The sequence below is a fragment of the Onychomys torridus genome, chromosome 6 (genome assembly GCF_903995425.1).
Source record: "Onychomys torridus chromosome 6, mOncTor1.1, whole genome shotgun sequence".
NCBI lineage: Eukaryota > Metazoa > Chordata > Mammalia > Rodentia > Cricetidae > Onychomys > Onychomys torridus.
This window is the reverse complement of record NC_050448.1, coordinates 61,454,825-61,516,887: the sequence shown is the minus strand read 5'-3', so window position 1 is coordinate 61,516,887 and position 62,063 is coordinate 61,454,825. Positions and strand designations below refer to the sequence as shown.

Genomic DNA, 62,063 nt, shown 5'->3' with positions numbered 1-62,063 from the left:
CATTCTAAGATACCAATTGTCAAGTATTTAAGACCCACTTTCTTCAACAGGAAGCCAGTAGGTTAGAAAGGATGAAAGGTAACGCCTAGGTTGAACTCCAACAAACACAGCTCCCTTTCAACCTTAGCTTGACCTGGCCTGCAGAACTATGTAAACATGAGCTAATTACAATGCCAAGCATTTCATAGGATTTCTCTCTCTCTCTTTTTTTTTTTTTTTTTTTGACCCAATGTCAGGCTAAACTTAATAGTATCAGCAACAGAACACCTTCCTTGCTTGCTCAAGAAAATGGTTACAGTTATTTCTCTAAGTCCATTTGAGAAGTATTAGGATTCTCGTTAGTGCCTAGGCTGCATGGAGCCTTGGGGACCATTCCAAACGCTGCCAAAAACAAGCTAAAACAAAACATGGATTATTATGAGCTGGCCTTATTATTTGCTATCGTAGCCTAAGTATGATTATTAAACATGCTTATTAAAAACAGAGACTTACTGGGGTTGGGGATTTAGCTCAGTGGTAGAGCGCTTCCAAGGTCCTGGGTTTGGTCCTCCGCTCTGAAAAAAAAAAAAAAAAAAAAACCAGAGACTTACAAAAGCATTGTCTCCCAAGCTGTTTCACCAAACGAAGTATACACTTGATTCCCAGGGGCACAAAGGGGCTTTTTTTTTTAAACAAGTTACTAAGTCAACAACTGGTCCTTTCTCCTACCTTTGTATCTCCTACAAAGTCTTCGCATAGCATTCTCACAGGGAAACACACACACACACACACACACACACACACACACACACACACACACACAGAGAGAGAGAGAGAGAGAGAGAGAGGGACACATTCTGTTCTATTGCTGACTCCGTGGTTGGTTTGGGAACTGCTTATACCGAGAGTTATGGCTTCAGTTACTCTGTTTGTTCTTGTAGCTTCTTGGAAGGGTAAACAATTTGAAAAGTGAAAGCCAGTAGCAAAATCAACCAGCAGCTAACCACTCTGACTTCATTCTTATTCAGGCCTGCTCGGCTGACTGGGAAGGTGGGTAAGAAAAGAAGTGTGGTGCTGTGCTGTGCGGGAGGGCATGTTTTGACTCCCATGTTTTCTGCTCCAGGTTGGAACGTTGTCACAGCCAGCATGTTCTAAATACTGAATCAGGGATATACTAACAGTAGGTGTGGGTGAAGGCTTCCTGGGGAAATTCAGTGTATAATGCCATCACTTTCTTCTTTGGTCTCTTCCTCTGTCCTCACCTTCCTGAACTCTCGCACACACCTGAGGGGAGAAAATGGAGAGTTTGCTCTACAGGCGGGCAGGGACAAGGGTCCTCACATATCTTATTACCTCATTCCTATGTTGGGTAAGAGTTGTTTTCAATCTCTTGACCCTTATCTCAAACAAACCGCCACTGTTCTTGACAGGGAGATGTCGTTGGTGCTGCCATGGATATCAACACAGGAGAAAGCACTCTCTGTGTAACACATTAGTAAATCGTTACTTAGCATCTGACACTCAAGTTCTACCCTCTTAATGATCGCAGCCCAGGCAATGTTTGCTAAATTTAGAGGCAACTTGCTATTTAAATTCCGTAGCCTAGGGAAATAAAATGACATTTTGCCAGTTCAAAAAAAAATTGTTAGAGTGAGTGGAGCATGGCCCAGTGGCCAAAGACACTTGTGACTCAGTGTTCTATCCCTAGAACCCATGTAGTGGAAGGAGAGAACCGACTCCTCAAAGTTGTGCTCTGACCATCACAGGCACACCGAGGCACGTGCACACCCCCACACACATGCAAAATAAATAAGCAGAACAAAGATGGGGGACCCTTACAAAAGTTGTTTGGAAGATTACAGGGCTATGACATTTGCGTTTTTGCCAATAAGGTGTTGAAGACAAGTTTGCATTCAGACTGACAGTCACAATCTACAGGTTCCATTGTGAGATTCCCACCCTCCCGAGGAAACTGTGTGCCAGTCTTTCTTAGCAGTGGCTGACAGCTGCTGGGTCGGTTTGTGAGCCTTTCATCTAGCTGCGGGTCTGTTTAACGACAGGACTGGCCATTTCTTTCTTTCAACAGTTTCGGCTCCTAAGAGGCAGAGCTACGACCCATAATCTAAACAAACAATCCTGTCAGGTGTATCTTGTACGAAGAATAAAGACGAAAAGTTGAGCTAAGCAAACCTGTCTGTAGCATAAAAATGGGAGAAGTCACTTGGGAGGGAAAGGAAAAGAGACTTAAAATCAGTTTGTTACTTCCGACGTGTGCCTGAGGGGACTGACTTCAGTGGATCCAAGGACCTTCGGAGTCAGCACATGGGCTAAAGCTGCCCCTTTAGCAAATAATTCTGCTTCATGATCATGGAGGTGCTTTAGAATAGATGCTGAAATTGAGCCATGCCAATGGGAAGTTTTTGTCAGTCAGTGGTTCCCAATGACAGATTAAACATGCTTTTTCTTATTGGGGGAAAAATACTGAGAGCATCTCAGAAGTCAGAGCCAGAAGAAAGAAAATGCATTCAGTGACAGGAATGGAACTTTGGAACTTTCTGGAAAGGCCGTTTTGGAAGAGGGCAAAGCAAGCTCCACAGAGATCAAGGAAAGCAGGTATGTCCCAGAGGTATTCTGCTAGCTCTGGGGGATGCCCCAACCATGCTAACGTACTCTGAGTGTCTTGCTCGGGAAGAGACTGGCCACACTACCCTCCATTCAATGTCGAGGGGCAGCTGTAACAGACACCTCCCAGCCACGAACCTGGTGGCTTCAGGCACCCTGCTTCAGGAGCCTTCCGAGCTTTCCTCACAGGCTGGTTGGCACATCTTCCTAGTATAGATGGAGCAAAGCTCTCTGCTGGTCACAGCAAGCCTAGGGTGTGCATATATGGGTGTGGTGGACAACACATGAACATGTTGCTTCCTAGACTGGAGAGCTTCCTTCCACCACTGTCAGACCGTCTACTGCGCAAAAGGAAAACGAGTCGACATAAGCAAGACTATCTATGCAGGGGTCTCACACCAAGCTGCTGGTGGGAAAGGGAAGCCTAAATGACAGGAGATGATGCAGGATGCCACCACCTTGTCGTACTGAAGGCCACATCTGCATACACTTGACTCTATAGAAGGTTAGAGATAAATGTGGAAAGCTGTGAGATTGATCTGTAGATACAGTAACCCGGCAGCAGTTTCTGGGTGAGTGGATTTGGTGAGAAGAATTCTAAGCTTCAGGTCATAGATGTCCAGTTACACTTCTCTAGGGTGGAAAACAAAATGGAAGGTTGATGAGTGATAGAGAGTAAGACTTAGGGTGCCCACACATGGCAGACAGCAGATGAACAGCCAGATCATGTTACTCTAGTTAGAGTTAGTATAGTGGCAGTGGGCCTAAAGCAAACCATCAAAACCAGCCTGATGTTCGGGAAAGGACTGAGGGGAAAGTGCTGGTTTAAGGTGAGTTGACTTCCAGGCATTGAATCTGGACTTGTGATACCACCGGTCAGATGTGGATTTGAGTCCCTGGCATAACTGAAGGCAATTGGCTCTCATTTTCCGGGGCCCTTTCCAAGGATGGGAACCTAAGGCCATGTTTATTCATTTTTATTGCTTTTCTTTCAAAAAGGCATCCAGATTAAAGTCAGAAACGATTCCCATGGGATTATAATGGACAATAGGAGATCAAGGGTTGTAAGAGCCTTGTGACTGTACTTAGGGGAAGAGAAGGGTCACCGGGAAGGCTACAGAGGCAGAGGGAAGGCCCGTGGGCCAGAACCAAGCTGCAGATCAAAGGCCGAAGGGAGGAGGATGGGCCACTGGGCTCGACTCCTCTGAAGTGGCTCTTTTCTTCTGTTCAGACATCCCACCACGTTTCAGGGGCTGGTTTCAAATTCGTAGGCTCAAGCTATCCCCTTGCCTCAGCTTCTGGAGTAGCGGGACCACAGGCAGGGGCAGAAAGGGATTGGTCTTAGAGCACATGCTCCCTACAGTGTGAGGTCACAGAGGCGTGCAGGGCCTTGGAGCAACAGGGAGAGAGCAGCCTGGCCACTGAGGGGGAAAGGGGCTGGCCTGGTGACCCCTGCTGATCTCTGTGAGTTGGAGGACAGCCTGGTCTACAGAGGGAGCTCAAGGTCAGCCAGGGCTACATATGGAAACTCTGTTTCAAAAAAAACAGAAACATAAATAGATAAGAAGGGAAAAGGACACCATCTCGCAGCTCACACTTAACACCTGTTACTCTTTTACCTGGGTAGCAATCAATATTCATTTTGACTGACATGGGTTCCCAGCCCAAGACCAGCCTGGATATTCTCAGTGTTTGTGAATCATGAACTCTATTAATGGCCAAAAGAACCATCAAGAATTAGGCAGGCACAGTTTTGGAGTCTGGATAGTTGGCTGATTGGAGCTAGTACTTTCAAAAGAGCCTTTGCAAGGCTCACGTTAGGAGGTGAGGGATTATGTCTCGGAGTTCAGGAGCTGAGGATCTGGTGGAGTAGCTCAGACCCTAGAGCTTGGGAAAGCTCAGTTCGGTTATCTGGGCGCACCCAGGAAAGGGTAAGATGACTTCATTCCCGCAGAGGGCGCTTCCCGCCCGGGCAGCTGAGGTGCCAGCAGCCGGTTTGTCCAGGGTAAGTTTTCTTTGACTACTTAACTTCTCTCTGCTTGGCGTGGTCGTCGCAAGTCACTTTGAAAAAAAAAAAAGTGTGATTGGAATGACTTCCCTGTTTCCTTCAATGAGTGGGCGGGCTCTTCCCAGTTCCCAGACAGAGCTCCTTCATTCAGCCAGATCTGCCAAGCTTTTTTTTTTTTTCTTTAATAAAGCCGAAAAGTTTGTTATCATCATTGAGAAAAAGGAAAATAAAGGAGAGAGAAAGGAAAGGAAGGGAAGGGAACGGAGGGGAGGGAAGAGAAGAGTTGGGGAGAGGAGGGGTAAGAAGGGGGAGGGAGAAGAAACAATTTGGCCTGCGGCACAGAGGACTTGATCTCCAGATTGCTCTGGACTGCCAGGGAACTCTACTATCACTGCCCAAAGCTCAGGGAAGAAGCTGTCGTGGAGCGGAGCGTGCTGCGCGCAGAGGTGTGTGTGTGTGTGTGTGTGTGTGTGTGTGTGTGTGTGTGTGTGTGTGTGTGTGTGTGTGAAGGTGCGTGCGTGCCTACGAATGTGTGGGGTGTTCGTGCGTGTGCGCAGGGGAGGGTGTCCAGCAGACTGCCGCAGAGGTTCCTTTGTGGAAGGCGGTGACCTGCTCAGTAGCGAACGTGGCGCCTCCCCCTCGCTCCCTTGTTCCACTAGGACACCAGGACTCATCTTCGCCCTGCAGCAAAATTTCCATCTCCCCTCTGTAGTTGCCCGCCCAGCCCCGCGCCGGTCTTCAGGTGCCAGGAGCAGCGTGCTGGGCAGCGGCTTTCGAGTCTCGGGAGCCCGGAGCTGGCTAGAGCGAGCACGGCGGCGGTGCCGTTCGGGTGGAAGGGGGAGCGAGGGAGGCAGCCGAGCAGGAAAGGGCGTGCTGCCCTTTGCGGCCGGCTCGAGGAGCAGCCGGGTAGGCAGCATTGTTACCTGCAGCGGCCCCGCCCCTCCGCACCGCCCTGCCCCCTCGCGGTCCCTGGCCTGCAGTCCTGCGGAGAGACGGCGGCGCCGGGACAGCGGGCGGAGGCTGCGCGGGCGCCGGGAGCGCGGGCGCGGTGAGTGCGGGGACTGGAGCCTGAGCCCGGGCTGCGAGGCTGGCTTGGGGGGGATGCCGGGCCGTGCGGCGGCGCGGGGAGGATGCGGGGAAGCGCGAGCTCCGCACCTCACTCCGGGGACCTGGTCTAGGAGCCCAGGCCCCGTGCCCCGAGGCGCACACGCGCCGGGCTGGCCCGACATTGGACCCCGGAGCTCGGTTGCGGCGCTACGGGTGGGTGGGACCTCGGGGGGTTCGGTTAGCTTTCTTGGCACCTACGCGGGGCGCGCAGGTCGCAGGAGCCCCTCTTAGCGAGGACTCGCCCCGGCCACAGTGGTGTGGGGCTTCCCACGCCTGCACGCCTCCCTGGAAGTTGACGTCCGAAGTGGCGCCCGCGCTTGTGGAAGAGTAAGGAAGAAGCAGCGGGCGGGCAGTCATCCCCGGTCCCTGCGTGTGCCGGCTCTCCACCTCCAGCCCGAGACTCCTTTTTGCGTTTCTGTCGCGGGCTCATCCCCTCTCCCTGGGTGTAGAGCCGCAGTGCGGCCGCCAGTGAGCCCTTCCTTCTCCTCGGAGCCCGCACTGGGGACCACACGGGGTCGCCGCAGCGGTAGTCCAAGCGGCTGGCGACCACCGGTCCTAGAAACACGGGCTCCGCAGTGAACCGGGCGCCCGAAGTCGGCGGGGACACCCGGACAGGGCGAGCCACTCCGGGTCGGGTCGGCACTGGGAGAACCCCTAGCGGGTAGAGCAGCTGGCGCGGACACTCCAATGGCCTCTGGGCTGATCCGGGACTGGGACGTCCCGGGGCCTCCTGGAAGCGTAGGGTCGAACCCTTCTCTAGAGGGCTGTTCTCACTGTCCCAGCCCGGGAGCCTTCGCGGCGCGTGTGGGCGTCTCTCCGCCGCGACGCGCGCCTCCCCGGCCCAGATAAGGCGGCCTGTGGGCGAGCGCGGCCCGGGGACCGCCCACTCGGAGCCCGCCTGCTGTCCTGGGATCCTAGGCTGCGCGGCTGCTGGACACTGGTGGCCTTCGGGGGACTCGGGCTAAGCGCAGCGGGAGCCGGCGGAGCCGGGGGCCCTTTGGTGAGTGGATCCGTCAGAGCGCGGTACTAGAGTCCAAAGGAGGTGGTGAGCAAAGACTTGGGGGGTAACTGTTCATCTTGCCTGGGAAGATACGTGTCCTGGCTGCTCCCTCCCTGCCCTGGTCGGGGCGGCTTTCTTAAAGACCTGGAGCTGGTGTGTGAAGAAATTCTGCCTTGAGTTGGGCCCTCCGCGGACACACTATCTGGTCCCCAGTTGCCTTTCTGGAGTGTCTGTCCCCCCCCCCCCCAGGAGCATCCTTTGGCACTCCCGGGCCTGTTCTTCCTGGCTTGGGGACTGGGAGAGAAGGAACTGAAAACGTGCGTTCAGAAACAGGCGTTCTCTCGCAGCTGTGAATGTTTGTTTATGTGGTGTGACAGATTAAACCTGCCGTCATGGATTCTCGCTGCCGGCTGAAGTGCCAAGTCAGGCTGTGTTGCTCGCAAACTGACTGTCTATTTCTAAATCAAGAAAGAGTTTGAAAAGACAAGTCGAGGTGGAGGAAAGTTCCTTAAGGAGTGAGTAGAAAGAAGGGAATAGTATTTTAGAAAGGCGAGAACTTTCCCCAGCTCCGTCCCTCTTTTCCCAACTAGGAATACTGGGGAGCTCAGTCTTTTCCTCAGTTCATCAGGTGTACCGTCCGGCCTGCACTTCCAACCCAGGCCTCATCTGTGACACATGTCGGGATGGAAGAGGAAAGTCATCTGGCTCTGTGTCACTGTTTATTATTGTTGAGCAGAGCGGTCTAGAGGAAGACCCTAGTTAGCAGTTAGGTAGGAGCCAGACAGCTCTTCTAGAAATTCTTAGGAACGTTCTTATTCTAACCCTGTGTGCTGGCTGATCATATGCTTAAGGTGAAATCTGAAATACTGAAATCCAAGTTAGAAGATGCTCAGCTGAGCAGCATCCCCTCCAGAGAGAGGGACAGCACCCCCACCTCTGATGGACCATGGTTATCACTCTGAGGGCTTGGAGATGGGTTCTGTCTTCAGAGAGCCTATTTGTGACAGTCCTGCATTTAACAGCTTCCTCCCTGCTGCTGAGTCCCCCTGTTGGGGAGATGTTAAATACAAGCCTGCCTCTGTTTGTCTTGGGGAGATTGATGGGCTACTTGATGATTCCCAGACAGAACCAGGGCCGACCCCTTTGTCCCTGCCACCAACTGTGAGAAACAGGCGAGGGGTGTCCTCTGTCAGGGTGATGCTTCTCCCAGTGTCCTTGAGAGTGTGCAGTGTCGCCTCTACTGTGGACAGTAGGATGGACTATTTGTTGTGCGTCCTCTCTTTTAATACCACATGTGGCTGAAGGAGCCGGAACGCTATCTGTGCCCACTTGTTCCTGTCACCTCGGTAGCACTGGAGACCCTGCCCAGGGTCAGTAGTAGGGATGCATGATGAAGTAAGGGAATAAAAGCATGAGCATGTAGCTAATCACCACCAGTGACCTGACTCAGTAGATGCTGTTGGGGAGCTAAGATCTTTGAGTGCTGTGGGATGTTGCCAGATAAAGGGACCAGGGACTATATGGCACATTTCCCTTTGTTCCTCTAACTTCTTAAAGTGATGTTCTTCTCTCAGGGTGGGAGATGGTTATAGAGTTGTATCAACACACAGTTCATGTGTGTCGCTTTTTAACTATCACAAGTTTTTATCTGGTGCTTGGGCTGTGCACAGCACAGTACTCAGAAAGTCTTTGGGATGTCGATGTCAGAAGACAGTGATTGATGATGTCACACTGCCTTTGAGTATTCAACCTCGTCACTTAGTGTTTCTACATATGTGCTGAGGGGTTTAATACTACACCTTTAAGTATACTTAACTGATACAGAATGAATTATCCCTTCCTAGATCAGTGTTTTAACTTACCCCCCTCGCCTAACCCCCCCAGTGCTGGGGATCCAATTCAGGGCCTTGGGGTAGAGGACCTGCCTGGCATGCATGAAGCTTCTGTGTTCAATCCCCAGCACTAGGGTGAAGGTGGGGTGAGATGATATGTAAATACATTGGTATATATGGCCTGGGAAGTCAGTTGGAGAATTAGCAACTTTTTAAGGGTTATTTTATGCATAGAAAGTGTATAAAATGTGTAAGAATAAACTGCCAGGATGACCTGTACAGTCTTGAAAAAAGAGGAGTTCAAATGTAACCATAAACTGTAATTGACAATGAGTCATGATCACTTTAGGGGTGCCAAGTATGAAGACAGCCTAGTTATGCCCCTAATGGTAATTATGAAAACTCCTTCTAAAAGCTAGTTCCATCTCTAGAGAACCAGAAATCAGCTTAGTTATATACGTATAACTTTACTTAGATGTTACCCAGAGGTGACAGCTAAATACACTGATACCACTGAAATCATGGAAATGATTTTTTATTTATCAAATTGACAATTGGGAATGTCGTTTTCTATTCAATACTTAAACTGTCCGGGACTGAACTTGTAGCTTAGTGGTAGAACACATCCTTAGCATGTGGGTTGAATGCCCAACTCCAAAGTAAGAAAGAAAGGCCTGTGAGCTCAGCAGCTGATGGAGGGCTTCCTGGCTGGCTGGCGAAAGGGCCGGGGCACAATCCTCAGCTCACAAATAATAAACAAACAAGCCTCAGACAGTTAAATCTTTCATAAATGCATTTGTCCCATAACAGAGACGAACAGCTTAACATGTGGCCACTGAGTATTAAAGGGGGGGGAATCTCACTATTTACAAACTTTGGTAGCAAAGTGAAGATATTACACATATTTCTAGCAGCCAAAACTTTGGCATTTCACCTATAAACCCAAGACATGTTTTTTTTTTTCAGATTTATTATTATTTTGAACTGTGTATATATACATATTAGTGCACATATGTGCATGTATGTGCATGAGTATGTGTACTTGAGTGTAGGTAGCCTTTGGAGGCCCAAGTGTCAGATCCCCTGGAGCTGGAGTTACAGGTGGTTGCAGCCACCTGACATGCGTGCTGAGTCCTCCCAAGAGCGGTACTCACTCTTAACCACTGAGCCATCCATCCAGAGCCCTGCCCCAGACATGTTTTTAGAGCAAATGAATTATCTGTGAAGATAAAGGGAAACAGTGCACACACGAACAATTATTATTAGAAATAGTTAACTACATTCCTGAATTAGCGCATATTTCTTACACAAGCCAGTGGGAAAGGTATTCTCCGATTTCATAGATGAAAAATGCTGAAATGTAGGTGAGGTCATCCACCTCTGCTCAGATTGCAGCTCGAGGAAGTTGCAGAGCTGGGCTCTGAAGGGACAATGTTTCTAGACTCCATTCTCGCTCCCCAGGAAGTCCCGCCTACTATATGTGGTTGTATGTACAAGGTTTCATAATGTCTGAATTAGTGACATCAGACAGTTTACTTCTCTGTAACCCGGTGTTGTGTGAGCCACTTGTCTGCAAGTCTCGGCTCTCACAGTGATAACATAAGCCAGAAAAGTTGATAATTATAGCCAGAAAAGTCATGTCAGAAGCTCCCTCTTCACCTCTTCACCCGCCTCTCGCCTGACTCCTTGTGAGAAATGTACTTATTTTGACCCTGTTTCGAATTCAGTATAAAGCCAAAACCAAACATCTGTAGGTCCATGAAAATACAGGTCTCCAAGATAAGTGAGTTGTATTGATAAGGGCTAGACATGTGGCGAAGCTGATAGGGCAGTGTGCCCTTGTGCATCTCCTCTCTGTAATAGTGCCACAGTAGCAGAAAAGGCGGGTGACAAGTTTAGGGTCTCTGAAGAGTGGTTTTTCCAGAATCTAAGATCACAGCATTGGAAGGGATGATAGGAGTTATTTAATGTACTGTAACTTTAGAGAGGAGAAAATGGAAGTCTAATGAGATGATGTAATATGCCTGGCACACTTTTCTCCAGTTGGGGGATCCACATCACCCTGTGGAACAGGAACATGGTGACCCTGGCTCCAGGGAAACAAGCTGGGCCATTATTGTCTTAAGTGCCCCACCTGCTCCCTTCAACATGGAAAATGCCTTTTGACCCAGTGATTGGAGAGAACATGTCCAGACTGGAAAAAGGCAGGGTCACTAAGTAAGCACCAAGCACCTAACACTTCAACAATTTGGGCAGTTTCCCCAAGGGCTGGGATACATCGTCCAAGAGAGGAAGGAACCTCTTGGTACACAAGTAGTTTATTATTAAGGAAACATTCCTGGTCTTATAGCAGGCGCTGGTTATGTACATGCTTCATTGATTAATGGGAGATTTCCAAATTGGTTTTATTGCTGATTCTTTGGCAGTTTTTCCCAGTAGCAAAATGTGGTTTGGATTTAGAAAAATATGTGTTCATTCCAGTGTGCTTTGAGATGATCTCTTGACCTCAATATCTACCCATTGTGGGCCAGCCTCCCCTGGCCTCTGAAAGGGAAAAGCTAGTGGGAAAACCTTTTCCAACAATGACTTTAAATTTGCTCGGTCTTCACAGGTCAGAAGGCTGACATGAGGCACAGTTGCCTTCTCTTCTGGCAGCAGACTCGTGGGCCAAGAAGTACGACCAGAGTTTGATGTTTGTGTCTGCTTCTCCAGGGTCAAGGAATTAGCTCCTTAGAAGGCAACAGTACTATGCATGTTATGAATTGTGTCTCCCTGGCCAGCGATAAAGAAAATGGGACTCTTGCCACGGCAGCTGCATTCATGGCTGGGCAGACGTCACCCTCTGCATCTCCTCCTCCTCCTCCACCGCCTCCACCTCCACCTTGTCCACATTCAGGGGAGGGCTTCCTCCCCTCCCCACCTCCTCCTCTGCCACCCCCACTTCCTGGGGGACCTCTTATCCCCCCTCCTCCCCCCGGACTACCCCCAGTTTCTCACGTGAATGGCTACAGCTCCCTGGGTAAGAAGAAACGGATGAGAAGCTTTTTCTGGAAAACCATCCCAGAGGAGCAAGTTCGTGGCAAGACCAACATCTGGACCTTAGCATCCAAGCAGCAGCACCACTACCAGATCGACAAGAAGACCATTGAGGAGCTTTTTGGGCAGCAAGAAGACACCTCCAAGGCTTCTCTTCCCAGGAGAGGAGGCGCTTTGAATTCATCCTTCAGGGATGCCCGGGAAGAGGTGAGAAGGGAACCTGGGGGGAGGGGGGGCAGAGGCCGGTGGCCGTGTGTTGCTCTGTATTGGAGTTGTGTGTTTCAGATAATTTGGGAGATTTCACTGAGAAATGAGAGCATGGGCTCACACGATGAGTTGGAGCTGAGCAACAGAAGTGTAGGGAGTGTGTGTGTGCAGGATCCTCCCAGGCATCCCCATGGGTTATGACCTCATACAGAGAACACATGAGTTGGGGCTGCTGGGCTCTGGCCTCTCAGCACCACCCTGCTGCTAGCAAACGTGCTGGAGTTTTCTCAGGGAGAGAAGTTGAGCTGGAAGCTAGAGTTTGTAGTCCCGCCTGGGATGGAAGGCTGGGCCCTAGAGTTCAGCTATCTGCGATGAACTGGGGCCATCTGGGATCAAATGCCTTGTGTTAAGTGACATAACTACTACTAGACTGCCTGGGGACGCCTTCCCCTCATAGTGCCCTCAGCATGTGTTTTGAGATGGCCTCCATGCCTCAGATCTCTGAATTAAGTTATGGCCTTTGTGGAGACGGATTTCTAAAGAGCCAACATATCAAGCTATTTTGAGACAGTTTTTTTTTTTTTTTTTTTTTTTTTTTTTTTTTTAATAAGAAGCGTGTTTCCAGTTAGCACTAAGTGTGTTTCTTTGAAGGAGGAAACAGCTGATAAATTACCAAACACATATACAACTCAATATAAATCCTTTGCTTTAAATCTGTTGTAAAGGAGCGGAGAAAATAGGTCATCGATGGGCTGCCTAGATAAGAAAGTGGGCGGGGCCCTGGGGTGAAGTATTCGCCCCATGCATTATTGAATTCTTGAGCCAACAGTGTTGACCTCTTTTCTCTTCATGGCTTCACGTTAACTCCTTTCCCCAGGCCCTGGGGTGCTTTAAGATGGTTGTATGATCCCCCTGGAAATTGCTGAGAGCATTCTTATAAAATACAGGGAGCAGGGTGGTTGTGTCTAATAAACTGTGAAGTGAGTCGGTAAAGTCAGTCATCAGAAGCTGTGGTGTCGTCAGTACTGAGCACAGGCTTTTCTGTCTGTCCTTCATTTGGTCAACTGCCCTTTCAGTACTGGAAGGGACTCAGGAGTCATTTCCTTAGTGCCCTGGTCCTGGCCCAGCTCCCAACAGAAGTGCCTGCTTGCACAGCTGGTCACATCTCACCCTGGTCTCCTAATTCTCTCTGCTGGGGTGACTGGGCAGGTGTGTGTGGACCTGGGGCATCTGTCCCAGAGAAGCACCTGGAACAGAAGGGGTTCAGCTTAGCATGCCCCTGGGGAGGCCGCCCTCAGCTGAGAGAAGAGGTCTCCACTAGGAACTTGGGAAGCGACTTTCTGCTTTCCACTTGAGAGGCGAAGAGCAGGGTAGAGCCCCTGAGAGAGGAGACGTGAAGCAGTGTTGCGACCCGTTCTCAGCCGCGACAGGAACAGAACAGTCCATTTCCAAGCCAGATCCAAAGCTCAGGAGTAAATGTGTTTCTGTCCACCTTCTTCTGTCCCTGTGGCCTACATCATAGACATTTATATTTTTTCTTTAACTTCCTTTTCAAAGGAGCTATTTTTAAATTGTGTGTGTGTGTGTGCCTGTGCATTTGAATTGAGGGGCGTTCGCATGCCCCAGTGCGTGGGTGGAGATCAGACTTCTCTGTTGGTCCTTACCTTTCATCTTCTGTGAGACAGGGTGTCTCGGGTTGTTTACTACAACTCGATACCAGGACAGCTGGCCCCAGAAGCTTCCAGAGATTTTCCTGTCTCTGCATCCCGCCTCCGCGCAGGAGTGCTGGGATTGGAAACTTGTGTTACTGCATTATAGTTTTTGTGTGGGTTCTGAGGAACTGATCCAAATAATGGATATCCAGAGGTCATCAGGCTTATTTGGCAAACGCTTTACTCACTTTAAAGAATTATTTTTAATTTTGTAGGAGATTTATTCATTTGCTTTTCGTGTGTATGAGGGTTTTGCTTACATGTGTGTTTGTGTACCATGTGTATGTAGTGCCCTTGGAAGAAGGCTTTGGAATAAGCTGGAGTTAACAGATGGTTGTGAGCCGCTATGTGCTCACCAAACCTGGCTCCTCTATATAAGCAGCAAGTACCCTTAACCACTGAGCTCTCTCTCCAGCCCCTGATTTTGTTGATAGTGTTTAGATGCTGCGAATGGGATCCAGAGCATTGCGTTTTTGAGGCAATTATTCTAATATTGAGCTGAACCCTGAGCCCTAAAAGTATCCATTTTATTGTAAAATACATATAAAATTTACTGCCTTAACTGTCAGTTGAATGATGTCGAGTGCATCCGTATTGTGGTGCTGACACCACGGTTTGTCTCCAAAACCCTTCTATCCTACAAACCTGAGCTGCATACCCATTAAACAAGCTGCATACCCATCCCCTCTCCCTCTGGCCCTTGGCAGCTCCATTTTTCTTTCTGTCTCGGTGAATTTTATTACTCCAGGTACCTCATAGACGTAGAACCATGTAGCATTTTGTCTTTTCATGTCTGATTTATGTCTCTTAACCTGATGTCCTTCAGGTTCATCTAAGCTATAGCGTGAATGTGTCAGAATCAAGTCCATGTAATATTCCATTGTATACTTATACCACATCTTGTTATAAATCCCTCCGTCCTTGGATAGCTGTGTTACCTCTACTGTTTGTGAATGATGCTGCTGTGAACATGGTGTGCAGAGATAGTGCTTTTGAGTCTCATAGGTCTAAGAGATAGCATATTACAGTTAACGTGGCTAAGTGCCAAGAGATGATCCAACCCCCTCAGATCCTCACTATGCAGGAACAGGGAGTTTAGATTGGTTCTTCTAAGTCCATGCTAGCTGACGTCATCACCTAAGAGATCACTGAGGATCATTTTCAATTTCTTACATTACCTTCAACATGACTGGAAATAAGCCGGTGTGTGCCATTTTCTTTTCTGACTGGTTCAGCAGGGCTACTCTCTGACAAAGATCAGCCATAAATCTTCCAGCTCACCCTGCAGTGAGTGGAGTCCAGGGTCAAAGCAATAGTCCTCACCCTCTATCCGGGTGCCCTGGAGAAAACGCTGAGCAGTGTGTTCCTCGGAGGGCCTGCTCCCAAGCCCAGACACGGGACACTAGCACGTCACAACAGGCCATAATTCTGGAGGTTCAGACGTGCGGAGGAGCAGGTTGGGTCCCTTGTCATATAATAATTTCACGTAGAAATAGCCTGATATTATATGATTGGCTTTCATTTTAAAGGTCTTATAGAGCATTACTAGAAAGTTCCACTGTGCTCCAGAGGAAGAATTTGCTGGAGGGTAGGGAAGATGTTGGTTTGGGAATGGCAGACATAGAAAGAACAGCACTTAAATAGTAAATTGGGGGAAGGAGGTTATGAAATGCTACCATCCTTGTGTGCTTGTTACTAAAAATTAACTTCGAGATCATAGATGTGATGGTGTCATAGTAATTAAGCTGTAATAAAGCAATTGGAGATACACTGATATAGACTGGGCTCCTAATAAAAGGTTCAGCTCAGGCTTCACTCACTGTTCACTGATGCCATCCCTGAGGAATTGCCCAGTTCCTGACAATCCATTACAGATGTCCTGAGTTCTCAACACTGCTGTTAGTTGGGTCTCTGTCTCCCAATGCTGGTGTTAGGTGGCTTTTTGTCTCCCTTTATAATGTGAGCAGTTCTTTAAAAAAAAATTTTTATTTTTAATGTTTAATTTATTGTATGTGTTTGCTTGTCTGGACGTGCACCGCATATGTGCAGGAGCACTCAGAGGACAGAAGAGGGATTCAGATATCTAGAACTGGAGTTACAGGTGGTTGTGAGCTACCATGTAGGTGCTGGGAATGGAACCTGGGGCCTCAGTTAGAGCAGTAAGTTCTCTTAACCACTAAGCCAGCTCTTTAGCCCCCTTGAGTGACTTTGTGTGTGTGTGTGGGCGGGGAAGGTTTCAGGGTTTCTCTGTGTAGTTTTGTTGCCTGTCCTGGAACTCACTCTGTAGCCCAGGCCGGCCTCGAACTCACAGAGATCCGCCTGGCTCTGCCTCCCGAGTGCTGGGATTAAAGGCGTGCGCCACCACCGCCCGGCCTTGAGTGACTCTTAGGGACGAGAACATGGTTTACCAAGTTAGTGAACTCCAAAGAAAACAAACTAAAACAGACAGAATGGCCCAGCGCAAGGGGTCCATCGTCCTAGGCAAGGACAGATCAGAACTGGAGCTCACCTGCTGTCGTTCACCATGGTGTGACAGTGAGTGGACGTTGACATACTGTAGACGGTGAGCTGGAAGAAGAGGATGGGAGTGAGAGAAGAGGGAAGAGGAGATGTCGGGAGCGGGGAGGGAGGCTGCAGGAATGACGGCTCTTTCTAGATCCGTGCTGCTTCATCCTCCCACGCCCTCATTTGAAGACCAGTCATCCCCTGTAGTCATGATTACATTCCCAGTATGTTCTGAGGTTCTGGGAACTGCCACACTCAACAACTGCAGACTGAGATAGAGTTTATAGATTAAAACAATATGTCTATTTCACTTTTCTTGCTTTCTTTTTTTTCCCCCTCTCATAAAATAAGAGGTTCCCATAGATAGCCGACCCAAACTGAACCAGTGAAAAGCTGTCAGAGACCAAAGTGAAGGGAGCCTGTACTGGAAGGAGGAAGGTTTAAAATAGTTTTGCTTTTCAGTTTTGAGTGGGGTGGAAATAGTCACTGTGTCAGGTGACCGGCACATGTAAGGATGTCCCAAATGAAGGTGGTTTAAAGGGTTGAGACTTGGCACGATGGTAAAGAGCTTGCTTAGCAACGCTAAGGCCGACCTTCACCACTGGCACCAGAAAACCAAAATCCCAAACCACACCACCAAGGAAACTCACCAAGTGACTGAGTGTTTTTTTCTTCCACCCTGAAAACATGCTAAATGAAATAAGCCCACCACACAGGGGAATTCTAATTCTGCCTATATAGAGGTACCCAAAGGGCTAGAGAGATAAGTCAGTCAGTAAAGTGCTTGCCTCAAAAGCATGAGGGCCTGAGTTCAATCCCTAGGACTCACATGAAAATGCTGAGTGTGGTGGTACATGCTTGCAATCCTAATACGTGGGCGGTGGAGACAGTTGGATCCCTGGGGCTCACTGGCCTGCCAATCTAGCCTAACTGGTGAGCTCTAGGCCAGCAACAGACCCTGTCTCAAAGGAAGTGAACAGTCTTCCTAAGGATGACTCAGGCAGTTGTCTTCTGACCTACACATACATATGTGCAAACCAATGTACATAAACACACACACACACACACACACACACACACACACACACACACACCCCACAACAGAAAATGAGGATGGAAAAACTCATGGCAATAGAAAGTACCAGCCAGGGTCATTGGCTAGGGCAAGGTGTGGTAACAGGCAGCTACTTTCTAATGGGTTCAAGGCTTTGGTCTTGCAAGATGTGAACACTGTGGAGCTGGATGGCATCATAGACACCATGTGGGTACACATAGTGCTATTGAGTTGTACACCTAGAAATGGTCACGATGCTAAATATTATACACAGTTTCCTACAGTCTAAACAAGTTTCTTCTTCCTGTAAAGAAGGGAGGGGGGTGGGGCTTTATGAAAGACTGGTGCTAAGGAAAGACACAAGAATTGTGGGCTGGGGGTTTAGCATCATGGTAGGGCCCTTGTCTTGCATGACACACCAGATTTTGGGTTCTACGCCTATCTGAGAGAAGGAGGTTAAGGGGGGACCTGACATGTTGCATACAGGTGGGACGGAGCTGGAGGGAGAGATGCCAGGGCCTTCATGGCTGGATTGGCACATCTCTAGCTTCTAGTAGCTTGTCTCCTCTGGCTTAGCTTTTACAGCCCACTGGGATCTCTTTCAAGTGCCACTGTGTGTGTGTGTGTGTATGTGTGTGTGTGTGTGTGTGTGTGTGTGTGTGTGTGTGTGTGTGTGGCTCCAGCACACCACCGGCCAGTCCTGAAGGTCTCTGCAGCTGAAACACTAGCTCTGTGGAAGCCCCAGTTTGGGAAGTGAGATAAGCTCCTAACATGGGCCGTGATAACCCTCTTTGAAGGGCTTTAACAAACACCTTTATAACTGTTATAAGGATCCCGTTTGATAAGGCAGCAGGATCGGGCACTGGGTAAGCCCAGGGTGCCTGAGAGCAGGCGCTGTCCTCAAGTGTTATCTTTTGTCTCTTGTTCCTTGTTTGGGTGAAGGGCTGGCCTTTGTTTTCTTGGTAAGCTGATCAGTCATGACCAGCCCAGGCTTTTCCTTAGAGACCGGCTGACTGTGACCATTTTCAGAAACTGCTTGGGCTATGGGCACATCTCCTACAGGTTAGAGCTGCCCTTGAATGGAGCGTGTTGGCTGCCTCTCTGGGGTGGCTTAGGCTCCCGGAGGCTGGACTGCCTGGTGAGAACATGATGTCACCAGGCATCCCACACTAACAACTCCAGGGGTGCCCCTAGACTTGGCCAGACACTGTGACTGGCTGCTTTTCACAGACCTGTCCACATTTCTGGAAGGACCTCTCCCACCTTGGTGTATGGGAGGGGGGGTACATTTATTGATTCCATGGGAGACCCGCCAGTACTAAGCTCACAGGAACCCGAGGGGAGAGGAATCAGAGAGAACCAGGCTAACATTCTGTTCCAACACTGCTTTGGGAAAGCCACAAAATGACATCTCTGAGGCGCAGTTTCCTTATCTGTCAAATAGGGATAATAAGAGTAATTTCTCCCCTTGCTTTTCCAGCAGTGGTGGCTATGGACCTGTGCCAAGTGTACAGAGCCCCAGAGGGTGGAAGGGTGAACAGGATGAGGGTGGAGTTGGAAGTGAAGGGGGAGGAAGGATGCTGCAGCCCAGGGTTAAACACGGCAAGAGGTGGCAATTTAGTGAGAGAATTATACAACAGGTTTGTTTCCATTCTGGGTAGACACGGATACCACTGTATCAGGGTACGTGTTCATACTTGCGGCCTTTTAATTTACACGTTTTAATGAGCAGTTTTCTGCCTTAATAAACGGAGATTCCTCATTCCAGTAGGAGCTTTCCCCCCTAGAGTGATAGGGTTCACAGGGTTAATCCCCATTTCTTTCTCATCCTTCCCACTGAACTTGAACTGCAGCCCCTGGGTAGGATTCCAGTTAAGGAGGGTGCCCTCTCAGCTTGGAAGCTTATTTTATGGCTGGCAGGTGATTGTGTTAACATCAAATAAACCCGTGGGTTAGTAAATAATGAGATTGTTTGAGATCAGTCTTCAAAAGGAGGCAACCATACCTTGTAAAAATTTAACCTTATAGCCAGGAAGTGACATTAACGGTCTTGCTGCTTACAAACTTGAAGCGACCCTGAGATGCAGAATTTGGTCCGAAACCTGACTCTCTTTTGTTCTCAGTGAATCTCTGTCTGTCTCTATTTCATCCAGCCTCCCTTTACCAAAAGACAAACGGGAAAGATGTCAGTAATTTTAGCTTATGTTCCATCCTCCACCATGGATATTTACTTCCAGAGGTAAAGGTCACTTCTCAGCAGGGCCCCAGAAGTTGTAATTTAAAGTTTAGTAAGGTCTCAAATGATTACTTTTGAAAAGTAATTTAAAACTTGTTATAGTCCAATCTGGGTTTGGATGGCACAATAGAACACCTCTATCAGCATTTGCTAAGTCAAAAGATGCTATATAATGCCAGGCATGGTGGTGGTACACATGCTTAATCCCAGCAGGCAGATCTCTGCGATTTTGTGTGTAGCCTGGTCCACACAGTAAAACTGTATTATTACATGGACCTTTTAACTCAGAGACAGAAAAGTGAGGAAATAAATGTATGGATCTGAGACTTCCTGGTGAAAGACCATTTTTAAACTTCTGAACAAACAAAATGTAGAATACTTTTTTTTTTTTTGAGACAATCTCTGACTGGCCTTGAACTTCCGATAATCCTCCTGCCTCAACCTTCTGAGTGTTAGGATCACAGATGTGCACCACCCGTGGTTATGGTACTTCTTTTCTTTCTCCTAAATGGATGATTATGTCTACGACTGAGAACTGGGACCCAGCCTTGGCAGAGCCATTGTTTGGTTTGGCCATTTCAACTTTCCTATGATTCCTGTGATGCTGATGTATTCACTTAGGCCTTTAGTATGGGCTATGAGGAAAAGAAAGTTTTTCATTAAAAATGTTATCTATTTGAATGTCTATACTGGTATGATAAACATATGCCTTGTGTGTTGTTCTGGGACTAGTAGATAAATGCTCTACTAATGAACTACAGAGTCTAAAAATTAATTTTCTTAAAATTTTTATTATTATTTATTTATTTTTGGGTCTGTGGGAGGAGGATTGAGACAGACTGTCATGTAGCCCAGGCTTGTCTCCAACTCACGATGTAGCTTGGGCTACCCTTAAACCCCTCCTCTTACTTCCGTCCTCTAAGTGCTAGGATTAAGGGTGTGTGTCATTCTTTCTGCTAAGGAAATGAATACAGTAAGATATTCATAAAACTATACTAAGAACATGTGTTAATTACCAGATTTACATATTAGAAATTGTTCCCTTGTACATTAGTATTATACTTTAACAGGTTTGTAATGAGTCTTTCTCTGTCCTGCCAGCCAGCTCCCAAATAATGACATGGAGACGTCTTAATAATTATGAAAGCTCGGCCTATAGCTTCAGCTTGTTCCTAACTAGCTCTTATAACGTAACTTAATGCATATTTTTATTAATCTATGTTCTACCGCGTGGCCTTTACCTCTATCCCATTCTGTGTGTCCTTCTGCACCTGGCTGGCTTCTCCTCTGTGCTCCGATTATCTCCTCCAACTTCCTCTCTCTGGCCAGAAGTCCCACCTATACCTCCTGCCTAGCCATTGGGTATTCAGCTTTATTAAACCAATCACAGCACTATTTCTTCACACAGTGTACAATATCCCACAGCACAGGTTTTTGACCTTCTTGTTTCTTCCAACTGTTCTTATTTAATTTTTTTTAGTTATTTTGGTGTTTCGATACAGGGTCTCTCTCTACAGACCATTGGCCGTCCTAGAACTCACTATATAAACTAGGCTGGCTTGGAAGAGACTCACCTGCCTCTGCCTCCAGGTGCTGGGATTAAAGGCATGGGCCACCACGCTTCAGCTCAGCTGTTTTTATTTGTATTTAAAAATGTCTTATGCATCTGTTTCTTTCCAGGTTACCGTCCTGGATGCAAAACGAAGTATGAACATTGGGATATTTCTTAAGCAGTTTAAAAAGTAAGATTTTTTTTGCACACGTCTAGAATTTTAGACATATCCGTGCTGTGAAAGTGTGAAGTTCAGATTGTAATCTGAGCTGGGGCATTCCATACTCCTTCAAGTTCATCCTAGATGGGTGGCTCCATGGGTCTACGCGTGTCTGTCTTTGCTGTGGGCGCACAGTCTTGAAGTGAGGGAGAAATACCCTGCAGTGTCCACGGAGGGCCTATATGTTAAGAGAGTGTGTGTGTCTTTTAAATTCTTTGACAATTTCATATACATATGTACAGAATTTAGGGCATTTCTTCCCCATTGCCCTCTCTCGTCACCTCCTCCATCCCCAAAATACTCTCCTCAGCAAGTCCTGTTTGACTTTGAGGTCTTTTTTTTTAGACCCACTGAGTTTAATTATGGTTGTTTACATGAGTGAGGGGTTATTTACAGGAACAGGGCGGCTTATCAGTGGCTATACCACTGAGGAAAATGACCCCCGCCCCAGCACCCATTAATTGTCCATAGTGCCTCAGTGAGGGTGGGACCTCATGAACCTCTGACCAGGCAAAGGTTTCATTCATCTTCCCCAAAGATCCTGTGGTGGGTGCTGCTGTCAGCCATCCTGGGATTCCTGGGGGTATTTCCTGGAAAAAGGAGCCTTAGAGAGCTTTCCAGTAGGGGAACTGGTGGGGCCTCTGGACCAGGAAGAAGCATGCAGAAGAGAGGGCAGAGATGTGCATGCTTTAATTGCCATAGGCTGTGTCCCTGTTGGCACACCAGCAAATGCAATTCCTTATCTTCTCAAGGTCTCCTCAGTCCATCGTAGAAGATATCCACCAAGGAAAGAGTGAGCATTATGGAGCAGAGATGCTTCGAGAAATCCTTAAGCTTTTGCCAGAGTCGGAAGAGGTAAGGAACTTGGCGTGTTGACTCGTGGATGTTTGGAGTGGTGAGAGAAGCCACATGTTCTTCTGAGTGTGAAAGGCCCCCATACGCAGGAATACTTCCTTCCCAGGCTCAGGGGAGTCACACATAGAAGTCAAAGGTGACCAGCCAGGCTTACGGAGTCCATCTCTGTTCAGGTAGAGCCGTCCCGTAACTGAGAAACTTGGGCAATGTTCTGAATGCCCGGACTTTAGCGTCCTCACTTGTAAAATGAGGACAATGACCCCTTACCTCATCGGTTCCCAAGATGACTAAACCCTGATTATGCAGCCAGCATGGGAGTTGGCACACGGGAGCTCAATAAATCTCAATTTTCTTTTCCATCATCTTAACATTTGACCTTTGCTTAGAGTGAACCCAGGTTATATATAATACCTGCACCTTGTCTTTTTTTAAAAAAGGAAAAGAAAAGCTGTTTTGGATAAAGATACTGTAAATGTAGGTGAGTATTAACATAGGGGGTTTGTGTAATGGACTCAAAGGAGGAAGTTGTTGTGGTCATAGAAAGTACCGTGATAGCGAGGTATTAATTTTGTTTGGACCAGATGAGTTAGTTATTAGGTAGTTAGGAGCTTCGTAAGAGAAAAGAGTATAGCAATTCATGACTTTAAAAGGCGCATTTATTGCTATTGTGTCTGTTGGGGAGTGAGTGGGTGACATGGAGCTCCAGTGGAGGTCGAGGGACAGCGGGATGGGATTGATTTTCCTCTTTCACCTTTCTGTGGGTCCCAAGGGTCAGGCTCAGCGCACACACCAGACTAAAGAGCCCTACTCACTGAGCCAAGTCACTGGCCCTACAAGAGCGGCTTTAGAAAGCCATCCAGCAGTGTGATGATACCAGCCTTTATCGATGAAGAAAGTTTCAATAAGAAATTACACAAATTCACATGCTTATGAACATTGAACTGAAACAGCAAAGAATTTTATAAAAGATTTTACTTCTGTAAATAAAAGTAAGAGGAGACATTTTATAAGTAACAAGGATGGACGGAATGAAGTGTGGATCAAATGTATGAGGCACTAGCCTGATCCTTACCACTGTAAGAAAATAAATAAGTCAAGAGGATTTGTTTTATATATATATATACAACATCGCTTCCAAAAGTACTGTTAACTCCTCGTATGACCTGCCTCCGTCCCAGACATTGTTTATGAAAGGTGATTTTGATGCCGTAAATAACAGGAGAGAGAGTTGTGCTTTTCCTGTTATGTTGACGGGTTCTAAATTGAGAGTGGATATCCGCGGGTAGCTGGAGGCTCTAGTTATATTCACGTGTATCTGATAAGGAGATGCACTCTCTCTGCCTCAGATTTTGTGTACAAATGAAGTGTCACTTACTTAAGCCCAGATGAATTAATGACCTTTATTAATGTAAGCTAAGGGTCTTAAAGTCTCTTAAAGACCGACGGATGGTCCTTCATTTTTTTCCCCTGTGTAAAGAATGGGGGTTTGAGAATCTTTGCTAGCATGAGTAGGGCCGATTTCATTTGAGTTTTCAAAAGATTATTGGCTTTCAGCCAGGGCTGCAGCTCAGAATGCCTCCCGAGCATGCGCATTCGTGTAGCCCTGGGTTTGAGTTCCAGCACGGAAGGGGCGGGGGAAAGACTGATGTGCTTTTGAAATTGTATCCCTCTTTCCTCGCCCTCAGGATTTCTCTTGAGTGCTCACTGACTGACCTCATCGTTGTTGTTTTTTTCAGGGGAATATCAAATTTGACAGTGCATGTGTAAGTTCTCAGAAAGCTCCTCATGGTAAAAGAGAGTTAGGCGTGAGCCTGGGGGAGGCTGCCAGCTCCATGCTGTGACGAGCTGGGAGAGCTGAGAACTGTTTTCATAATATCTGCACTTTTCATGTCCAGTTCAAAAATGATTAGAAAACGCAGAGTTTTTCAAGAGTGAAGAGCTGTCAAGGGACCTCTAGTTTAAAGATCCTTTTATGTTGTTTGAGTTTTGTGGGGTGTCACCGGAACAGGACTGTACAGGGCCAAGTGACCAAGAAGCACCTGAGAGCTCCCCAGGTCACCCAGGTCCTCTGGCCCCAGGTAGTGAGCTAATCGCAAAGGAGCTTGGAGTAGAGCCCCTGAGATGTCTTTGAACTCCCTGACACAGGCCAGAGCGCACAGTCTCCTGTGCAGGGTCATCCTCAGTCTAACCGTGTGACAGCCAGGTCACACTTCTTGTTTACATTACCGACTCTGGGCTGCCACTCACCACACCCTCCACACTCCACTTCAGCAGAAACAGCCTGCTGGGTCATCCCTCCTGGATCTACTGGGGGTCTGTGCTGTCCCAGGGGCTGCAGGAGAAGCAGAGCTGCCTTAAGGATGTTTTGTGGTGAGCCGGGGTGGCGCACGCCTTGAATCCCAGCACTTGGGAGGCAGCGGCAGGGGGATCTCTGTGAGTTCGAGGCCAGCCTGGGCTACCAAGTGAGTTCCAGGAAAGGCACAAAGCTACACAGAGAAACCCTGTCTCGAAAAACCAAAAAAATTAAAGGAAAAAAAAAAGGATGTTTTGTGGCCTGTGGTACTACCTAGACTGGTGAAGACCCTAGAAGATCTTGGTCTCTGATGGAGGTGAATGATGAGAGTGAGGTCAGGGAGGAAGCTAGGCCAAGTGAGAGAGATTTGGAACCGTGGCAGAAATATTCTAATAAGTGTTTGTGTGTGCATAATGACCACTAGCCTGGGGTGTAACACAGTACTCATTTTTAGCACAGGAAATAACATCACATCTACCGAAGCCCTCTTCTGCCAGGCACTAGCTGGGACAAACGGAAATTTGGTGGTGCTGTATTTACAGGGCTTCGTCCAATGATGGACACAGAGAAAGCCCATCGGTCACCGGGATGATTATTCTGTAGCCTTTTCCTCACTTGCTCTTCCCAGGAACATTATGAGATACGCCTGATTTGCAAATTGCATCGGCTCTCACAGGTTACAAGGTGTCTCAGGATTGCTAGGTGATACAAAAGGGGTGGAGTTGAACCCTAATTTCTTTGACCCTGAGCAGTTTTTCCTGTTGCCCTCTGCTACCTTTCTTGGAGGAAGGAAGGGCAAAGATTGTCAAAACTGTGTGCCTCACACCACATGGTCTCTCAGCCTTTTCATCACCTCTGCTCGCCGGGGTGAGCAAATGTCATCGAATCCTCCTGTAACCTTATCAGCGTGCTGAAAAATATGAGCGGAAACAGCCGTTTGCTCTCCGGCCCCCACCTTCTCGGCTGACAGGCCAGCCAAAGCCAAGGTTAATTTGTCATCAGGAATTTCTCTGCCCTTCACCACTTACCTTTCATCTGGCATGTCTGTTCATCTTTCTTCCAGTATGTGGTTTACCCTTGCAGAGGAAGAGGCGGGGCCCAAATACAAGTTCTGGGTGTGCTTTTGTCTGCCGGTGGTTCCCATGCCAGGGATGAGGGTGAGGAGGGGCCAGGGCCGCTGCCCAGCCTGGCCAGCCCTGCTCCTGCGGTGGGCTGCTGCTCCACTGACCATCTCAGTGTCCTGGGAACAGAGCTAGAAGGTGCTAGAGAGCTGCCTGCTCTGGTGGTCGCTCCCGCCACCACCCCGTGCTGAAGAAGAATGCTGGAGCAGCCCTTTTGTCTCCCACTCCTGGGCCAGTGGCATGTGTGTGGGCAGTCCTGCCCTTCTGAGGCTGTCTGTGCAAGTGGATCGGGGCAGGGTGAGGAGACCACTCTTTCTTTGGCCTTGTGAATCTCAGGAGCCTGTTCTGGCTCTTACGACAGAAACTGGGCACAGCAGGGGTCATAATGAGAGGCCAAATTATGCCTAACTGTTTAAGGCGTGATTTTTGATAATGGCGATGAGAATGCATAATAATTACAGTTTGCTCACCTCACCTCTTCCTTTCCCTGACACTGGGAAGGCGCAGTAATCCCTCTTAATGAATACAAGGCTTGCTGGGAACTAGAATGAAGAACTACATACATGGCGTTTACATTTCTGTCTTCCATCTCTGTTCCCTTAAGATCGATAAGCATTGTTGGCCCTCTGCATAAGTGAAGGAGATTAATCCTTGCGCAGTCACTGCTTAGCATATGTTTAACAGAAGTACTTAAAAGTTTAGCTGGAATGACCCGTTCTTGTGCTTCAGCCTGAAATCAATACTGTTGTTTTCCTAAGCTTTGCACATAGTGAGCATGGGTCTTTTAAAAGACCCGGCCTCACTCTGCCCCTGCCCATATATAGTGAGCTGTTAACTCTGCTCCAGGAGCAATCAGAATGCAGCCTAGGGCTGTCTCAGGAATTGAGCTACACCGGAAGTGTCCTGAGTCCTTAGGTGTAGCAAGGCTAAAAATGGTAAATTCACTCTATGGCTCTCTGCAAGTGGGTCAAATGCAGTTTTACAAATGTCTGTTTTCTACCGCAATCAACCAACCAACCAACCAACCAACCAACCAACCAACCAACCAACCAACAAACAAACACCCCCCCCCAAGAAAAAAGGCCAATCTGGGTGTAGTTCAGCATTTGTCTTATCAAGAATGAGGCCCTGGTTTCCATCCCAGCACCACAAAATGAAAATGAAGTGGAAAGAGCAGCTTTGAGAAAGATCTAACTCTAGAGAGTGAATTTGTACTGTTAGATTTTATATTGCCATGTAATTGATGTAAATATGTCAATTAGTAGGTTTTTTGAGACAGGGTTTCTCTGTAGCTTTGGAGGCTATCCTGGAACTCGCTTTGTAGACCAGGCTGGCCTCGAACTCACAGAGATCCACCTGCCTCTGCCTCCTGAGTGCTGAGATTACAGGCGTGCACCACCACCACCCAGCCAATTAGTAGGTTTTTAAAAAATAAAACCTTCATGTTTTTTAATTATAATTTTCTGTTTTTATTTCCCCATTATTTATCTTTTTGGTTTTGTTTGATTTTTCTAGGCAGGGTCTTGCTATGCAGCCTAAACTGGTCTTGAACTCATCCTCAGCCTACTAGGTTCCTAGGTACCACCAGGACAGGCTGCCATGGCTTCAAAGGGTTTGAACTCAATCAGGATGGGGAGGGTGGAAGAGAGAGAGCAAGCTTTGGGACGAATGGTGTGGTCCAGAGTGTGGCACCCCGTAGATCTTTTATTTAGCATTTCAAGACCCTGGGTTGAATATCCAGGAAAGGATATTCCTTTCTATACAGGAAAATGTAAAATTGGTCAATACTCTTTGTCAACAGTTAGCTGCAAACATGGGTTGTGCCTGACAGTAATGGAATTAAGGTACCACTTACATAGGGACTCTTTTTTTAAAAAATATTTTATTATATATGCAGTGTTTTGCCTGAAGGCTAGAAGAGGGTACCAGATCTCATTACAGATGGTTGTGAGCCACCATGTGGTTGCTGGGACTTGAACTCAGGACCTCTGGAAGAGCAGCCAGTTCTCTTAACCTCTGAGCCATTTCTTCAGCCCCACGTAGAGACTCTTAAGAGTATCTTTAGAAGTGATTTTGCTCTTACCTTGGTCCAGTTTTCTGTGTGGAGAAGGCAGGATTTTTCTGTCTGATACAGTTTGAGAGTGTTGTCTCTGCCTCCACCTCTGCCTGCTAATTGTTTGGCTGTATACCTACATCAGAACTCTTTACTACAGGAGGGGAATACATGTGTGTTTCAAAATCTTCATGTAGCTTGATTTTTTTTAATAGCAGCAGTCTGTTTATTATAAGTAAAAGGAACAGTGACTGGTAACTGTAGGGGGGGTAGACATCTTTTCTTCTTGATTTATGGAAATGTGATCTCCATACTGTATAGACTATTTATTTACCTGTCTTTTCACAAGACAAATAATTCTTAGGTATTTCACTTTTGATTAGTGCATTACTTGTATGTACTGTTGGGGTTCCAGATAATGTGCACAACAGCGTGTGCTGACTGAATCCAGTGCCCCTTTGCCCATGCTCTCCCTTCCCCTGGACAACCTTACTAATCACTATTCTATAGTCAAGACATTTCTTAGCTTCTACATAGGTCAGAGAATTTGCAGTTCTTGTCTTTCAGCAGCTGGCTTATTTCACTTACCATGATGCCATGTGGTTCCACCCATTTTCTTACAAAAGACAGACTTTCACTCTTTTCAATAGCTGAGTGATACTCCATTGACTGTAATTCCATATTTTCTTTATCTGTTTACCTGTTCATTGGCTGGTTCTATACTTTAGATACATCATAGGCAGATATCTTAACATCCATCATTCAGTTGAAGCTTTTTTCCTTCTTATTACCTGCTGGAGAACCAACCTAATCTCACTCCAATAGGGTAGTCCAGGCTAGGATAGCCCAGTGGTACAGCACATGTTTCTCATACCCAGGCCCTGGTCCCTATCCCAACACCAGGGGGTGGGGAAGCAGTAGCCAGGTGAGATGACATACATCTGCAATCCTAGTGTTCAGAAGGCTGAGGCAAAAGGATCAAAACTTTGAGATTAGTTTAAATAGCAAAACCCTAAACAAAAAGAACAAACAAAAACAATGGTTATTGTCATTTAGATCCACGACCTGCTGCCTCATTCTGAAATAAGTTAGTAAAGAAAAGAATGAGTTTATTTAGTTCAGCCACCAAGAGAGAAAGTGTAGGCAGACTTTTCTATGTACTGACAGCCAATTCCCAAATAACCACACTGAGACTTATTATTAATTATAAATGCTTGGCCAATAGCTCAGGCTTGTTATTAGCTAACTCTTACATTTTAAATTAACTCATATTTCTTATGTTTGCTCTGGTACCTTTTCTCGGGACATCAATTTCATCTTTTTCTCTCTGTGTCTCCTCACAATTCTTTTACTCTACCCTTTTTCTTCCCAGCATTCTCTCTGTCCTGAAAATCCTGCCTAGCTATTGTCTGGCCAGTTCTTTATTAATGATGAGAGCAATACATACTTACAGTATACAAAAAGATTATTCCACAGCAAGAAAGAACCTAATTTTTCTCCCCACTGGTGCCCAAGGCTCTCTTAGACTTTATAGAAAGCCAGAAGGCAAAGGGCAGAAAACGTGGGAATTTTACCAGCCCTTTCCTCGGGGGCCAGGTCGTCTTGTTGTTCTTGCAGGCTGTGTCCATTCTCTGGGTGGAGAGGTCACTAGTATGCCTTTAGAATTTAGAAAATCTCCTCCATCTCTCCATTGGGTTCTCTGTCAGCATGAGTCCCGGCCATAGCATCTACCCATCCCACAGCAGAGCTGGACCTGGGACTCAGTGGTGAAATGTAGGCTAGGGTGCTCAGGGTCCTGGGCTCATCCCCAGATATGAAGACAGATAAGCAAGCAAGCAAACAAAAATAATACAGAAGTAGGTGTGGATTCCTTTTTCTTAGAGCTATATTTTATTAATTTGAATTTAGCATCGAAATATTATTTTCTTAGAATGATCCTAAAATGAAATTTATTCTTAAATTTTAATCAGTTACTTTTATTTTTATTTTGTCTTCTCCCCTTCTCTTTTGTCTTTCAGGTAAAGAAGTTAAAGACATTTAATGGCGATGTGTCCAAGCTCTCTCTGGCAGATTCCTTTCTGCACTACTTGATTCAGGTGCCAAAGTAAGGCTGCAGTCCCTGGCCGCTGTCCTTTGTGGAGTGGGGTTGTTGCTGACTCCCGGTACAGCTTTACTTAGTTTGATTTTCTTACTGTGTTTTAGCTATTCACTTCGGATCGAAGCCATGGTGCTAAAGAAGGAATTCTTGCCATCTTGCTCTTCTCTATACAACGACATAACAGTTCTAAGAACTGCTACAAAAGGTAACTGAACATGTGTTCCCACATAGTTTGTTTTCATCAGTTTGTGTAGCTGTTTATCTTTTTTTAAAAAAAAAAAATTTCAGATGAAATTGGAAATGGAAAAGTCTCATTTTTGGATGGGATGGAGTTCAAGTAATGAATATCAATTTGCATATTATCTTTCCATGGATGAACGTTTCTTTCATCTCAGGCTTCAGAGTCAACCTTGCAAGTAGCAGCCTGTCTTGCTTCTCAACGTGGCTAGCTTTCTGTGTTCCGTGTGTGTGTGTGTGTGTGTGTGTGTGTGTGTGTGTGTGTGTGTGTGTTGTCTGTGGCATGTAGTAAAGTATGTGTTGTGTATATGATACAAAGTGTGTTTGCATTATGTTTATGTGTGGTGCTGTAGCATTTGTGGTATTTAGTATGTATTGTGTGTCCTACATATTGTGTTTGTGTGTGGAGTTTGGTATCTAGTGTGAGGGGTGTGATACTGGTGAGTGAGGTACTATATATAATGTGTACATGTGTGGGGTACATGCAAGCACAATGCCTGTGTCCAGGAACGTCTACATCTTCCTTTCTCTGTTAACTACTCTTCCAAAAGCAGACAGGCCTCCTTTCCAGGCTGCAGCGTGTGCCTTTTCCTGCCAGGGCTCCTGACGTTTCTGCTGTGTGGCTTCTCCCACCTACCACCCCTCTAGACTCCAGCATGGGAAGGTCTGTTAAGTCTGAGATGGATCAGCTGAACCTTTCACATCTTAAAGCAGCTAAGCTTTTCCTGCCCAGCCTCCTCTCGGGGTCTGCCTGCTAGGGCTGAGGACTTTGTCTCTGGCTTTTTGTGTGTCTTGAGAGTGTAGGCTGGCAGCCATGCAGCTCCCTGGCACTCACCGCCCTGGCACAGGCAGGTCCACCCACCTTGCCATCTTCAGCCCTCCAGCCTGGTTTTCTCCCAGTCACTTCTCTAGTTGTTTTTCTGGAACTGTCTATTCCTATTTGGTCTTCCTGTGGTGAGAGGAACGCTCCCCTGTCAGCCTGCTGCATTTCCTTCACGTTAGAGCAGCGCTGAGCATGAAACAGAATTCTTCTTCTTCCAATATGGAGACCTCTTCCAGTTCTTCCCATTCCAAGGCTGTTTGTTGCAGCCACGGTGAAAAAACGGAGCTTCCTGTTCAAACAGTATTGGAAGCGCTTGTTTTCGTATTGAGCAATATAAATTTGTGGGCACGGAGGAAACGTTTCTTATCTGTGTAACCTTCCCAAACTGGCCTTCTTAGATAACGAAATACAGGCACTGGTCCAAATGTAATGTTTTGAAAGTAATGGCAGACTTAGTGGAGGAAAGTGACCTACAAGCATCAGAGGTGACATTTTATTACCTGCGCTGTCATTTTAATAACCAGGTCGTTTGTTTTAGCTTTCCAAATATATCCTTTCAATTGTGTTTCTTTATAGGCACGTATAAGAGATTTTGTGTTAATAAAGAATTAGTTTACCAATATGTTACTGCAAGTTCCCTTTTAGAGCCTTCAGCCAATCCAAATGAAATGTGTTTTGAATAAAATGGAAAGATGTTTTGAGTACCAGGGGCTTGAGGGCTGGTGGTTTGCAAGTTATTTACATGACATCCCAGCTTGTTTATTTTTTTATCTTTTCATAACTCATTGGCTAAGCAAAATGTTGCTGGCTATTGGATTTCATGTTTCATAAATATAGTCTTAAAGGATAGTGAGTAAAGGGGAAAAAAATCAAAGAATCAGCTGCTGAAGAGGAGGAAGTCAGTCTCCACATCACGTGTTTTCTGGGACTTGAAAATTGTTGGTGGATGACTTTGTGGTGTTTAACTGCCCTACATGTTTGAGCCCCAGCTAAACACCAAGGCATAGATCAATCACACTCTATTATTATCAGAGACATGACGACAATGAAGAGTACTTAGTTTGGGGTCAGAGCTTGACCAGATACACTTGAACTTGGGTGTGAAGCCGTCTTTTGTGCATGTGGGGTCTTTCTAAGGTGCAGTGGTATGTTCCTTTTGACAGAGCTGATGTCATGTGAGGAGCTACATTCAATATTGCACTTGGTGCTCCAGGCTGGGAATATCATGAATGCAGTAAGTAGAACCCCAAAGGAGACGTGCGCCTGCCACGTCACTGTCTGTCTGAAGGCTCAACGCATTTCTTTCTCTTGCCTTGCCTTCTTTAGGGAGGGTATGCTGGCAATGCTGTAGGATTTAAACTGTCTTCTTTGCTCAAATTGGCGGACACAAAAGCAAACAAACCTGGGATGAATCTTCTGCATTTTGTCGCTCAGGTAAGCAGAGAGAGGGAGAACATCTGTGAATACACAGTGGAGACAGTGTGGTTTTTCCCAGGCAAGACGGGATTTCTCAATTAGGAAAAGGACAAGGAGTATGTCAAGAAGATTCTGTTTTGGGAAGCTTTATGGGTTCCCAGTTTGAGCTATTAGAGGGAACTGAACAAGGGAGGCAACGAGGCTGGATTCAGAAAGTAGGAAAGGATTCAAACGTCAGAGTTGCCGATTTAGAGGTCATGGTTTAGCCATGGGAAGCAAATGGAAATTTGTGTACAGTAATAGCACGACCAGGATTTTTGTTTTAAGAAAATAAAGTGAAGGCTGGGTTGGAGAAGAGCAAGAACAAAGAGACATCCCGGCCATAGCTGTCTAATTGTTTGGTGCAAGCTAGATGGGGTAACCATTGTAGGGATAGTGCATAGAATGCTGGGTGTTGAAACTTCCGATGTAAGATGAATCGGGTTTGTGACCAGTCTCTTGGGAACTGTGCATCAGAGTGATGTCTGCTGTTGTAGGGTTTAGAGTCTGACTCTATCCATGGCTTCTTGTCTTTGGAATCTGGGGATGGAAACCAGGGTCTTAGCATGCTGGATAAGCAGTCTACCAAGACTGTCTCCCGACCCGAGCCTCTAGTCCTCAGTACTTGATTGAAAAGTCAGTATTCAAAGCACCGAAGTGAGAAACTGTTTCCTTATCCAGCCTGAAACACTGTCTGGTGGGGCTCTTTTGGACAGATGTGGACATTGGCTCTGTGTGGCTTGGGCCCTGCCTGCTCCTGTAGGAAGGAATCCCCTTAAATGGTTCCTTCCCAAATCAGCCTCCAGACAGCTGAAGGATCCAGACACCTCCTTGGCTTCTATACCTCTCATTAAAGTTGGTTTACAAACTGGTTTAACAGTCAGAGGCATCTCCTACCTTCATGGAAGAGCGCACTCACTGAGATGCCTGCCATTTAGGCAGGGTATATTGGGTTCTCGTGGAAACAATGGGCACTAAGCTGCCACCTCATTCCAGTGAGTTTCAGGGCACTGAGTTGAATTTCATGCGGGGATTGTTTGTCTTGGGAAGGTTAAAGGTATCTGAACGGTGGGGGTCAGTTCTGGTAAATCTTAGGAAGAATATCAAAGTTCATGTCTCAGGGAATTGCTTTCAATGTAGCAAGCTGAAAACTAAGTGTTGTTTCCAAGGCTCCCTGCAGCTCTAAGGGAATGAGGCTTCCCTCCCAGTTTTATTCTTCCAGCAAGACAAAAGTTTGTTTCTGTTCCAGGAAGCCCAGAAGCAAGATGCCATCCTCCTACACTTTTCCGAGAAGCTTCAGCATGTGCAGGAGACATCAAGGTGAGCACTGGGACAGAGTGTGACTTGGTTTCCCTGACCACCTTCCCATGAAAACAGCGGAGTACTCTCGATTCCAGTCTGAACTCTTGAAACGTGCTCTTTTGTTGAAATGTTTTCTCCTGTTCTTGCTTCCCATGTATTTGTGCAAGTGTGTGTGCATCTTTGAAATTTGGGGATTTTGAACACCTAATTGTTATTTTTTTTAAACTGAAAGAAACCATTTTAGTCTGTTCTAAAGAGCACCATTCAGTATAAGAAAAATAGGGACCAGAGCTTCAACTCCCTCCTGGTTGAAAGGGCACACACAGCTTGTTACCTTGGGAGTTGGTTTAGATCAAACTCGTAAGGCCATACCTCACTGTTTCCCCGTGGACTCGAACATGGTACATTTATTTTCTATTGCATTAGAAGAGGTTGGAACCACACCAAGGCCCATGAAAGGACTTGATTCTTAATTAGTCACTAAGCTTTACAGAGAAAGTATCTACCAAGCATGAAGCCCTAATTCCATTACTCTAATTTGCTTCTTAACCTAATATAGATGCATGCTTTAATGCAACAATGATCTGTGTGTGTATTATCTCCATTCTGTTATTTAACTTAGAATAGGCCCATACCAGTTCTTCAAGAAAAAAGTCTTGATTTTTCATGTTTGCTGATGTTTATGCCTTAAATACTGCTAGCCTGGCTGGTTTCTGGCTGCCAGCACAGAACTACTTAATGCAGAGTTGGGAAGAAATGCATACAATAGACTATGATGAGCTGGCTCAGCTCACCACTGCTTGTCAACCAAATTAATATCATATACTTTTTTTTTTTTAATGATATCTTACTATGTTGCCCAGACGGGCCTGGAATTCCTGGGCTGAAATGATCCTCCTGCCTCGGCTTTTTGAGTATCTGGGACTACAGGCAAATGACACCATGTCTGGCTATATAATATCCTTATTATTTGAGTGCCTATCTCCAGCCATGACAGCATGAACTATCTGCATATAAAGAAATAAACCACAGCTCACAATCCTGTCATTAGACAGTATCTAACTGTTATTGACATCTAGCCACAGATAATATGTCTTTCAGACAGGAGGATTACCAGTGCAAAGACTAAACACTTCATAATTCATGTTTACAGATCACTAGATTATGCTCCAAGAAAAAACAGATGTAAGATAAAAAACTTTTTAATTCCTAGAAGAGATTAATATGCAAATGTTTGACAGTATTAATACTATAGAAATATTACACATGTATATATAAAGAAAATTAATGTTATGCTTTTGAGTTAGCATTTCCTGTTGGTACTGGGTAGCTTTAGCAAAACATCGTTGTCTTAGAGAAACCTCTCCCAGTAAGGCTTGTTTGTTTGAATGGAAGGTGAGTGACGTACACAAGTGAACTACAACTCATCCTTCAATTAGGAACTGTGTACCACCAAAGACCAGGAGAGGTGGGAAGCTGTCTGCACAGCAGTAAACTAAAATTCATAATAGCAACATGAATGCATCCAAATGTTCAAAATGCCCCTGGATTTTGGGTTTCACCTGCTCCCCTCCCCTCCCTGGGGACAAAACAGTCTTGGTGTTCTGCTGATTGTTTTGTTTTGTTTTGTTTTTTCGAGACAAGGTTTCTCTGTGTAGCTTTGCACCTTTCCTGGAACTCACTCTGTAGCCCAGGCTGGTCTCAAACCCACAGAGATCCGCCTGCCTCTGCCTCCCGAGTGCTGGGATTAAAGGCGTGTGCCACCACTACCCGGCTTCTGCTGATCGTGATTGATGGCTAGAACACATGCACAGCAGTCGATCCAGCTGCTCATTTGCAGTGCTCTTGGCCATGTTTTAGTTCTCTGTAACATATGGGGAGAGGTGGAATCTGGCTCCCTGTGACCCAAAAGAGGAAGTCTGAATGTCAGCCTCCATTGCCTGTCTGTCTGTGAGCGAGAGCATCCCAACACAAGAAAAGCAGCTGCTCCCAGTCTCGCTGGGCTTTTGTGTTGATGCTTCTTGCACAGGGGTGCTGAGACCACCTGTCTGAAAAGTTCCCTCGGTCCTGTGGTCTGGGTCGGCTGGCAGCCTGCTTTCCTTAAGTCTTGTGTGTCAAGGAAGCACTCTCCTCTTAAAAAAAAAAAAAAAAAAAAAAAAAAAAGTCGGGTAGCGCTTCACTCAAGATCTAAATATAGGAGTGGGTAGACGGATCCCAGAATGTCCCCTGTCTCAGGCTTGGCCAAAGATGGGTCTTGTTTGGAATAGCCACAGGATGCATGGTGTCTCGGTGCCAGCTTCCCGCTCTCTCCTTCCTTCTTCAGATTATCTCTGGATGTCACTGAGGCGGAGCTGCACTCGCTCTTGGTCCGAACAAAATCGCTGCAGGAAAACATCCAGCGGGACCAGGAGCTGTCTCATCAGATGGAAGATTTCCTCCAGGTCAGTCCCTCTCATCACCCAGCAGTCTCTGCAGGCCGGCCTGTGTGGTTGGTGGAAGCAGCAAGAGCCCACTCATGCTTTCCTCCCAAGTGAATGCAGGGATCCTTGTGTCCCACTGTCCTTTCATGGCAGAGGACAGCCATGATGAGCTGCACAGACTTTGCTTCAAGAAAGGGCTTCTGCTGAAATGGCGGCAGTCCAGGCCTCTCACCCTGGGACTCTGCCTGGCAGCTTAAGGTTTGGCTCTGTAGCCTTCCTATTTTTGGACAAGAGGAGAGAGTTCCACGGAACATCCTGACACTGGAGGGTTTGGGCTGATGCTCATTCATGTGTTTCTGTAGAAGAGATAGGCCGATTGTACCTGTCCTGATTTCTACTGGCAGGAGCAGCAGGGCACACAGAGCTTCGGGGCCCATCGGCACCCGAATACATCCGCCCACAGGGTGTGTCAGGAACCACTCTAAACAACATCAACAAAAACCAGTAGAGTGGATCTGTTTGTGTCAGCTCGGTGTGACTCACTAATCACATAGTCTGACGTACTTCTTTTTATCTTCCTCATTTAAAAAACAAAGTGATACCTTCCTTCTCTTGCATCCAGCCTTCCGTGAGACCCTTGAGCCATGGCTGGGCTGCCACTGCAGGAGGCAAGGACATGATGTGTGACCATCAAAGTCTCCACTGGTTTGGAACCCAAGGCCTTGTGCCTGCTAGGCAGGTGCTGTCCCCTGAGCAGTATGGTATGCCCGGTCCCACCCACGGTGCAACAGCAGCACAGAGGCCGGCTCCATCTCTGATTACAGAGCAGCCCTAAGTGTGGTCAGGTGCAGGAAACAAAGCAGAAACCCAGGCAGGAGAACTGTCACATCAGAATTTAGATTCTGGTGGTTTCTTAGCCCAGTTCTTACTTTAAGTATTATGATCTTACACTAAATCTTTTTGTCCTGGAGGTGCTGGGGATTGAACCTATGGCTTTGTACATGCTAAGTGCGCGCGCTTGCGCGCGCGCGCAAGCACACACACACACACACACACACACTCAACTGAGCTACACCTCCAGATGTAATCTTGTACCGCATCTCAACAGAAGTCTTCAATATAAAGACCCAGCTGCCTCTTCCTCACCACTGGGCTGCTTTTCAGAGCCAACTTATTTAATCTCCTTAAACATTTTAATTTAATTTAATTTTATTTTATTTTTGGTAGTGTTTGTTTTAACAGTGTGGAGACTGGACTCTTGTTCCTGCTGGACCTTTAAATAACAGCTCCAGCCTCAGCGTCCTCTATAACCTGTATAGACAGAAGATGCCACACAGATGGGCATTTTCCAGGTAGTGAGATGAGGTTCCTGGGAGCGGGCTGGGTTCAGGCCACGGGCCCTCGGACAGTAGTTGTAAAGTTTCTATGAGCAGCACAGAGCTGTGCAAGGCTTGTGGCTTTTCCCATTTGTTTGGCGCTTAGGTTTGTTTGTTTGTCTATGTGCAAGGATTGGAACCCAGGGCCTCACACATGCTAGGTAAGTCCTTCCAGCCCTTATGCAAGGTTTTTTGAACAGAAAGGTGCTGAGACACATTTTTTTTCCAGCTTTATTTCATCATTTTGACCTGACTTTGGGTGAGATTATATAGGCTTTGGCCCCCAGCAGGACAGCAAGCTCGTGATGGATGCAAGTTCACCTCACAGCTGCTAAACTGTCTCCTTGGCTGGCACAGCTCCATCCTGGGTTCGTGCAAAACCCTATGGAATTTATGGCGTCAGATTCCACGGTGGCTGCTTTCAGGCTGCTGTTCAGAGTGTTTGGTTGTCCCAGGTGCTGAGGGCAACTTGGGTTCTGTTAGGCTTTACCTAACATCCATCCATCCATCCATCCATTCATCCATCCCCATGGGGTCTGCAGATCAGTCATAGGAGGTCCAGATTCTGGTCAGGAGGCCCCTCTCTCCCACAATGAGCTGGTCTTGCCTTGAGTCTTTATTTACTTATTTATTCGTTTGTTTATTATCTATCTCTTTTGTGTGTGTGTGTGTGTGTGTGTGTGTGTGTGTGTGTGTGTGTGTGTGCGCGCGCCATGCAGAAGAATGACAGACAAATAGTTGTCTTTCTGTGAATACCCCCTTCTCTGTGAAGAAAATACATCGGGAAGACTCTCACTGCCTTGGGCCACTGATTCAGATAGTTACTGTCTCTGGTATTCACTTTCCTACATAGTTTTTGTTCCCCACCATCCCTAGAATGTGTCTGGTTTAAGCAAGGGCTTACTAAGGGGAAAGTGGTTGGGCTGGTGGGGAGGGGGGTCTGACAGGAATTTCCATTTCTGCCTCAGAGCGGGCTGAGTGTGCACAGACAGCAGCTCCCCTCCTCCAAGGCGGGAAACCTGTTTCTTTCCCACACCTTAGGCCCAGCCACTCACTCCAGAAGAACTTGTTCACGGGTAGACTTCCTTAAAATATGACTGTAAGAGTCCTCTCATAAAGTAATATGCTTCCTACATTCCTTCTTCATATAAGCCTAGTCAATGAGGCAACAATGAATGACTTCCATGCAGTAGTTCAAATCCCCAATCCCCTTCCTCTCCCCACACTGCTACCTCATGATGGCTTGGACGCTGTCACTAACCTGTGACCCTTGAACATTACAAACCCCATTCTCGATGGCTTGGAAACATGCTGGGGACGTGCAACCTTCTGTCACACACACACACACACACACACACACACACTACTTGTTGAAGAAGCACTGAAATCTGTGTGGCCTTGGAAACTGACCCATCCCAGAGGAGTCAGACAGTAAAGCAGGGATCGGAATGGGGCCCACCAGTCAGAACTGGGGAGTTCTGATATACCCCAAACCTGCTATACGCGGGACACAGCTGTCTCCAGTAGCACCCCAGGCTTCCATCCTGGGCAGTGGGGACAGTGACCCAATAGAGTTTATTTGGGATTAAGTGTAGATCCCCTGTCAGCTGGACAAGAAGAGCAGCTTGTCAGGACAAGTTAGCTTCTGAGACCTTGGCCCGAAAAAAAGTGTTTTAAGGGGAGGAAAAACAAATACAGCAGAATTTCTTAATGACGACAGGCTGTTTTCCTTGGCAACTCTGCTAGCGGTCTTAAAGGTGAATTTTGGTCAAGGTCTTGCCATGTAACCTGGCTGGCTTTGAACCCCCAACCCCCCAGTCCCCATCTCCCAAATGCTGGGATTACAGGTGTGCACTAGCACTCCTGGCTTCTTTGGTTCCTTTGGTGGCTTCTGGGTCTCAGGTAGGAGGTTACCTTGTCCCCTTGAGGTTTGCTTTGGAGTGACTCATTTTCCTCTTGGCTCTGAGTGGCCTCTGCAGCCGTCCCTTTCCAGAGACCTGCAATCGAACCCCAACGGCGCGTCCACCTCAGCTGACCCTGTTTACTGCATGTGTCCCTGTTTGGTTTTCTGTAGTTTGCTGTGGAAAAGTTGTCGGAGCTGGAACTCTGGAAACGGGAGCTGCAGGGCGAGGCTCACACCCTCATAGACTTTTTCTGTGAAGACAGAGAGACGATGAGACTGGATGAATGCTTCCAGATATTCCGAGACTTCTGTATCAGATTCAACAAAGCCGTTAAGGTATGGCTGCTGGCATTGCCCTGTTCCCAGGGTCCTTGGGATTTCTATTTTTCTGCTCACTGACCCAGTCCTCTGCCCATGACAGAGAGATGGTCATCGGTTCTTTGGTTTCAGGACCATCTGGCTAGGTGTCATGCCAGGCTCTTGGCAGAGAAGAGTGGAAGGTGGCTCTGCTGTAGCCTCAGGAGTCTGTCACTGTGGCCTCCAGTCTTGGCTGATCATACAGTGTTCAGAACACCCTAGAAACATTTTGCTAGCTTATATTGATGAGACTTGGAAGCTTCCTGCACATCTGACTGTTTTTTTCTCAACCCCTCCCTAGGAGGAAGTGTCAGCCTCTAGGGAGGCTTGAGTCACCTAGACGAGAGGCCTTCCTCTTGCCTATTTCCAGAGCCACACACTATTGTGGTGTCAGCATCATGGAGTGCTATCATTAGTTAGCAAGACCTTGAAGGTCTGCCAGATTGAGGGGCCTGCTGCCTTAACCATTCAGGCAGTGATCTCTTGGTTGAATTCAGAAGCCAGAAAACTTCCCAGGGTTTCTGGGCCTTGGTAAATGAAGCATTTATCTGTTGATAAAAACCTAAAAGTACCTCAGATCCCATTATTTCAGGTGACATTGAGGAACCAGCTACCCCTAATTCATATTTTATTTACTTACCAGCCCATTCATTTACTTGTGGTGTAGGATTCAACTTGAGGCTGACACTATTGCTTTTCTGAATGCCATAGGTGTATTTAGTAGAGGAACTGGTCACATTGCTTCCAAGTCCAGAATTCCTTTGGGTTCCTATCCACGCCTTTCTCCATCTAGCTGAGTGAAGGGAGCTGAGCCTGCAGCCACGTTAACATGCTTCTGTCCAAGCAGTGAGCTCAGCTGTGGGAGGCTGTGGGGGTTGGTCGGAGTCTAACTGACTGCCTCTGAGGCTCTCACTCTCCATCTGGATACTGCAGGCCTGTGAGGCCACTGTGGGAATCTCTCAGCCCAGTCATGAGAGTCGGGGCCTGGGCCACCCCCAACTATGTGAAGGCTTAAAAACCGAGAAACTTGAGGACCCTAGGGAGGCTGTGGCTAGAATTGCAGAAGGAGCCAAGACTCCCCAGGCAGAGCTCCACAGGAACTTGGAAAGGAAGGCCCACTGGAGGAGGAAACTTGTTGTCAAATAAAAACTGCTAACAATAACAGAACTGAGGTGTCCACGTAATTGCATGATTACGCGGGCCTCAGAACCCAAAAGAAACTCATGAATTATAACACAAATACAGCTGTTTCTGCATATCCACGCCTGCAGATTCAGCCCACTACAAATTGAAAATAGTGTTTAAAAATTATATCTGTGCTAAATGTCTATAGATTTTTTTTGTGCCTAAACAATACATATGTAACTCTTATGCTGCATTAGCTATAAGTAATTTAGAGTTGGCTTAAGGTATATCTGAGGATATGCATAAACCATATGCAAATTCTGTTCCATTTTGCATAAGGGACTTGAGTATCCTCAGATTTGGTATCTAAGTGGGGAACCAGGAATAGATCCCCTGGATATGTTGAGGGACAACAGCAAGATGAGATTACTCAGAGAGGTGGGGGACACTTTGGTGTCTCCATTTGGGTTCTGTGACCTTAGGGAAGGTTGATTCCTTTCCAGCAGGGTAGATGGTTGAAGGATTTGTAAAGCACACCCGTTTATCTTGTCTGATTATGGGAATGGGATTGAGGGACAGAGCAGTCACCTCTGCTTCAGCCTGGGGTTGGCAGACCCACCAGGGAATTTTTGGGATTTGTTCATTTATTTTTATCCAGGGAGGCACCCCAAGAACATGATGAAAGGTGTCTCTCAATGTCTTTGGCCTATGTTAACATACCCTAATCAAGGTTAACTAGAATGCCCTGCTTAGGACTCTCTGTGCATTGACTATAGAGGAGTATGGATAGAGCCATGCAACTGGGGTGTACAACTTTGCGCGCACCCTTTCAGCATCTATGGTATTTTATTTACCTCTCTACACTTGCTTAGGTAGATTGGCTGGAGTTGAGACTATGTGCATATGTGGAATCATAGCCCACACTGGAAGCCGAGGGATCAAATGAGAACTATAGACAGATTGTTGGGGCCAAGCCTAGCACGACCCTTTGTCATATTCCCTCAGTTGCTTTGGGAAGCTCTCCCACCCTACACACACACACATGTGCAGAAGAAGGCAGAGTCTGTGTCGAGAGGGACCCGGGGCTGTCCGTGAAAGCACCTCTCATTAAATCTTACAGTGAGTGGGCCTAGCCCTGCACTCAGGCTCTCTGTATCTCATACTGGCTTCTCTCCACTCCACCAGGACAACCATGACCGAGAGGAACAAGAGCGGAAACAGATACAGAGGCTGAAGGAGCTGGAACAGAAGCGACATTCTTGGACAACTGGAGAGCTCGGGGGCTTTGGCAGAAGCAGTAGTGAGAATGACGTACAGATGCTAGCCAAGAAGAGCACAGAAGACCTGCCGTCCTTTCTGAAGCCCAGGCCCGCCAGCCCCTCCTACCGCGTCCCCAACACCCGTCGCTCTCGCCTCTCCCTGGGCATCTCTGCTGACCGAGAGCTTTTGACCTTCTTGGAGAGTGCCACCAGCAGTCCAGAGGACCCCAACAAATTCAACAGCTTACCCCGAAGCAGTCCCAGACAGCCCCGGCCCACCATCGCCTGGATGGAGCCCAGAAAACAGCAGAACTGTGATCCTAGCTTTGTACATGAACCCCAGGCCTCAAAGAACCAGGAGAAAGCACCTCGCTTTGCTTGGCAGAGTCAGCTTCCCACATCCCAGCTGGAGGAACCTGCACCTCCTTTCCCACTGACTGGACGGGGCAGGGCAAGCATCCTCCGGAAAAGGAACAGTGAACCGGTGGGCTTGTGTCCCACACAAAGCCCTCCTCTCTTACCATTGGATCTGGGCATCAGGGAGCATGAGCTGGTCACAGGGCTGACCCAGTTTGACCTCCAGAGTCCCAAGAGTCTGGAGGAAGCATCCCAACTGACTCTGAATGACTTTTGTCCCGCAAAGCTGCAGTCTCCAGGGGATCAGAGCTCACAGTCCTTTGATGCTGGCGGTGACAGCCTCGCACCCAAGGACGCCGGTCCCCAGGAGGTTCTCAGCCCAGCTGGGGAGGATGACAGGGCTGTCTCTGATGAACCCAGCAGTGAGGCTCTTGTGTCTGTGGTTGTCACTGACATTGAAGATAAGGATCCTCGGCCTCTGTTATATGTCTCGGATACCACAGACTGCTCTCTGACTCTGGACTGCTCAGAGGGAACGGACTCCAGACCAGGAGGAGAAGAGCTGGAGGAAGACAGAGCAGGGGATGGCTCAGTGTCTTCTGGGGCTGGAGAGGCAGGCAGCAGCCAGATCTCCAACCCTGCCTCCAGATCCCCTGGGGAGGTGCCTGCTCCCAACTCCAGTAAGAGTGAGCCCAGCTACCAGGGTGGCCTTCTGAAGGACAGACCCAGCAAAGGGAAGGATGCCACAGCACCAAAGAGAAATTCCCTCAAAGAGGCATCACCGGGGGCCTCAAAGTCGGTCAGTGCCCGGCGCAGCCAAGGGGTAGCCCCCAAGTCTGTGAGAACCTTGAACTCCTCTGAGAATGAGCACATGCGCAAGGTGGTGCCCATCTCCAAGTCCAGCAGGGGAGCAGGGTCCTGGAAGCGTCCAGAGCTGACATCCAGGGCTTCCCCTCGGGAGACACCCAGCAGCACAGCCGACACACTGCTATCACGAAGGAGCTCAGTGCGGGGGACCTCCGACACTTCGCCCAGGAGGCCCCACGTGAGTGGGCCTGGGACAGAGGAGCCTAGGCTGCCCCGCTCGAGTGGAAGCATGAGTGGGCGGCCAGGGAAGGAGGCTGTGGTACAGCCCAGGGCCTCATTTCGAAAGCCCAGCGCCAAGCCCCTCAGAAACATCCCCAGACAGAAACCCGAAGAAAACAAGGTCATCAGCCCCACCTCACAAGATTCTGGAAGCCTCATGGAAGAGCCCAAAGCACCTCAGACTCCGGGTGTCTCTCGGGCCCTTCCCCACGTCCCAAGCTTTGCTCGAAGTACGGTGGCCTCCTCATCTCGGTGCATGCGAACAGATGCTCCACCTGTGTCCAGAGCTGCTGGCATCACCAGGACAGTCTCCCAGCGGCAGCTTAGGGTCAAAGGTGGCCCCGAGGATTCTGCCTCCAAGGACAGTGGTACTTTGAAGAGGGCCAGCAGCGCCAGGGCCTCCAAGAAGTGCCCTGAATCTTCCGGGGGTTCAAGTGCCAATGCAGAGACCCCACTGAAGGGCAGAGGGACTGCGGAGAGATCCTCCTCTCTCAGATTGAAGGACTCGGGGCAGGCTACCCTAGGGAGGCTCCTCCGTCCCCTGCAGAAGTGATGGGGCCTGTCTACATCTCTGCCTTCTGGGATTTTTACCTACCAGGACTGGCTGCTGGGGTGAGGACAGGAGAAGCCAATCTTGAATGTCTTGTTACAACTTACAGGAGCCACCTGTTAAAGGTCACGTCACTAAAGGTACATGGAGATCTGTAGCCTGCTGTGCAGACTTCTGCTTTGAAATCAAGGCTGAGAACACTCTGTTCTACACAGTGCTTTGCCAGGCCCCAGCACCTCCTGTCATTCATACTCAGGACCCTAACCCTAACTCCTGCCCGAGACAAAGATCCGTAATAGTCTGGACATGTTAAGATGACAATTCTTATGTAACAAGTAAAAAACAATTTCTGGCCAGTTTTTATATATCAAAGACTTATTTTTTAATATTATAAAAATAAAATGATGTTTTAGTTGGTTCCTTTTTCAGAGTGAAATGCCTCCCTGGGGAGGGAGTATTATCCTTAATATGAAGATGTTTGTACCTTTGTGCCCCAGCCTCTGGGTTCCATCTCACACACACACACACACACACACACACACACACACACACACAATCCCTGGCCAGCCGTGGCCTCTCACAAGCTCTCGGGTGTTTGTAGGATTGGGTCTGTCTCCTGGAGGACTTTATGACTTCCTTGGGTTTTCTCCTCAAATGACTCTGGGTGAGGATTTTATGTGAAAAGGATGTCAGATTTGTGTGGGTAGAAATCTGATGCTACTGTAAGTTCAGGGCGTCCCAAGGGTGTGAGATTCATGGGGGAGCCCATGGCTGTAGGGAAGTTTGCCCAGAAGATAGGGCCACCTATATTGGGTGCAGTCTGTGTCGTGTTTTAGTGGGAATACAGATGGGTCTGCTCAGCTGAGCATATCTTTACCTCAGTTTCCCATCTGTGCAACTGAGTGACGATCACTCCCTTTTGTCCCTCTGTGTGGAAAAGAAAAGGATCCTTTCTGTGGCCCAGGCTTCCTTCTCTCCTGTACCCTCAATGTCCCACCCCTACCTCCGTTATTTTATTTTATTTTGCTTTTTGAGACTGGGTCTCACTGTGTAGTCGAGGCTAGCCTCTTACTTAGAGTCCTCCTGCCTCAGCCTCCTGAAAGCCTCCAGTGATGGCTTCTTGGTGGCAGCTTCTCTTCCAGGGTATAGTGCTTTTTAAGACCTGAGAAAAGCCAAACCAAACTTGGTTGGTTCATTGTAAACAGACTCCCACCCCCAAGAAAACCTGATTTCAAAAACTTTGCCATCAGGGAAATGTGTATCGAGATCAGGTGTCATGAAGCATGTGCCCGGTTATCACCCAATGTTCATTTTACTACTTTTTTTATTTTTTAATTTCAATTTTTATTTATATGTGCATTGGTGTTTTGCCTGCATGTACGTCTGTATGAGGGTGTCAGATCCCCTGGAACAGGAGTTACAGACAGGTATGAGCTGCCAATGTAGGTGCTGGGAATTGAACCCAAGTCCTCTGGAAGAGCAGCCAGTGCTCTTAACTACTGAGTCATCTCGCCAGTGCCCCCCTACACACACACACACACACACACACACACACACACACACACACACACACACACACTTTTTTTTTAAGTTTTATTTTTACACTACTTGTTCATTAAACCTGGGAAATATAAACTATGCTTGAAATTTCTTTTGATTTTTTTAAAAGCCCTTCTCTTAGAGAGACCTCACTTTGAGTGGGGACTGGCTGTGTGGTGACTGTAGATGGTGCTGTGGTTGGTCTCCCTTTGGTGAATCGTTGCCTTTCCTCCTTTGACTGTAAACTGAGCTGCTGCACCTGAACTGAGGTAGTAAACAGAAGCAAGGCCCAGTCAGCATCTCTTGTACTCTTGTAGAAAAAGAGTAGGGGGGAGGGAGGGAAGGAGGGAGGGAGGGAGGGAGGGAGGGAGGAAGAAATACAGCTCTGAGGATCTATGTCTGGGATGCTGGGAAAATTCTAGAACACGGGTTATCAACCTGTGAGTTGTAACCCCATGGAGACCATATATCAGATATTTATACCATGATTCATAACAGTAACAAAATTGTATAATTACAGTTACAAAGTAGCACTGAAAACAATTTTATGGTTGGGGTCATCACATGAGGGTCGCAGCATTAGGAAGGCTGAGAACCACTGCTCTAGAACCAGGTAGATAAAATTGTCTCAAACCTAAGACCTGTGGGTGGGAGGGAAATGGATGAAAGAACCCATAAGCATATGGGTTTGTGGATGGTGAATGGGTAGGGCCCTTTGGAGAGCCCCCAGGGTCCAATCCTTGCTATATCCCAACACTATATTGCAAGCGTCTCTTCTCCTTAAGTGTCTGTCTCCTGGTCCAAAGAAGTGAGACGTGGCCTCCGTGATGGTCTCCGGTGGCCTACCATCTCAGTGGTCCAGGACCAGTGTCTGTCCCTGAAGCAGCTTCTTGGATCCTGAGCAGAGGCTGAGCTCCAGGGCTGCTCCAGAGATGCCTGTCAGTATGGTGCTATCAGACCACAGTGGCTGGGAGCCCTGAGAAGCGGTATCCCCGGTCCTGTGCACATCTGTGTAAACAGGTGGTCACTCCCTTACTCCCTTGTATGTACAGGAAGTTTGGAAAAATGATTTGCAGCAGAAAAATGTAAATACACTTTTACCCTTCTGGGTTGAGGGTGAACTGAATGTATGTATTTAAAGGTCCGTTTCTATGTGCTTTATGGAACAGGTAGTTTAATAAAGTTATTTGTAGGAGTTACGTTTGATCTCAGCTGCCTTTGTAGGTGTGTCTCAGCTATCCTGCCAGGAGGGTGTTTAATTTCTGTCCCAGAAGGAAGGTGCTGCAGGAAGAAGGGGGGCTGGGATATGACAGTCTTGGCCTCCAAAGTTCGAAGAGTCAGAATAAGGTTCAGTGGGTGTCTTGGTATTGGCTCCATGCCATGCACACTTAACTGAGGGCTTGGGAGTAGGCTTTGCTACAGACCTGTAGGGATCCAGGTTTATCCCACAAGCCATCATTGGAACACTTGATGCTTCTTAGGGCTTTCATCCCATGCAGAGGCAGGCTTTGTGTGCTCTCCATGGGGCTGGCAAGTCTGGATCTGTCCCTGTGTGTCCTCTTTGAATTGGGACATTCATTGGGAAATCGCAGCTCATTTCTGTATCTGGTTCAGGAATGAGCAGAGGGAGGGAGGTGTTGAATTTGAAATGCGCTGTGGGTGCATCTTTGGAAAAGAAAGGAGCATTGTGGGTAGGTGGCACCTCATACCTCAGGTTTACATCACACTCTGGTCCTAACTGCTCTGTCTGAGAGCAGGCTAGAGGAATGTCCCCAGGCATAAGCACCCAAGATTAGCTAGATCCATGTGTTACGGTGAGAGGCCTTGGGATACATCAGTAGAACTCAGTGGCCTTTCTGCAGGGTACAAATTCATGAACATCTGCTTTCAAATGTGTAGTGTGTCCTTCCCCTACATCCCCTCCTGCAAAAACTCCACTTTAGAAAATTTGCCCTGAAACTTCATTCTTAGTTTTTCATTATACTTTTACTTATGTTCAATTCCTGTCTAAAACAATAAGTTTTGTTTTGTTTTGTTTTTGGTAAATGTCCCCACAAATAAGTATCAAACATAAAATTTGAGTAAGGGACATTGCATCATTCGGCAAATACTTCTTAGAATGACTTGGGCTGTCAGTATAGGGGGTCAACAGTTGCCATACTTAGCATCCACAGGGGAAGAATGTGTAGCTCAGACATGGCATGACTAAGCACATAACCCTGAACTACTGGGCTTCGCCATCCCCAAGTGACTTCCAGTTAACATATGCCATGCTTCACTGGACCACCTAAATGAGGACAAGAGTAGCCATCCACAACTTTTTTGTCTTCCAGTCCAGAGTTCTGTAATGGAGTTTCTGTTTGATGGGAAACTGACTGTACCCAAAGAGCATCATGGTCTTCATAGCCAGTCTGTGCATGCCCAGACCTGTGGCTGTGCCATCAAGGAATCTGGCATCATGGCCACCAGCCTGTGGGGTGAAGGTGGTAGACTTCTCAATGAGGAAATCTGCTCGAAGCCCCCATTGTTGGATTCTTGGAATCCGATCCTAGATTTCAACCCAGCCTCCTCAGGCACTTCCAAGGGCCAGATCATGCAGACTGTGTCTAACCTGCAAGCAGACAGTATTCTCCAAGTTTACCTGGGTTTGATTTGGGGAACTGCCAGTGCACTTTTCCTCAGTAACCATGTCTCACCCCAGAAGCAGTTTCCCAGGACAGACCCTCTGCTATAGGTCTGGATGCCTCTGCCCCCACTCATCCCATCTGATGGAGTCTAAAGCCAAGATGGCGGGCGGTATTAGGAGCTGAGGTCTCTGGGAAGTACTTATGTGAACAGGGTTAGTGTCCTTATAAAAGAGGACCCAGCATACTGGTGAGAAGGCACCATCATGAACCAGGAATCAGGATTTCCTGGGTTCTTGATCTTGGACTTTGTGGCCTCTAGAACTACGAGAAATAAATTTCTGTTCTTTAGGTTTTTTGGTGTATGACATTTTGTTATAGCAACCTGCATTGACTATGACACTATAAGAGGGCTGTGGCTCTGACCCCACCATAAAAAAGAACCCCACTTATAGCATCATTTTCTGGGGCCAAGTACAGTATTCCATGGGTGTCAGGAGTGTCCCCTATTTCCTAACAGCAAGTAGAAGCTAAGGCGCTGTGACCTGAGGGAAGCAGTAACCAATGAACTAACTTCCCCGCTCAAAATCAGCCCCTCAGGGCAAATGCAAGGGCAGGCAGAAGCATATCTGTCTTCTAGGCCAGCCCTAGGAACATGGGCCATTGATCTGTCTGTAACTTCCTCTTGCCTGTTCTTCATGAGGCACACACTGGCCCCACAGGAAGGAGATCGCTCCCTGTTTTTCATTTTCCAGAAAGAAGGCTGGATTTGGCCATTTGCTGCCTGGACACCCTCAAGAAGGGGGCAAGCACGGTGAGAACATAGCCAGTGATGTCTGCTTGTAGCCAGATGAGTGATTGACAGGATGTTCCGTGCAGACAGAGAACTCTCCTTGGAGTCTTTCAAACCAAAGGCATCTGGGCACCCAGCCATCGTGTGGAGGCCCACTGTGAATAACGGAATCATTAGGGGTCAGTGATTCCCAGTCCACACCAGATCTACTGAGTCAGGATCTTCCCGAAGAGCTCCCAGTTTTGAATTTTAAACAATTTCCTAGTGGTCACTACTCATCCTGCCTTTGAGGCAGGCCAGGAGGCTAACCAGCCTCTCTGCTTTAGTCTGAAGGCTTGTGTTGTCCCTCTGGGGACATCACTTCCAAGACGAGGAAGTGAGTTGATCCGTTGGTCCCTTTGGAAGCCTGCGTTGGACACTGTAGGTGCCTCACTTCCCAAGCAAATTGTGGGTACTTGACATCTCCTTTGAATCCAGAGCTTTCAGTCATGTCGCATTGGAGCTTCTGTGAAGACAAGTCCAGGGAGCACAGGAAGGGACCCTTGACTCCATCTTGCCACGGCAGGCCTTTAGAAAGGTCAGAGCTTCATGAATGGGAAGCAGCGCTGCTAACACTCAATGAGCCTTGCCAAACATTGCCTGAGTGCTCACAGGAAGACAGTCAGCAAAGCTGCTCTTCATTGCTTGGCTTCCCATGTGATGGAGCATTTCACAGCCTTTGTGAGAGTCACTTCAACTGGACTCTGGGAATTTGGCTAGTGGCTGGAGTTTCTTCCCTTTTGCTCCATCCCAAGGGCCAGGCTGGCCAGCATCCTTGCTGACCTCACCTCACAGGACCGGGGTGGGCACAGCTCTCCAGGGTGCTGACTCTGCACCTTACGCTCTCCGCAGCCGGTCAGTATGTTGAGGAGACAGGCACGGAGGCAGCCCTCGGCCCTGAACAGAAGCACAGACCCACCTCATGCCAAGTGTGTCACATGTGACATTCCACCTGTCATCACGATGGCTCCCCGCTGGTCTGAGAGGACACAGACAGGCTTCCCACTTTCAGGGAGGGCGACTGTGTGATTGTATGGGTAAGCACCAGAGAAGAGCTTGAGTGCTTTGGATGAAAATGAAGGAGCTGCTTTGGAAACTGCTCCAGCTAAAAGAACAGTACCTCCATTCAGCTGTGGCTCACCGGTCAGGGCTAGCTCCTTGTTTCCCAAGGCCTAAGCGTTCCCCAGCCAGCTGATTCATCTCCGGGGAGGAGAGGAAAGCAGTGGGCTGCCTGCAGGGCAGGCTTCTTCACTCAGCCAGAGACAGACAGCAGAACCGCCTTCCCACCCCCACAGGACCTCCTACTCCAGAGTTCAAGATCGACTCCAATACAATAGAAGTTGGAGTTGCTAGGCAAGCAGCTGGCTGTCAGGCCTGATTGCTCATAGTACTTTCCCAAGCCGCTGCTTTTCTCACTAGCTCGTAACATTGAACTCTGGCTATAGCTTGTTCCCCCCACAGTGTATGGCTTTGCAAATACTCATCACACCTGCACTGTCCCAGCCACTAAGTGGAAATTCCGCTTATCGACAGAGGAAGTCTGTGAGCCAGGTGGCCACCAGAGCACTACCTTTGGTCATTCATGCAGCTATCATACCAGAGTAAAGCCAACTGGTCTGTCTGGGCACTGTCTTCGGTCTGGGGACCCACCTTCCAGGAAGGACACTCAAGAGGTTGGGTGTGACAGGGAGAATGACATGGATAGTCAGGTCCTAACCATCGTGTCTGAGGATACATAGCTGAGGCCACTGAGATCATTTAAACTGAAGAGCTAGAAGAACTAGGTGATAGAGTCATCCTACTTTGTGTCACGCCAAAGCTACATGTCCCCCTCCCTAGGTGAGAAGCCTCTGTGTCCCTTCTATTGGAATGCTCCAGTCCTATGGAGAGACTGTCCCTGACTCAATAACTAACTTGATCTAGAAGTACCTGGAGGCCATTTTTCCTGTGCATGGGACATATCCTGGGAAGGACAGCTGCAGTGTCACATGTGTTGAGAAGACGCTCCTGATTGTCACCGGCAGCACGGTACTTCATGGAACTGCCTGCTCTCGCCAGCATTTGGCTCCTGTCAGCATTGCCATTTAGTAGTTCCATGACCTTGGCAAACTGTGCTGAGCGTCTCTGCTCGGGAAGCACAGATGTCTGTGCTCAGAGTAGTTCCACAGCACATGACTATCTTGATGCTGGATTGTCTGTCATTAGTACCAGGTCAGAGCCCTGATATGACAACATCTCCATCAGGGCAGCAACCCCACTGGGGGATGAGTGAGGCAGGCTGGCTTCAGCTATGCCTGCAGGATGGAAAGGTTTTGAGAGACCTCCATACGGTGAACAGAGAAGCCGGCTGGCTCCATAAGTGCCCCATGACTGATCCTTGATGCCATTTCTATCTGGCTGAGACCTTGGGCAGGCCACTGACCTGAAATGCATTTTCTTTTTGCTTCCTCCTCTAGTGAAGAATTCAAGGCAGAGGATCACAACACCTGACAGTACATAATAGTCAGGTTGTGCTGAGTTTATTGATCAATAAAATGTTCTTGCTTCTACAGCCCATGATCTCATCCTAGAGGTCAAAGTCTTCTGGAGATTTCTTCCTATCCAGATCTCCTGGAGTCCCTCTCTCTTGGGTAATGTTTGCCCAACATCTATAAGGAGCAAGGTGCCTTCTATGTAGCAGTGAGCAATGTGTTGGTGCCAGGAAAGGTCAAAGGAACAAAGTGTGTCCAGAGCTCACTCTCAAAGTTAGCAAGTTCATTAGGATCACGAGGAGTGTAGAGGCCTCATCTCTGAGGCCCTGCAAGTCACTCTAGGGTCACCTGCTTTCTCGGGGTTCTACTCTGGTGTGTGCCCTGTCTACATCAAACCTGCCTGCCCTGCTGCAAGGAAGTCAAGAAAGGACGAGAGAGACTTCAGGCCCCTGGCAAAGAGAAGACCTAAGGATACTGGGTAAGGACACATTAGATGCCCCCCTTACTTTATACTGGTTAGGGAGGGGCTAGTTACATATCCCCTTTAAATGGGTTTTCTCATTGCCCAAGGAAGGTAGGGCTCAAGGACCACCAAGTTCCCCCGGGGCTGTGGTTCTTTGGAGCTAACAGATACCACTTGTAAGAGTGTTAGGGATGTTGGGTCTGCCTTCTTTACTTCACAGTTTACCCTGAGGACTTTCACTAAGGTGCAAGGATCCCCCACCCCACCTCCCACCTTGTGCCAGTCTTTGTGCTGACCTTCTCTGTGGAGAACGTGGGCATTGGAGTCATCCCAACATTGCTGTTTACTAACTGGGTTACCTAAGATTCTCATGTGTCAAGTAAAAAAGGCTGTGCCTAACTTTAGAGGCAGTTAATAAAACTGGAAACATTCTGGAGCCCAAAAGCTTCTGAGTAAATGGTGACTTGGCTATTAGGAAAGTCTGTCCTGTGACTACTTACTGAGTACTTTCTGAGTGGCCGTGGCTCAGCACTCTGACGAGGACATCCTTAAGAAAAGCCCAGGAGTTAATAGCTTATGCCACTCTTTTCCATAAATGAGAAACATCCTAAGAGGAAAAGGACTCTGGCTTGTCATTGACTTCCAGAGTCAAAGGTCTAAGAGCAGCCTGAGCACGGCAAGGCATTGCTTCTCATGTGTGGCTACCCACACATGAGGCTTGTTTCCAGTAACTCGTCTGTAAAGTTCAGGGGCCACATCACAGAGGCACTTTCATCCCGAGGCCTCAGTTGGGGGGAGTGGAGGGAGTCTATGTCTCAAGCCTGTGTCATGTCTGTCCCATCCATGCAGACTCCCTCCCTCAATATGGCCAGGGTACTCAGCAAAGTGCTTCAACACGGGTTAGTGCTTGAGTGTCCATGTCCAGGGTAAGCTGGGAACCAGCCTGGGTCCCCTGCTGATCCTCTGGATTCCTGCCAATTCGGTGTGGGCCTTAGTGACTAAGCCAGTCACTTATTTCCCTGTAAGCCTCAGCAGCCCCCAGATTGGGACTGTGGCTGGTCCTTTGACAGTCTCACATGGAGTGCAGTGGGGACAAGGGACTCATTTCAAGGGGGCTTTGATCTTGAATGATATGTGCATATTAGAAGTGAGTGGTGTTCTTCCCAAGAGCCGACTGGGAATGATGCTTAGCTATGGATCAAAGTTGAAGACAGACAAGATTGCTGGCTTGCTTTCTTTTCGTTCCTCTGGCTGCTAAATCGACCTTCTCTGGAGGATTTTTTTTTTTCCATCTCTGGCTGGCCACAAAGAGAACTATCTATCTCATCCATGTCAGTAAAGGACTTAGAAAGGATGCACACTCAAGACTGTGCTAGCTGGCATTCCCAAATCCAGCAGGCAACTGAGTCAGCCAGTGCAAGTTTTCTTGGTTGCTGACTTTTCTGATCCTGATGTTGATAAAGTCAAAACTGAGGGAAGGGGTGCCTGTGGAGATGGCTCATTGGACAAAGTGCTTGATGTACAAGCATGAGAACCTGAGTTCAGATCCCTAGCACTCGTGAGGCAATGCAGGCCTATAACCTCAGTGCTGGGCAGAGAAAGACAGGTAGATCCCTGAGCATACTGTCCGGTCAGTGTAACTAATTGATGAGCTCCAGATTCAGTGAGAGATCCTGTCCCCAAGAATAAGATGGACAGGCTAAAGGGAGATATCTGATGTTGGCTTCTGACCTCCATATGCATGCACACAGGAATGTGCAGTACACACACACACATGTTTTTCCAACTGTGGTGTTCGAAGCATGGCTACCCTTTGGACGGTAAGTAGTCATGTGAAAGGGACACGTGTGAGGGGGCTCCTGTGGTCTGGGAATGTTCTGTGCTGGTTCTATGAGCATGTATAGGTTCTGAAGACTTGTTCTTTTGATATGTGCAATTTCCCCCTATGTATACACACTGTGATTTAATATTTAATAACAATAACAACACAAGGACAAACACGTGGTTCATGAAGGTTTTGGGGGGCATGGCGGGTAGAAATCATTTTGAAAGCTGCCTCTCTGAGGACTTACTGTTCCTCCTCATCTGCTAGAAAATGACAGTCATAAACCTTGACCAGGGCCCACGCTAATACCTGTGCAATTCTTCTGTCAGCAGCTTTATGGACCTGCGGGCCCAGCAAACTGTTGACATCAGCATGCTGTGCCCACATGGGGCAAGGGTTCTAGATCCACTGCAGTTAGAGCCAGTGAATAGCGAACAGGCTGTGGGAAAGATGGTCCTTTCAATCCCTTCTTGTGCCTCAGTGCTGTGGTGACATCATATCCTCCAACCTGGATCCCTCCCACTGAAGCCTGGGTTTTGCTCTCACCTGTCCAGAGAGGGTGAGCTCATCTGAGCTCTGAGGCCGTTGTCCCGGTAAGGAAAAACACTCAACAACACCGATAGAGCAGGACAGAGCCTCCCTACTTCATTAGGAGGCCTTCCCCTTGAACTGCACACTAGCACAAAGCATTGCCTTCAGACTGGGTGCCCATGTGATAAGATACACACAGCCAAGCCCTCCAAAGAAATGCGAGGAAATGCTGGCTTGAGCAGTTGGAAAATGGAGCCTGGCAGAGCCTGGGGCTAGAGCAAGCCCCTTGTCCTCTCACTGCTATGAAGGTGTATGGCTGGAGCCGCTCCCCTGCCCTCCAAGGGTCACGATTCTTAGCCCTCGTGCAGGGAATTGAGTGAAATCATTCCCAAGCCCTCTAGACAAGAGTAAAATTCCCATGCCCCTGAGAAGCCCGGGCATTTCAGGCTGACTGGCTGGAATTGTGTGGCCTTGTTTTGCATGATACCATGACAGCAGAGGAAGACACTGACTGTGGTGTACAATTATGACGAGGTTGTGCAAAGCCCTTTCAAGCGGGTGTTACTGCATTTTTACCCTTCACCTCTAATCTCCACTCCCACCCTCACCCAGCAGGCACCAATTATAATGTATTTGATACCTGTTCTTAAGATATGCGTGTGTTTATAGAGTGTACATGCATCTCTAAGTCCTATAGATAATAGCCTTGAAAGTACCGTAGCACAGTTTTGGGTGTTTTTAAATTTATGTAGATGAGTCAGGCATAGTGGCACTTTCCTATAATTCTGGCACTTGGGAGGCAGAGGCAGGAGGATCACAAGTTCAAGGCCAGCCTTGACAACCTAGAGAGTCTGTGTACAAAAAAGAACCCCAGGAGATTTCCATAAAATCCCACGCTGCCCCTTCATTTTGCATGTGTCTATAATCTTTCTCCTTGCTGTGTGTACATCCGGCTTGTTGACTCTCACTGACACAAGAGTCCCTTTGTATGCGACTATCTCATTGTTCTTCCCTTCCTCTTACAACTAGACATCTTTGTTTCTTACAGGCGGCACCATGACACACAGGGCCTCAGAGAACACTCCACTCTTCTCGCAGTACCTGCAAGGAGCTCCTCATTAAGCAGAGATGTATTCATTGTCACTACGTACTGCCAGATGCCCTGGGGTCAGCAGCAGCTGAAGCAGCTGAGCATTTGGGGTGGTAAAGGCTTGCTGAACAAGAGCTATTGTTTGGCTGCTAATCTTTGTGAAGGGTGCGTGTTTTAAGAACCTTATTTTAAGAGCCACAATCCCTTCGGGCCAGTAATGGGTTAATAAACAGATGGGATTCAGGTACATGGCCTGTGTCCCCGCTAGACTGTGAGCCCTCCTAGGGTTGGTCTGGTGTTTTCCGCATCCACAGCTGTGTTATGCCATGCCTCAGACAGAGCATGCAGCAGGTGGATTGGGGGGACTATACTTGAGCTGGGAGGAACAAATCAGAAGTTGCAACAGGGAAGCGGGGTGGGTGGTGGGGAGGTGGGGGGTGGTGCATGCCTTTAACCTCAGCACTCAGGAAGCAGAGCTAGGTGGATCTCTGTGAGTTTGAGGCCAGCCTGGTCTACAGAGTGAGTTCCAGGACAGGCACCAAACTACACAGAGAAACCCTGTCTGGAAAGAACAAACAAACAAACAAAAAAGAAGTCACAACAGGGTCAGCAGGAGCTAGCGCAGGCAAGAAAAACTAAGGTGTGGCACTGAGGGGCCCTCTCCAAGGCTGGCCCACTCAGGCAGGAGTGAAAATGGAGCGTCTCTAGCATTATCCTGGGTCTGCCTCTGACCTACAGGTAAAACTAAGAAAAGTTCTGACCTAGGTGAAGAGCCTTCCTCTTTCCCTGTCTCTTCGTTCTCTTGCACTGAGCCTTTCAGGAATCCCTGTGCTGCATGGGTGGGACAAGACAGCAGGGCTCAGTGCAAGGATAGATGCTAAGAGGTGAAAAACAGGCAGGCGGTGGTGGTACTTGCCTTTAATCCCAGGAGGCAGAGGCAGGCAGATCTCTGTTTGAGGCCAGTCTGGTCTACAGAGTGAGTTCCAGGACAGCCAGGGCTACACAGAGAAGCCCTGTCTCCAGAGGAAAAGAGAGAGAGAGAGAGAGAGAGAGAGAGAGAGAGAGAGAGAGAGAGGTGTCTGCCTATGTGAGGGTTGAATCTGTCCAGAAGGTAACAGATGAAGGTGTTCCAAGCAGTGCAGCCTCAGATGCTTCTGGAATGTGAAGTGCAAAGCCAAGACACAGGGTAATACGCAGGGGGTGGGAGGTGGGGAGTGAAGGTATGAGGGAGTGAGGCTGAATAAAGAAGGGACTGCGTAGGGGTTAGAAGGATGGAAGGGTTAGAAAAATCACATGGGCTGCATCCGGGGGCCGGAACTCACTGAATGGTAGCAACAGAATGGCATCAAGTTGGCACGTTTGGGGGTGTTCCGAAGCCATGATGAGCAGAGAGCTGGACTGGGCTTCTGTCTTAGTGGAGGAGTGGGAAGTGATGTTCTAGCCTGAGGCTACTGAGGTGGGTGCACAGGGGCTCTAAAGTTCAGATTTGAGTTGGGAGTATGGAGATGGGCTAGGTCCTGCGCCCCAGGACTTCACTTCACATATACGCATGGAAGGGTATAGAAATGCATACCCCAGCATTTGCTGACAATTGACACATCTGAGGTGAGCCGGATAGGGACTGCTGAGAAACAGAGCTTTATGAATCAGAGAGATGCCTTTCCGACAGGGTCTCCAGTCTCTGGTAGAAAAACATCTGTGGGCAATACTGTCCAGAAATGAGAGAAGGTCCCTGGATGGGTGTCCAGTCTTCCTGAGATGATGGAGGACATATCCTCACCTCACCTAGATGCAGAGAAGGCCATCTGGCTTCCCCCATGCCCTCAGGACAGAGGCCACCACAGGTCTTAGACAGAACCCCAGGCCAGGGCAGCTCTCTGAAAGCTTATCTACAAACAGGGATGGATTGAGTCCCTTTGTGACTCTGCACACAGGTGTGTGTGGGGGGGGGAGCACTTTCTTCTTGTGAGGCTGGAACTATTAATTCAGCCTGGAAGAAAGGAGCGGAAATGAGAAGGCCCATCTGGACATCACTGTGCCGAGCGAGCCTCAGCAATTACCTTCCTGTTGGCTTCAACCTTCCCTCAGCTGAAGAGAAATCTTTCTTCTCCACCCATTCACCAAACTGGCCTTTCAGGCTCTGTGGCTTAGGTGAGGCTGGGGTGCCTGCAGGTCTCTCTTCCTCCCCTTCCCTCAGCCTGGTTTGTTGGCTTCATTTGAACCTCTCCTCTATCCCTCGACCAGCAGGTTCACGACCAGGTGACCAAATCTGTGCAGCTTCTGCTGTCCCTAGGTCCTTGGCCCTCCCCACCCCCACAGCAGCCAGCAGCAGAATCCCCTGAGGCTCCTTCATGGAAAGGCCTTGAAGTCTGTGACTCCAAAACCCGATCTGAGCAGGAAACACAGACTCTAGCCAGCTTCCTGACAGGAGAACCCCCTCTGCTCAGGACTGGTGCCAAAAGGCTGCGAATGAGCCTTAGTTGGTAGAATGCTGGCCCGGCACGGACCAAGTCGTGTGTTTGACAACCCCCCCCCACCCCACCCCTCCCCTCCCCCACCACACCAGATAAACCAGGTGTGGTGATGCAGCCCTGGAATCCCAGAACTCAGGGGGTGGAGGGAGGAAGGTCAGAAGTCCAAGGTCATTCTTAGTTCCTCTGGGAGTTCAAGGGCAGTCGCCTGGGCTCCATGAACCGGTCAAAAGAAAGGAAAAAAGGCAGTGAGGGAAGGAGAGAGGACGGGAGGGAGGGAGGGAGGGTTCCAAAAGTTAGTCTACTCTTCCTTCAACACTGTGACATTAGCCCAATGCGGCTTCCCCCAGCACCTGGGGGCTTTCCTGAAGCAGGTCTAAGTAAGCCAGACACCCGTGGAAACAGGAATGGGGACATTTTCAGCCCAGCTTGGTTACTGGGATGCAAAAACCGGGAAGCTCCGTGTAGAGACGTCAAGACCATTGAGAGTTTACTGTTAAATAAAACTATGACGAATTCAGTTGGTTTCTTTAAAAAGCAGCTTACTGTCTGGTCCTCTGTGGGCCTCTCTCCTCCGGTGCCTTCCCCTCTCCATTCCTACCTTCCCTGTGAGGGAGTGAGGCCCTCTATAAGGAAGTCTCAGAGGGATGCAAATCAGCGAAGAAGTGCCCCCAGGGAAACTGGGAAGCATCCTAAACTTCTGGAGGCTGCCTCTGAGTGTTAAAGCACTGTGTGCTGCCAGGGGAAGGTCCAGCCATTTAGATGCTAAACGGCCTGTGTCACTGAGGGTGCGGGCCTGGGAAAGTAGGTTATTAAAAAGGAGGTTGTTGGTTGGAGGGGCAATTTGTGTCCATGGAACCAGAAAGCTATTTGGTCCCTTGGCTGACAAAACCTTTGACCTCATTCCTTAGGGGTCCAATATCTGCAGTTCAGCTCATTCTCGGCACCACTGCATTTGGGACATTTTACTCTGAGTAAGTCAGACTTTTGAACCGTGGGGTCAGCTGGCTACAGGAAGAGAGAAGGGAGACACAGAGAAGCCAAGAGAGGAGGTGGGACAGCCAAGCCATTTTGAATTCTCAGGGAGACTTCACTTAAATACGTGTGTAGATTTCACTTGTATTTCCAACAGAGGCTAGAAGTAGTTCACACTGCACAAAACCACGCCACCTTCCCTGAAGAAGCACAGCTCCAAATCAGGCTAACCCTGAGGGGTGCCACCATCATCCGCTCACCGGTGTGTGTATCTCTTTGCACAGACCCCACGTGTGGACCATTTTGCACAGTGGCACAGTTGTTCACCCATCTGCCTCGGTCGCTGTCTTCGGTGTCTCAACAGGGCCTCAGGGATGGTCAGGGAGGACTTGAAAAGCCCTACCGGGCTCTGACAGCAAATGAGTAACTCAGCAATTTTTCCTGCCTGGAGGTGGGTGAGGTCACCTCTCTGTGTGCCAAAGGCAGGAGAGGTGAGTCACAGCCACACTCTTTGTTTGTCTTTGTGGTGATCTGTCGACCTGACTGATCCATTGCCGTAAGAGTCCAGAGGTTTGGCTATTGGCTCAAGTTTGGCAAAGTCATAGAAAGGGCACTGAGTGGAGCCCATCAGTCAACCAACAGCTGACCTCTATTGAGCTCCTTCTGTGTGTCAGGTACTACTCCGGCATAAGGACAGCATGGGGATGGGTAGTTTTCAAGTAGTTTTCGTGGTATGCCGATGGGTGTGTGGGTGTGGGAGACGAACCCTGCAGACATTCATGTGCTTTGAGATTGAAATGGTCTAGCCAAGAACTGACCATGTGACATGATACAAAACATTTCTTTGCCTGGACATCCCTTTCTTCCCCTGTATAATGAGGGTGTTGGGCCAGGTCACCTCAAGCCTCCTTCTATAGGGAGAGCACAGAAGGACTTCAAACACTGTGCACTGTGGCTGTTTCTGCCCGGAGTATCTTTCCCGTGGTTGCAGCCTCTAGTAAGAAGGATCTTTGATACTATCCTTTATCCATTGAGAGCAGGAGCACTAGAGAAAGAAGCCAACAGAAGCCCAGGCTCCAAACCAACACCTTGCATGGTCCAAGCGGTTGCATACCTCCCCCACCCCACCCCCACCTGATTAGAAGCCTTTCTGGGAAGCAGAATGCATAACAGAGCTGTGATACACAAGATGAGTTAGAGCCTGGAGAGCAGGGAGGAAGGTGATGTGAGCCCTGTGGAAAGAGATGGCAGCAGCTTGGAGGACCCTGGAGACCCAGAGTCCCTCAGGCTGAAGAGGCTCCCGAGCTACTTGTCACATCCTGACTCCACCAAAGCAATGCCCTTGGCATGGCTCCAACACAATTCGGGGAGCAGATCTGGTTTGCTGAGTGCTCTCAGGGCAGCCCAAAATGGGACCCAAGTTCAGCCACACCAAGAAAATCTTGCTTGGCCAAAAGGACCCGTTTAGGTCTTGAGAATCAGAGATGAGAAGAAGGAGTGGAAAGTCTCCACCTTCTCTCCTGTAACGTGCAGTGACTCATATGATTTCCTTTTCATAATTCATAGGGCCACAGGTTGCTTAGGAAGAGGGCCCCATGCCCAGGGGTCTGGCACTATAAGCTTTGTAGACTTCAACAGTTGTAAGACTGTGTGGTTCAGCCCAGGTTATGTTCCCCACTCCTGAGCCCCAAGGGAGTGATGCCCAGGTGAGGAGATAGGAGATGATAGTCCCCTGTGGCCTGCTTTCACTTCAGGGGAAAAAGGAAGCCACCTCAGGGAACTTTGGCTCCTATCTGATTCATGTTCATTCATAACAGCAGACTGAGGAACAGTGAGTAATTCAACAGCAAGCAAACACAAGCCAATCAATCAAGCTCACAGATCATGCTCCTGTGACACCAGGACTTGGAGTCTATGACTTTGTAAGGAGTTGGGCCGTGAGCCACAGAGGCACCTCGCCCACTTCAGGGTTTTGATAAAGATTAGCTAATACTGGGGTCAATAATAAGCCACACTATGGTGATGTGCTAGCCATGTGACCAGCCTGAGGGATTTAAGAGCAAGTGAAAGAAGCCACATCATGGGCAGCTTTGGAAGGCCCAGGGCAGGCACTTAGTACCCTGGCCGAGGCAACTAGGAGGTCAGGGAAGTTTAGGAGCTGGCAGCAGCCCAGGGGCAGTCTGGAAGGCAGGTGCAATGCCTGTATTTTCTCCTTCAAAGAGCACCAAGAAAGACTCTTTTGGAATCAGGGGAAGGACTAGAAACTTCCCAGATTTACCACAATAAGTGTTGAGCATTATTAAAGAAACTCCTCCCTCAATTTATAGAAAGGACTAGAATGGTTATTTTGTAGCTAAAAGAGATTCTTGGGGAGCTTTGGCCTGAGGTCCTAGACCCAGTGGCCACAACTGTGCTTTGAGCACCCCTAAAAAATGTCTAACCAGTCACACATTGACACATTCATGAGGAAAGCAAGTTTTGAATGCCTTTAGTTGGATGGGCATGGCCTTTACTCTGACTTCACTTTTCAGTGTCCCCAGCCTAGAGCTGGGCCCTTGCTCAGTGCCCTGCTACCACTGAGCTCCACCCCCATCAAGCTTAGATCTCCAGACCACCTCTGACTCTCTTATTTTTAATTTCTTGTTTGTTTTCTGAGGTAGGCGTGATGGCATACACCTGTAATCTCTGCATTTGGTAGGTGGAGGTCAGGGCACATGAAGTTCAGGACCATCCTAGGCCACAGAGTAAGTTCGAGGCCATTCTGGCTACATGATACCCTATTTCAGGGTAAAAAAAAAAAAGAATCAAACATATATTTACGTGTGTGTGTGTGTGTGTGTGTGTGTGTGTGTGTGTGTGTAAATACATATTTGGGCTTGGGCTGTAGCTCAGCAGCCGAGTGCTTGCTCAGCATGTGCCAGGCTCTGAGTTCAACCTAGCATTGAAAACACACACACACACACACACACACACACACACACGCACGCACGCACGCACCCCACACACACACTCCGTGACAGGGTGACCAGGAGTCTGGGTGGGAAGGGAGTGGTGCAGAGTCATGCATTGAGGAACTTGCCTGCTAAGGTCCTCAGAAGAAAACCTGTCTTGGGAGGTTGGGACTCCACGGTGCCTAAAGGAGCCCTCTGGAGAAACTCCAGTCCACGGGGGTTCAGATGGAGTTGGGGCTTCTCATGGCATGTGCTTCCTGGGACTGGGGCAGCCCAGGAAAACCAGACGAGCTGGAAACCGTACCCATCCTCTCTGTGCTGCAGAAACTGGGGGGTTCCGCTTAAGGGGAGCCCCTGTCCTCGAATGAAGAAATATTGTCTATGAGAGTGTTTGAAACAACAATTTGGAGATGTGGCTCAGTGGCAGGCAGAGCACAGCCTGGCATGCATGAGGCCCCGGGTTCCATGCCCAGCACTGCTGGACACTAAGACAGATGACAAACAGATGGCAGATGGACCAACCGACTGACAGACCAAGTCAACTTGATGCT

At 48.1% G+C, this 62,063-nt stretch overlaps 1 protein-coding gene across 2 annotated transcripts; it reads left to right on the top strand.

Moving 5' to 3' along the window:
* The first annotated feature begins 5,589 nt into the window (after positions 1–5,589).
* On the top strand, positions 5,590–45,045 carry Fhdc1 (FH2 domain containing 1). 2 transcript variants are annotated; one of them, XM_036191473.1, is made up of 12 exons: positions 5,590–5,657; positions 11,160–11,791; positions 20,979–21,040; positions 21,823–21,925; positions 29,411–29,496; positions 29,595–29,695; positions 31,714–31,784; positions 31,877–31,984; positions 33,255–33,325; positions 35,631–35,748; positions 39,178–39,342; positions 41,674–45,045. In XM_036191473.1, exons 2-12 carry the CDS (start codon positions 11,297–11,299, stop codon positions 43,741–43,743), a joined length of 3,450 nt encoding a protein of 1,149 aa, XP_036047366.1. In that variant the 5' UTR covers positions 5,590–5,657; positions 11,160–11,296; the 3' UTR covers positions 43,744–45,045. The 2 variants fall into 2 exon arrangements, with proteins under 2 accessions (XP_036047366.1, XP_036047367.1); XM_036191474.1 differs by lacking the exon at positions 5,590–5,657 and adding an exon at positions 6,049–6,716.
* The last annotated feature ends 17,018 nt before the right edge of the window (positions 45,046–62,063 follow it).

Excerpts from the sequence above, each read along its gene's own strand:
- Fhdc1 (XM_036191473.1), top strand. The coding sequence starts at position 11,297 with ATGCATGTTATGAATTGTGTCTCCCTGGCCAGCGATAAAGAAAATGGG. Across the intron at positions 31,785-31,876 it reads CTGGGAATATCATGAATGCA|GGAGGGTATGCTGGCAATGC; the intron begins GTAAGTAGAACC and ends TGCCTTCTTTAG. Across the intron at positions 39,343-41,673 it reads GATTCAACAAAGCCGTTAAG|GACAACCATGACCGAGAGGA; the intron begins GTATGGCTGCTG and ends CCACTCCACCAG.